Here is a 72,089-nt window from a genome sequence, read left to right on the forward strand (position 1 = left end):
CATCAATAAAATGCAAACCCTATAAGAAGCAATCAAACTGGAGATGCAAGATTATAATGTATCATACACGAAAACCACATCAACTTGCATACCAAAAGCTTGAATACTAAAAACAAGAGCTTGAATACCAAAACCATAGAAGAGGAATTAAACCCATCAAACAAAATCACAAGCACATGAAGTCTGAAAAACAAATTCAACCAAATCGTACGTTTTGTTGCCCAGAAATCAAACCCAAGTTTGTAAATCACACACATAATCTTGAAATTGAAATGAATACTAGAACCCAAACAGGTTTTTGAAATTTTATTCAACCAAGCTGAAAGAAAAATTGATTTGGGAGATCGAAAATCAAGAGAGACAAACTAGCTTTTCCTCACCAGGATGCGTTTTGTTGTAAAGAGAGGATGAAGAAAAGCTGGCTTCTCGATCTGTAATTGGGGGAGGATGTGGGTTCAGGTCATGATGTGATGGTGTTTGGCTCGATTGCTCTGTGCTTGGGGTTTTCGTGATGAGAGGCTGAGGCGGCGTCAGAGGAAGAGGGAGGCGGCGTCAGAGGGAGAGTGAGGCGGCGTCTGTGATGAGAGCCCGGCGGCGATGGGATAGAGATGAAAATGTTGTGCGGCCTCTGATCTCATCTCGAAGGCTTGATGGCAATCCGTAATTGCCTCTCCCAAGGGAGGATAGAATCTGTCATTTTGAAACATTCATTTAGCTTCTGAAAGTTGGGGTCAGGCAACTTCTCCTTTTCGAGAGAAGCTGCAGTGGCTTTTCAAATAAGCTGAGCATAAGTCAGCTAACCAAACGCATAGTCCTCTTGTGCTTATAAGCAGGGGAGCTAAAAAGCCCCCCAAACATAGCAAAGAGGAACTGACGAAGTGAAGTTATGAGCAACTATTTATATTACGTCATTAGGGTTTCTAACTTAAAGCCAAAGCGACGTTGTTTTGGCAACTTCGGTTTTTTTAGTTCGGTTCGGTTTCTGACACCTAGAAATTGAAAACCGAAATTGAAAACCGAACCGAACCTGTTCGGTTCAGTTCAGTTTTTTCATTTCATTACGGTTTTTGTTAAAGTTTTTTTAAGCTTCGATTCGGCTTTCGGCTTGATTTTTTTTCAGTTTTCGATTTCGCAAACCCACCCTTATTGCCACCTATACGCAGGACGCACTGCCATATAGGCATCAAAAGTGAGAAATGAAATTCTATGCTCCTTCTCTGGGCTCACAATATGTTTTTGCCGCCTATACGCATGTCGCACCGCCATATGGACATCGAAAAAAAATAAAAGTGAGCATGGAGTGACACCGCTACTGTGAATTAGGATAGACCATCGACTTTGCGTCTTGCCAGGAAGTCGTTGGTGAGATTTGTGAGGATGAGAGCAACGAGGGACTCTTGGAGAGAAGATAGACCATCGACTTCTTGTTCAGAGTGCTCATAGTCTTATATGATCACCTATGTAACTTTCCATAATCATATAATACAAAACAAAGAGAATACTTGTATGAAAATAATAATTGACAGCGTATAGAAGAAATTATACCCACTATGCTTCTCATGGTCTCTTCTTAGCTTCGAAATATTCTTCTCTTCTTCCCTTACTTTTCTTTCTCTGCTCCTCCTTGCCACTATTCTTTTTTTCCTTCTCTCCCCATGTGTTTCTCTCTGCTAGCTGCTCTATAGCTTTTCTGCTCTCTGTGTTTTTTTCCCTCTCCCTACGTTTTCATAGTAAGCCTTCTTTTATAGTCTTAACCATCAGTTCAAAATGAGGATGAATAGTTCAAATTTGAAATAATCCTTACCACTATGTGGATCATTCTCTTATTCAAAATTAAGATGACCAACCTCACCATCTTGTTTTCTACGTGAAGCTTGAGAGTGACTTTGTTTAAAAACCATTTCAAACCTGAGACTTTGACCCACCTTTGAATTTGCAAGAAGTGGAGTTTATCCAAAACATGCTTCCACCGTAACTAGAGTCCAAAACCGATCACTTTTCCTTTGTATTTTGAGCTGATCTAATCTTATTGGTTAGACAACAGCAATTTGAATTTTTTTTTAAATGGCTTAAACCATTGGATTGGGTGAGAGTATGCCAAGGCTATACTCTTCTACATTGCATTCTTTTCTTACCTCTTTTTTTTTCTTTTATTAGAGGCTTTCAAATGAATCTATTGAAAGAGTTTTTGTCCATTTACCCTAATTCTAGGGTCATTTATCCCACTTACCCCATTAAGTTTTTTTTAATTCTCCCTTACCCATAAAGACTCTAATAAGGTCTTTCCTAATACCCAATTAAGTTTTTTTTTAAGACTATTTTACCCTCACCCCTTTGTTACATAGAGAGAGAGAGAGAGAGAGAGAGAGAAGCCATAGGAGAATTTGTCGAAGTTCGGTCACCTACCATCGGACTCCGGTTACTGACCACATAATTCGGCCAACAATCGCTGGATTCTAGTCACAATTCACCTGATTCTGGTCACCGGCCACGTGAATCTGGTCACAGGCCGCCACCCACCAAACTTCTTTGAAAACCTCGCCAGAGGTCCCCAAAGAGGTCGTGAGAGATCTCATAGGTCACTGGAAAGGTTTATTGCCCCGCAATAAACCTCTATTGCCCTCTAATAAATCTCTATTGTCCCCCAATAGACCATTATTGGAGGGCAATAGAGGTTTATGAAACCTCGCCGGAAGTCCCCTAAGAGGTTGTCAGAGATCTCATATGGGGCTGGAGAGGTTTATTACATCTCCAATAAACCTTTATTGCCCGCCAATGGATGTTTATTGCCCCCCAATAAAACTTTCGATCACCGGAATGAGAACTAATCTTCCTAAAATTAGATAAATAGAACTTTGATTAAGGAATAAAAGAGAAGATTACATCAATTCAAAATATTTATTGCCCCCCAATAGATGTCTATTGCCCTTCAATAGAACTGTTTTTTTTTTCCTTTTTCTTTCCTTCTGCCCCCATTTTCCAAAAAAAAAAAAAGTATTGAAGGTTTTATGAGGAGTTTATTGCCCTTTCCAATAAAAAAAATGAACGGGTACCCAAAAATGGACATAAAGTTCGCAAAAAAAAAAAGTCATGGAAAGCAAAAACAAGGTCCGGTGAATATTATCGTTAATGAAAATTGAAAAGCAGAAGACCAGAATTTAATATAGGCTAACATACACAACTATACATGATTTTCTGAGTAGGAAATGGTGGATTAAGAAGGTGGTGCAGATCCCAATGACTTATATTGAATTCCTGTACGCTAATAAACCTCTTACTGATGTGTGCACACGGACTCACGCGTTGCCTTGGTAGAGTAAAGCAAAGAAAGCCCATGACCCTGTCGCGGGCCAAGCACAAGATGATGGGCCGCTTGGTGACGTCGACAGAGCCCTGCCACCATTTCGCAAATCGTCCGGAATTCGTTCGACGCCGAATGACCTGTTCTAAACCACCACTCTGGATGAGCCGGTGGAGCGTGTTGTGATGCCCCAGAAATTCGTATTTATTTTCCGAGGATTTTTTCGAATCTAAATTATGGTTATTGGACAGTTTCGTGGCTCGTGGATGGAGCGGAAGTGTTTCGGACGAATTTCTATTCGGAAAGTATGACTTTAGGGGGGCTCAAGATTGACTTTTTATACGTTGGGATTCTCCAAAAACTTCCTTCACAAAAGTTGTAGAGTGCGTAGATACGAGTTCGTGGACATGTGGAACGCAAGAATCGGAGTTTGTACGTGAAAGTTATGAGCATTTGAAGTTTTGGGAAAGTTCTATAAATATGAGTTTCCATTTTCGAAAACTTACTATTTTCATTTTTTTCACTTTTCGTTTTCCGGAAATCAGAAGCTCTGTTCTCTCTCTTCTTTGCGCGTGACCCGACCCGGCATTTCAGGCGAGCTCCGGCCATCTCCGGCGACGAAACTTTCCCGATTAGTTCGTCTCTTCCGTCTAGTTGTCCCTGTGGTGTCCTCTAGCATCGATTCGTAGCGGCGACGGTGCAGCAAGGCGATGAACTTTGGTGCAGTCTGACCCGATCGGTTCTCCGATCTCCGACGATGGCGGGGTTTCAAGTTTCCTTAAGTGAGTTCAGAGGAGCCTCCTTGATCGATCTGTGGTAGTTGTTTGGATCGATTCACGTGAAACTTGGTTCGACTCGGATTGAACAGTAATCCACGGGTTGTGAGGTAGTTTTCGATCCTTTATGCTTGTTTTTTGACTTCGAGCTAGTTATGAAAATTCACAAGCATGCTTAGATGAATAGCTTTGATGTTAGAAGTTTTGTGAAATATTGAGTTTTGGCTGGCGGCGGTGTGCCACAGCCTGTGGCGGCGTTCCAATTGTGTTCTGGCTATCTAAGGGACTGTTTATGGTACTATATATGTTCTATTCATTGATACGAGCATTTCGATATATAGTATGCAAATTTTGGAGTTCGTATGGATTTGTTATGATTTTTACCGTTTCATATAGGTGAAATTATTCGATCCGTGAGGATCTGAGCGTCCGATCGACTTGTGGTTTAGACACATCGATCGTGGAAGTGTTCCGGAGACTTTGGGAGGTCTCGGAAGTGGTTTTGCCTCAATTTGGCATCACTTTGGGAATTTTGGTTCGATTTAGGGTTTCGAACGTTATTCCTTGTGTTTCATTTACTGAATCAAGGCTGTACTTTCCTTAGGTACTTGACGAAGTATTCTTGGACGGGTAGTTGGTGGTTAGGCTGTTTTGTTCTGTATTGAAGACGCAGCGGGAATTCGAGGTGAGTAATCTCACGATGTTCATTCACGAATGGGTTTACCATATTGTTTTGAGAGTTATTTAGTTAACTGCAAACTATTGTTGGTATTAGTGGCATTCCTAAGTGAATGACCACTTGTGTGTATATATATTTACGTGAAATATATATGTTTTGGTGGGTTTGTGGATTTATGAAACAATATGCATGAAATGATGCTTTTTATTGTTTTGGGTTGTGGCTTTCAGAAAACAAATGATTGTGGAAATGTTGATTTTGATTGATTTTGAAAAGCGTTGAGATTTGTGTATTTGTGGAACATTTTAGCTCGCCGGTGGTTTATTTAAATGTGGGTCTTGTATCGGGAGTAATTGATAGGGATCAATTACGGGGAATCTTTCATTTTAGATTCGTGTAACATTTTGGGTCCTATGTGACTCCTTTAATGTTTTGGTATTTATACCATGGATCCAAAGACTTACAAGTTGAGGATCGTGGATCAAGAAATGTGATCGTGGGTGGGAAATCGGGAATTCACGCCTTTGGCCGGGTTAGTGGATATGATCAGTTAGAGCTCTAGTCTGTCCGTCATGCTTTGTTTCTTGATTGAAACGTGAATCGTGTGAGTTTATCTCGTGATTTGTGTGGGTTTATCTCGTGCTTTGTTTCTTGATTGAAATGTGAATCGTGTGAGTTTATCTCGTGATTTGTATGGGTTTATCCCGTGCTTTGTTTCTTGATTGAAACGTGAATCATGTGAGTTTATCTCGTGATTCGTGTGGGTTTATCCCGTGATTTGTGTGAGTTGTTTCTTGATTGAAAAATGATTTGTTTATTGATTTAAACGTGATTCGTGTGAGTTTATCTCGTGATTCGTGTGGGTTTATCCCGTGATTTGTGTGAGTTGTTTCTTGATTGAAACGTGATTTGTTTCTTGATTTAAACGTGATTCGTGTGAGTTTATCTCGTGATTCATGTGAGTTATTCTCGTGATTGGCGTGAGTTGTGTGTGGCTTGAGTTACTCATACGGGCTTGCAAAAGCTTACCGGGTTTTTGTGTGACAACCCGGTACACCATTCAAACGGTGTAGGGGTTAATCCTGCAGGTCAGGGTAATCGTGGCTGAAAACTGAGGCAGCGAGCTAGCAGCTTTACGGTAGGAAGCCAATTTTGTGACTTTATAGTTATTAAGACTTCCGCTTGTAGTGAGCTCTGAGGAGCATTTACGTTTTTTTTTTTTGACAATTTAATTCGTAAGCTTGTGTAATATATAACTCTATGGAGCGAGTGTATATTAACTTTGAGGGTTCAGGGCATCAGTATGTACTTGGTTTAAAGGGAAAAATATTCCAGGTATTTTGTATTGATGACTGAACGCTCACGCATATATAATTATGGAATTATATATATCGATTTTTATTTGTGTAAAAATCAGGGGCGTGACATGTGTGGTTGGGGATGAGGGTGAAGTTGGGGAGCTGAGTCTTGGTGACGGGGCCGATGGTGTTGCCGGTGGCGACCCAGGACTCGATGCCGCTCGTAGGTCTGGCTGGTGCTGATTATCACCGAGTCGAGTATGAGCTCTAGGGAGATCGGACACCTCAAATTGTAGGGAATCTGCACCCCGACGGATCTTATGCGTCGCCTCTAAGGTTGAATAAGCCGTTGTCCGGGAAGAACAACTCGTCATGTCGCCATGAAACTTTCTCTAGCAAAGATGATCGGTGATCTGTACCGGATATGAATAGAGAGAGAGAGAGAGAGAGAGAGAGAGAGAGAGAGAGAGAGAGAGAGAGAGAGAGAGAGAGAGAGAGAGAGAGAGAGAGAGAGAGAGAGAGAGAGATGAGAGAGTGGCATAAATATAGTTGTTTAATTAGGCAGAGGGTATATTTGCCATTGTACTCTAAATTGGGTTTAGTGGGAATAAAAATATATTTCTGGGGTAAGTGGGATAATTTTGGTTCGTTTTGGTGCTTCGGGTCCAAGACCCGAAAAATTGGGCTCTGTAACTTTTCATTTTCAACAGATACCTGAAGTCTTATTTTTATATCGATGAGATATCTCCGTCCAATTTCTGTGACGGTTCTGTTAAAAGTAATGTCCTGACAAGGATGTGAAGCCAAAAAATAGCAATTGATAGAAATGACTCTCAGCTTAGAAAAAATTTATTTATTTATTTATTTATAACTTTTTCCTCTTTCATCTTCTTCTTCTCTTTCTTTTTTGCTTTATATTTTTGTTGCCCATCCTCTGCAAATCGGTCTGGGTCTCTGTGCCTATCATTTCTACCACCATTAGAAGAAGAACGAAGAAAAGGGTCTCTCTTCAATGGAATCCCCGCTTTCCAAAGACCCCATCTTTAACTCCCATCAATTTCCAATCTCCCACATCAAAATTAAACCTCTTTCTTCATACCCAGATCAAGAACCCAGTTTTGTTTTCAAGATAACCCCTGACTTCGCTATTCCTACCCGATTTTTTTTTCTTTTTGTTCTTTGCTGTCTTCTTCCTTATTTCTCTCCTTCTTTTCCCCAACATCTATTTCCAATAAAGAATAGCCTAGGATTTTTTTTTTCTTTGGGCTATGATTACACGTATTTTTATACGTGTAATTATATCTAAAATACTAGAATTAAGCTAATCCTCAAGTCAATTAATATGTAATTAATCCACTTTTATTTTTTTTATAGGAAATAAGCAGAGTCACGGAAATCGAAAGAAAATGACACGAAAATGGAGCAATTCAGAGTTTTTAGCAAAATGACGAAGTTGTGGATACCGGTCAACTATGGTCAATGCCAATGGTGAAGTGAAATATCATTGCCTCCAAAAATATGTGTCAAAGTATGCTGAGAAGAGGAAAAGAAGAAAGAAAAAAAATATATAAATAAAAAGATTAAATTCAGTTTACCCCCCTGAACTTTGGGCCTAAAATCAGACTGGTCCCTAAACTTTTTTTTTAATCAGACTGGTCCTTGTACTCTCAAACAACATCATCAGAGTCCAAATTCTCCAAATGTGACGTCATAGGCTGAGTTGGACCTGACAAGGGGGCCCACACTTTAGCTTTTTAAGCCCTGAAGGAGGGCAAAATGGACATTTCCATTTAATATAATTTCTAATTTTTATTTTTATTTTTTTCTCTACTCTTTCTCTCCCCCCCCCCTCTTCTTCTCCTCCTCCTCCTCTATATCGACGACCACCGCCGTAACACCAAACTGAAATTTCTCACCAACTGTCAGATAATCACACCAAAATCCTTCAAATCATCACGAACCTTAGATCCTCACACTCGCGAGATCTTCCACACCCCAATCCAAGCAGCTCCGAAAACTCTAACCGAAACCCGCACAGATATCGGATTGGAGCAATTCGGGTTACGCTGGCGACGGAGGAGCCCAGATCCTCATTCTCGCCTAGCCTCTGCGCACACATCCCACCACCGCCCAGCCCTTTCTGCCCAGCCTGCAGCCCTTGCTGCTGTGCTGCCAACCCATGCTAGCCTTTTCCCCTGCGCACAACCGGCCTGCGCATCCTCCTCCCCTGCAGCAGCCCACCCCGCGTCCAAATTCAACTTCTGCCTCAGCCTCCCGACCTCCGCCTTGAGATTCGAAACCCAGCAACTATCGCCATCGACTTGATGTTCCTCGCCAGATCCAGCTGCTCGTACGGGTCGCTCGGAAACACAGCCATGATCTCGTCCGGCAATTGAAAATCCCGCCCTGCTCCTCCGCCGACGACGCTTCCGCTTCCGCTTCCTTGCGACATAGCTGATCGCTCCTCCTCCTCCTCCTCCTACGATGGTTGTGGTGGTTTGGTTTGGTAGTCGTCTCTAAATCGCTTTGGGCACAATGAAAAAATGGCGTCAGAGGTTTTCGGTGTGGAGGTGGATCAGGGAGATCAAGTGGTGGTGGAGGTGGAGGAAGAAGATGAGGGAAAGACTGAGAAAGAGGTTTCGGCGATATAGATTAGAAGAAGAAGAAGAAGGGGGAGAGAGAGAAAAAAAAAATTATATTAAAATCGCAATGTCCATTATGCCCTCTTTCAAGGATTAAAAAGCTGAAGTGTGGGCCCCCTTGTCGGGTCCAACTCAGCCTATGACATCACATTTGGAGAATTTGGACTCGGGTGATGTTGTTTGAGAGTACAAGGACCAGTCTGATTAAAAAAAAGTTTAGGGACCAGTCTGATTTTAGGCCCAAAGTTTAGGGGGGTAAACTGAATTTAATCCTAAATAAAAATAAGAAGAAAGGAACTTGCTGCACGTGATGGTATATTAATTAAACAAATGATCATTGTTTAATTATCCTTCGTCAGACCACACACCTTTCTCTAAGCTACCACGTGACCCTATCCTTTCCCCTCTCACACGACACACTCAGCAGCCATCCATCCATTTTGAACTCACACATATATATACCTCGCCCTTTTCATTCTCAAAGGCATCACTCTCTAAGCCAGCAGCAGCACCGCACAACAACTTTAGGGAGGGCTACTGCCCTTTCCCTCCTTCCCTTCCATTTTTCTTATTTTGTTTAGTTTTCTGTTAGATATTTAGAGGGTTACTCACCCAAAACTTCAAGGATCCATCAAGGGCTCAATCTCTACAAGATTTAAGATTTGGGTATTTTATGGGGTTGTAATTCAAGGCTAGTCATGCTAGCTTATAGTTATTTGTGACAATCCTTGTTTTCTCCTACATTTCTCTACTCTTTGCTATTTGAATTTTGTAATTTTGATGTTCATGAATATGGGTTGTGAGTAGTTACTTTTGGGAGCTAGGGTTTCTAACTCTAGCTCAATTTTGATGTAATTGACATATTTTTCAAGTGATAAATAATGTATTTTCATATGGGTGCACTCTAATTACTATGTCAATTGATTCTTGATGCATGAATTTTAGGGAATTAACCACTCTCTTGTTATGTGTTGAGATTTGTTATGTGTGATACAATTGGTGGTTCTTTTGTTCACTAGCTTCATGTAATTAGTGTGATGTGTCAAGTAGTTGCTTAATCGAGAATTAATGATTGCATATGTTCCTATTTTCTTGAGCCCTTCGCCTTTAATCCTAGATGTTGTGGCCCTAGCAAGGCATAATGATTAGGGTTAGTGAGTTCATTCTTGCCCTAGTAGGAAGAATGGATACCAAATAAGAGAAATTGACTTAGTGGCCTTAACCGGCATTAGGTAGAAAACTAAGTAATCGTTACATTCTAGGTTGGAATTATTGCATGCTTAAATCCCTAATTTCTAGAGCTCTACGCCTTTAGTTCATGTTTTGGTAGCCCTAGTTAGGTACTAATTCATGAGTGAGAGAGTTCATATTTGTCCTAACCGAAAATGTGAATACCCTCAAGGAAATTTGGCTTAGTGGCCTTGACTGGCATTAAGTACGGGATTTGGTTCTCATGAAGATATGTTTGTTTGCTTGAAATATGTTCGTTGCACTGAAATTGCTAGAGAGTGATCCCTAGTACCCAAATCTATCTCTCTTTAATTATTTTTTTTTCTTTGTTTCAATTGTTGTTGTTAATTTAGTTTTTGACTTAGTCTTTTTAGAAAATTACAATCACAATGTTTAATGACAATTTCTACCTCATTGTAAATAGTCATCACTAGGCTCTTAGTTTTGATTAGGCTTTGGTGAAAATCAAAGCCGAGCATTGCTAAGGCTTGGTGCCTTATAATCGGATTTTTATTTATTTTCCTTTTCTTTTGTTTGCTTAGTGACTTTAGTTCTGACTACCCAAGGATTGTGGGTTAGCCACTAATCCTCGTGGTACGATAATCTTGGGCTTGATACTTCCTTATCTTGACAATGATACGTACGCTTGCGTAAATGTGTATCAAGTCAATTTGATATGTGTAATTATGAGAGACTGCTAGGGTGCCCTAAAAAAAGTCAATTTGCAAATATGTGAGGGCTAGGGTGCCCTTAAAAAAAAAAAAAGATTTTTCATTTTTTAGATTAGATTTTTGTAATTATATTTTAGTGGTTAATGCCTTTTTCCAACCCCAATGACGAGACATGGACTTAGCTTATTGTGATTGTGGATAGATTGAGCATGATCTAAGACTTTGAATTTGTTTTGTAATTGAGCGTATATGTGATCTATGCTTGACTATATGTGTGCACATAGCCTAAGGTTAGGTTGGTTCATGATAGTTAGAGAATCATATAGGTGATTTGATTGACTTGCATGCCTTATTTGTGAGCTTTTGAGCCTAATATAGTGTATGCATTGTTCATTCACTTTTTCTTTCATGTGTGTACAATTTCATGACATTGCGTATCTAGAACTTGCTTAAGATCTCTCGAGGCTATATTAGCTTACGACAGGATAGAAAGGATTGAGGCATAGGGCTTAATACCACCATGGTCAAAAAAGCATGTGCCCAAAGATATTTACCATTAGATTGCCACTTTGAGCCTATTTATATATTTTGCCTTTTTGTTCATTTGCTCCACAAATTCCTACCTAACCTATACACTTTTATCCTACACTTCCATGGTAGTTGGTGAAGCGGTTTGAGAAAATGACTTTATGTTTGAGTGCTTCAAAAGAAAAGAAAAGTCAAAAGTGTGAGGTTTACAAAAGAATAAGTGTGGGGGTGAGCGATTTTGTTTAGAAAAGAAAGTTCTAAAAAAAAAAAAAAAGTTGTGAAAATAAAAAGAAAACTCAAGGAAAAGGAAAAAAAAAAAAGGTATTACATAGTTTAGTTAGCGAGTTGTATATTGGGATTAGAGTGAGTGACTTAGCATTCGAAAGCAAAAGTTATATATCTCTACAAGAGAGAGTCGGTTTACGGGCTTCTATGGACTTTGTTTTTCCTTATCCTTCATTTCTTATAGCCACTTGCCCTTAGCCCCATTACAACCAAATAAAAGACCTCTTGATCTTGAATGTTGTGAGCTACCTAGCGGAGATGAGATCGAAAAGCAAGCATATGGTGGTGCATGTTGTGAAATTACTTTGAGTGAAACACAAATAGCCCCTAAACACTTGAGCGATAATATTTAGTGAACCTATATGAGTTTAGTGGGTTATATTGGGTCTTCTATGTACCAATTTGATTTTGGTGGATTGATTTAACAAATGGATATCACATGCATATATTTGAGCATTTCTCACATGTGCATCTTAATTGCCTTACAAATTCATAATTCCTATGTTATGCTTTGTCGACCTCATGATCATTTACATAATTAGTTCTCTGAGGGTTATGGTTGGAAAGGTTAATACTACACTATCTTTATGTTTATGAGTTATTAGATTTTCGGATTATGTTTCATTAAGTTTGCTTGGGGACAAGCAAAGTTCAAGTGTGGGGGTGTGATTACATGCATTTCTATGCGCGTAATTGCACTATAAATACTAGAATTAAGTTAATCTTTAAGTTAATTATTATGTAATTAATCCATTTTTATTTATTTTGTAGAAAATAAGCGGAGTTGTAGAAATGAGAGAAAATTATGCGAATTGAAGCAAATTGAGTTTCTCGATAAAAGGAGGAAAATGTCAACTAATCACGGTCAATCTGAACAAAGAAGTGAAATCACTACCCATATTGGTGCTTGCAAATATATCTTGAGAGTTGAGATTGAGGTAGTAGAAAAAGACGAGAGAGAAAAGAAAGAAAGAAAAAAAAGAAAAGATTGAAACCTGTTGCATGCACGTGGTGGTCTTAATTAAGCAACAATTGACCCATTGCTTAATTATCTTTGTTGACCAAGTTCAGATCATTTTTTCTTTCTCTTCTAAGCCAATCACATGCTACCACGCCACCTCACCCCATCCATTACTTGGTCTCTCACGAAGACCAGCCAACCATGACCCCTATATATACTATCCATTCTCTTTGAGTAGGGGAGAGACAAGGAGAGACGCAACGCAAAAGGGAAGGGCTCTGCCCTTTCCCATCAGATCCATTCCTTCCCTTCTTCCCACAACAGACCACCACTATTTTTTCTCTTCTCCTATACCCACCGAGACCACAACCTCACACCCAATCAATTTTCATCATCTTCTCCAACGATTTGGATTAGGTAGAGAGAAAGTATAATTCCTAACTAGTCATGCTCACTCTTTAGTGTTGTTGTGACTAGTGTTGGTTTCTCTCTCTCTTTTCTCAACTCTATACTCTCTTAATTTATTGTAATTTGATGAATTTTGTTGTGGGTTTGTTGATGGGTTGTGAGTAGTTTCTTTAGGAAACTAGGGTTTCAGCTCTAGCATGGATTTTATTTAATAAATATGTTTTGATTTAATGGTTTTCAATTTCATGTATGGCATATATTCTGATCTATAATATTAATTTGGCTTAGATGCATGATTAGGAGCTTGATTAACTCTTGAATGTGTATATGAGCATGTCTAGAAGAAATTAGGCAGCCTAATCACTTCTCTAATTTATGGCTAGGACACTTGTTTGGAACATGGTTAGTTACAATACCAATTTCGATTTCTGTATTGGCTAGCTTGGGAACCTTGATTCTAGGACTCTTCGCTTTTTGGTGCAACTAGAGGCCCTAACAAGGCTCTAAATTGTCCCAATTGAGTTTCTACGGCCCTTGACCATTGTCCGGATATATTTGTGCATTGAATTTAGTTAGGAGGATACCCTAGTGACTGAATTTCCATTTCTTACTTTTCTTTCCTTTATTTAATTTAGTTATTAGTTAAACCTTTTATTTAAATTCTTGCAATTTAGCTATTAGAAATTCAATTGACAATTTTCGGTGACAAATTCGACCCACTATAGATATCCATCACTAAGCTCGTAGCTTTGATTAGGCCTTGGTGAGAACTAAAGCCAAGCATTGCTAAGGCTTGGTGCCTTAGAATAGCATATTTATTTATTTTCTTTTTCTTTTTTTTCTTTTGTTTGCCTAGTGACTTTAGTTCCGACTACCCAAGGATTGTGGGTTAGCCACTAATCCCTGTGGTACAATAATCTTGGGCACAATATTTCCCTATCTTGACAACGATACGTATGCTTCCGTAAATGTGTATCAAGTCAGGCTACTTTGCAAGTCAGGGTTCCAAGAACATATTTTTGTGGTGGGCTTTGTGGCGAAGAATCTAAACCTTCGTTGTTCTCTCCCCTCAAATCCAGAAATACCAAATTGCAGCCTTTGACAAAAACCCAAACTCTCCGACTCTCCCTCTCCCTCTCCCTCACACACTCTCTCTCTCTGATTCTTCTTTCTCTCTCTCTTTTTTTTTCCTTCCTTTGACATTCTTCTTCTTTTCCCCCTCCACTCACTTTCTTCCTTCTATCTCCTTTCCTCTCGCATTCTTCTTCTTCCTCCTTCTCCTCTGCAGTTTTCTCCTCTCTTTTTTTCTTTTTTTTTTCTCTTCTCTCTTCTCCTTTTTCTTTCTCGTCTCCTCGTATCTTCCTTTATCCACAGCCTCATCGTCTCGCCCAAGCTAAAGAAAACCTGCATCCCTAACTTTTTCATTGTTGAAACACCTTCTTCATTGACTGAATTTGGGGATTATGAGATTTGAATTTGGTATTTTGTCACTTTTTCATTGCCTGAAGCACCTTTCTGGGTATCCATCAGTTTTTGATTGACTGAACTTGATGATACCTCTTGGCTATTCATTTTGTGAAGAAGAAAAGGAAGAAAAAAAGAAAATGCCTTTTGGCAATTCATTCATTGATTGAATGAACAAAATGCCAGAAGAAGAAGAAGAAAAGAAAAAATAAATTATCAAAAGTAAAGGATAAATCGATCATTTAATTTTTTTTTGGTCTTCACGTGCTTGTCATGTCAGTTTTTTAACGAAACTGTCATTGAAATTAGACAGAGGTATCTCATCAATATCAAAATAAAACTTTAGGTATCACATTGGTAGAGTCGGGAGTCTGGATATCAAATTGGCCTTGGCAAATTGTGGGTATTGATGGTGAACTTTTCTCAGTGATCAATGCATTCATAAAAAGATGAGTGTTGAATTTAACAAAATCATTTTATTAAGAAATTTTCTATTAGGACCTCCCAATTTGCTCATTTGACCTCCACCTCTTTTGAATTATTGAATTACATATATATCCTCTTATAAAATGATAATTATAGACAATGAATTAAATTAAGGATTAAATACTGCTTCATTCCTATACTTACAGGGTTTCCTCGTTTCACTCCTTGACCTTTGAATTTCACCTAAAAAGTCCTTGAACTCCCAATTGGTCCCTACCGTTGGGCATCCGTCAAAGATTCCGTTATCTTGTTGACGTGGCGGTGGTTTCCCCCCTAAAAAGTCTATTATACCCTCACTTACTTTTTTTTTTAAAATTAATTTTATTCTCTCTCTGTTTTTTTTTTTTTTTTTTTTTCTGTTTTTTCTTTTTACCACTTCTTCTTCCAGGTTTTCTCTCCTCTATTCATCTCCATCATCTTCTTCCAAAAACAAACCCAACTCTCTCTCTATCTTCTTCTCTCCAGCGGTCTTGGATGGCGAGACGAGGGGAATTGGGCGGTGAGAGTGGTGGAGACGTCATCACAGTCGTTTCGATCCAGATACATAATTTGCTTCAACATTAAATTGAGGAAGAATTGAGAATCTCTAGCAATGAATAACAAGATTATCAAAGCAAAACAGTATCAGGCAAAAAAAAAAAAGATGTTCAAACTCATGTTCCTATAATATTCATCAACACATAGCCCATGAAAATTGAGGCACAATATACAATGCAACATTCACATAACTAACCATCAATTCAAACTCCACACTAGTACTGCCCAAAACTGAAAATTCATCATGTAAAGGAATCCAATTCAACCAACAAATATAGCAATGAGAGGAAGCAACAATACCTTTCATATTGGGGGCTGCTACTAGCTCCAAACCCAGTTAACAAATCATCGAAAGCCGCCGGCACACCCTTACTATAGCTTTTCGACGACGCCGACTTAGCCTTGCCAAACTCACTACTATCACTTGCCTGCGGTGACGGCGACGTCACTATAGAGGAGAAAATATCATTTGCAGCGGAGCTCTTCAGCCCCGCAACGTTGGGCCAAAATTGGCGACCTTAGAGGAGGAATCAGTGGGCCCACCACCACTGTGCATGGAATCTAAGTTCAAAGCTTCGAAATTGATGGAGAACCTGGCCGAGCCGCCGAAGATCTTCTCAAAGTCTTAGGCTTTCAGGGCTTCGAAGATCGGGTCGCGATTGTCGGAGAAGGACCCATCAAAGGAATTGGAGGTGTGAGTTGATCTGGAGGAGAGTCCAGTCGAGCAGGAAGATGACGATGACCGAGTTGCCGGCGAGTTCGCGGCCGAGTTGGAAGGCAAGTTGGAAGGGAGGGACCGTTGGGTAAGTGGGGTGGTGAGAGGGGAAGGGATTCCACTTGGCGTCGAGGGCAATGATGGTGGAGCGAGTCAAGGAGGTGGTTAGGTGAGTGAAGTCAGGAGAATCGGTGGAGGAGACGAAGTGGGTTTTCAAGGGCATTGGGTCTTGCAGTTCCATGGAAGAAGAAGAAGTCAAAAGGAAAAAGAAAAAAAAGAAAAAGAGAGAAAGATAAAAAAAAAATTAAAAGAAAAAAAGTAATTTAGGGTAAAATAGACATTTCAGCGTAAAATGGATGCTACGTCAGCAATTTAACAGTCAATTTGGACGGAGCTTGACAGCAGGGACCAATTGGGAGGAAATTGAGAGTTCAGGGACTTTTTTGGTAAAATTCGAAGGCCAGGGACTGAAATGATGAAACCATATAAATATAGGGAGTAAACAGTAATTAACTCTTTAATTAACTAATATTTTCTTTACAAACCTCTCAACCTAGCTAGTTTTTACGATACAATGGTTTAAACCCTAGACCTGTGATCTTACTCTCATCCATGATAACGTTCCCATTCTGATCAAACGTCAAAGCCAGCAACGTGCATAAGAGCTTTTGCAACTATTTGAAATAACGTTATTAATGGAGACACAATTCATTGTTTCAGAGCCTCCAAGCAAGGTATTGTTTGAATACTAGTATAAAGTTTGTTGTTGATTAGCAGGCTAAGAAATCGTTTCAGAACTCTAATTAAGTTCTTCATCTAGACTTTGTTTAAGGTTTGGTTGGAGGAGGAGAGTTTTTGGATGGAAGACGATGGCTTTTAGTTTTTTTTTCCTGCGTTTGCTTTATTGCTGGTGTTTCTTGCTTTGTTTTTTTTTCTTCTGCGTTTGTATTCGACTCTAACATTATCAATCTTCTTAATGGCCTTTAGTGTGTTTAATCACCACATAGGAACATATGAGTTCGTTTCGATTAATATGAGCATAGGAGTTAATGAGTTCACTTTTATATATAAATATTGTAGTCAAACTGTGTGTGCGTGCTGCAAGTATGGTTCTAGCTAGGATCATGATTTATTTTTTGTTTAGTAATAAAATATGGTCCAAGTTTGTATTTGCATGAAAAAAAAATACATAAAAAAAATCAAGGAATGGAGGTGTAGTGAGTAAACTAGAGGTATTATGAGTAATTTCTTGTTTTGTATGCGAATAATATAACTAAGGTTATTTTAGGAATTCAAAAGGAGGTCTAGTGAGCATTGGGTATTTAAAAGCAAGAAGGAGGTGCAGATAGTAGAGAGGTCAGATGAACAAATTTGGAGGTTCCAATAGAAACTCTCTTTTATTAATTTTCTTTTTGAGAATATCAAAACTTAAATAGTTTGAAACCATTGCTTTTTCCTGCCTCAAGTTCAAGAGGTGGTTTTCACATTGTTATGGTGCTTAGCAACATGTTTCAAATTGATCTCCTCCTTTTGCGTATCTAAAACAAAGATAACTATTTCAATTTCAAACCAATAACAAACCCTAAGCAAGTCCCTAATACCAAACTTATGCTAGTTGGGAACTGTTATCAAATACTTGGTGAGCATTCTCTAGGAACTAAGATGCATGGTAAATTCTCTACTTTACTAGCAGCCCAACTAAAGTCTAAAAGAGATTACTCAGATAAACACTACAACTCAAATACTCAAAATCTGAACTCAAATCAACATAAAAATATGCAGCAAATAGAAGCATTGGCTTGGGAGAATGAGGGCGGGAACCTTCAGTTCCTATAAAAATCACAAGCAGTATATACCCATCATCTTCAGGAGCTCTAAGAATTTTGAGATTTAGAAAAGAAGTATCTTATCCAAGGTTTAGCAAATAACAAGGGTTACGCTTCAAACGTTTGCTATATGGCTGTTGTAAGATTTTTTAATTTTTTTGTTGACTACTGAAAAGATTTCTGGGAAAGAGTAATGGAGTCTTCTAAGTGTTCTCCTTTTATTGAAGTGGGAAGCACATGCAGTAACACTTAAAAAGCCAATTAGAATACTTTAGTGACCTTATGAACTCTGTTAAAATTTTTCTCTTAACTAAAATTTCTTATACTCGAGGTTGACCAACTTATATGCTAATGAGAACTGACTCTAAAATCTTGGGTATTACAATGTCATACCAGTATTAGGGCTCAATTTAAAGATACACCACTATAGTGACCCGTGTAAGTGGGTGCAAGAGGTATACTGGCCGGCTACTAGGTGCACTACAATCTCACATCACTCAGGAAAGAGAAGGTGATGTATTTTATATGTGAAAACTCACATACCATATTAAGACGTGTTTTGGGGTGGAAGTGTGGAACTCATGAACAAAATTGTGAGGGCAGGGCACAAAGCCGAAAGTATCTTGATCTGTAAGCTGAGCTGTGACAATCATCTAAGTTTCTTCAAATATTATCTAACGCAACTAGTATCAAAGAATTTACCCTGAAATGAACAATTAAAAACTATGAATTCAGTACTCACAACTTTCCATATTATTTCACCTGTCAAAAATAGGGCAATAGCATATTAGTATCAAGGTCTGACCCAAATTGAGTTAAGGCGGCCACTGTGGGATATTGTGTCAATTCAAGTTTTGAACTACCAGAGACTTGTTTCATGATTTTCACATAAGCAATAGATCCAACGCGACTGACAAATGAGCCAACATTAATAGCAGGTATAATTCTGCGATAAAAGAGCTCTATTTTTGTTAACGTTTGGATCCGTTGGGGATCTAATTAACGTAAGTAAAGAGAGAGATAGAGTGACACAAGATGTATAGTGGTTCACCTCCCGCCTTAGCGGGAGACTACGTCCACTTGAAAGCTTATACTAGTGTGTCGAGCCTTGCGGCCCAAGTGCATTACAAAGTTTGTAATGGAGTGGAGAGGGAAATGGTGTTTAAGTGGGAGGAGGCATTCCTTTTATAGGTGAAGGAATGCTTCTCCTTTACATTTTCTTAGATGTGGGACAAGAGCCCACTATTCTAGTCTAGAAAGACTATTTGTGAGGGCATGTTGGCAAGGTCGGGAAGGTGGCTTCCCGGCGACGGATTTGCGACTTCCGGATACCGTGGCGTAGCCTGAACATAGGGCTACACGATGGATGTCGCGGTTGGACCTTGCCATGTCTCGTGGATGTCCCAAAGTGGGTGTTACTTATGCTTGGTGACGTAGTAAATACTCCATATTGTTGGAGGTATGTACAAGTCCCCGAAGTCCCCAAGTAAGAGGAGCTTCTTGGTTGGGGAGTTATAACCACGATGTCATCAAGCATAAGTAACCGGGCGGCACGGAGCCCCTACAAGTCCCCGAACTCCGTAAGCAAGAAGGGACTCGTGAACCTGCAAAACAAAGACAAAAAACAGGCATATGTAGGATTCTCGTTGTATTGGGCAACAAATGTGAGTTGCACCTATATGCGTTGGCATATACGAACGTATGGGGTGCATGATACATGTTGATGTATACACTCGAATGGCGCCGAGTACGATCGCTTCTGACGTACAAACTCGAGAACGCGTATGGTCGTGTGAGCATATGGATTGCATACGATAAATGTAAGTTGTATGAGTGTTGCGGAGGTAAGCGTTTGTAATTCGTGAGTGTTGAATGCTTGAACGCTTGTGTTTGTTTGGTTGTCGCTCGTATTAATGGAACGTGAAAAGAATTCGATTTGTCACAAGCGACAAATGGTAGAAGAATTCAATGTTCCATTAACGTGTGGTGTGTCGAGTAGACATGAGTGTAAAGTTCGAGGATTGCCAGGCAGGCATGAGCGAAACACTCGGGGTTGTCGGGAAGGCATGAGCGGGAAGCTCGTGGGTTGCCGGGAAGGCATGAGCGGAAGCTCGAGGGTGCCGGGAAGGCATGAGCGGAAGCTCGGGGGTGCCGGGAAGGCATGAGCGGAAGCTCGTGGGTTGCCGGGAAGGCATGAGCGGGAGCTCGGGGGTGCCGGGAAGGCATGAGCGGAAGCTCGTGGGTTGCCGGGAAGGCATGAGCGGGAAGCTCGGGGGTGCCGGGAAGGCATGAGCGGGAAGCTCGTGAGCGGAAGCTCGAGGGTTGCCGAGAAGGCATGAGCGGTAAGCTCGTGAGCGGAAGCTCGAGGGTGCCGCAAAGGCATGAGCGGTAAGCTCGTGAGCGGAAGCTCGGGGTTGCCGGGGAGGCATGAGCGGAAGCTCGGGGTGCCGGGAAGGCATGAGCGGAAACTCGGGGGTGCCGGGAAGGCATGAGCGGAAGCTCGTGGGTTGCCGGGAAGGCATGAGCGGGAGCTCGGGGGTGCCGGGAAGGCATGAGCGGAAGCTCGTGGGTTGCCGGGAAGGCATGAGCGGGAAGCTCGGGGGTGCCGGGAAGGCATGAGCGGGAAGCTCGTGAGCGGAAGCTCGAGGGTTGCCGAGAAGGCATGAGCGGTAAGCTCGTGAGCGGAAGCTCGAGGGTGCCGCGAAGGCATGAGCGGTAAGCTCGTGAGCGGAAGCTCGGGGTTGCCGGGGAGGCATGAGCGGAAGCTCGGGGTGCCGGGAAGGCATGAGCGGAAAGCTCGTGAGCGGAAGCTCAAGAGTTGCCGAGAAGGCATGAGCGGTAAGCTCGTGAGCGGAAGCTCAAGGGTTGCTGGGGAGGCATGAGCGGAAGCTCGGGGTTGCCGGGGAGGCATGAGCGGAAGCTCGGGGTTGCCGGGGAGGCATTAACGGGTAGCTCGAAGGTGATGCCCTGAGGCATGAGCGTGACCGTTGCTAATTATGCTGGGCTGTATGTACAAGTCCCCGAAGTCCCCAGTCAAGGAGGGTGTCCTTGCGGGTTGATACCAAAGCGTAGCTTTGTGCCGCATATCAAGCATAATTAGTGCGAGTGCGTCGTCCATCTAGAATTGTTGGAGCGAACGCTTTTGCCCTTTCGGGTGGGCCCCTGCCAGGCCCTGCGAGGAGTCCCCCACTCCTGGCTATAGACCTCCGGATGGTCGGAAAATTGTTTGATGAGGGGAGCTGCGCGGAGCAGAGGGTGTTGGGTAGCGAGCCCAATCTTTGGTACCCAAGCGTCGGGGTTAACTGCCGGATCAATGGCTGCCGTGGGCTGTGTTAACTGGTCCCTAGCTGTTTTCTCGAAGGAGAAACTTGACTGCAATGCCGCGTAGCGGTCATTGTCATTATGAGGCGTTGCCTTACCGCCTGGCGGTTTAGTTTTTTTAAAAAAAAAAAAAAAAAAAAATGATAAACACATAGAGCAAGTAATAAAATTTTGTTTGAGTGTCCCATACTTATTTAATTTTGCAATTAAAATAGAAGCATGGTATATGTGTATAGCATATACTTGTAATGTGGATGCTAATATCATTTGTGCATTTTTGTAGATATGCTTAAGGATCATTGAGACCGATAAGTGAAGCATGGCATATCTAGCATGTGAGACCTAGAAAGTATTGCCAAATCTACGAAATGTTGTAGCATGCTTAAAAGTTATGGAAGCATGTAAAAATATATCAAAGTGTGATATATTGTAGGCATGCTTTAGAAGTAGTAAAAGCATGGCATAGGCATGGCACTAGCGCAAATTGAAAGAGCGTAAAGGAAGATATAGTTACTTATCTTATGCCAATTTGGAGCGAGTTGGAGTTGGAATTGATTAAGTACCCAAATATGTTGGAGTTGTCCTAGACTCGCTAGCAGAGGAATATGTCGCCGCCGGACACGCTGGCGGAAGATGTCGCCGCCGGACTCGCTTAGCGGAAAATGTGGCCGCCGGACACGCTAAGGGAAAATGTCGCTGCCGGACACGCCGGTGAAAGATGTCGCCGCCGGACTCGCTTAGCGGAAAATGTCACCGCTGGACCTGCTAGAGGAAAATGTCGCCGCTGGATACGCTAGCGGAAGATGTCACCGCCGGACTCGCTTAGCGGAAAATGTCGTCGCTGGATACGCTGGCGGAAGATGTCACCGCCGGACTCGCTTAGCGGAAAATGTCACCGCCGGACCCGCTAGCGGAAAATGTCGCCGCTGGACATGCTAGCCTCGTTGGAGGAATATGTCGCCGCGGATACTCTGGCGGAAGATTTCGCCGCCGGACTGGCTTAGAGGAAAATGTCGCCGCTGGACCTGCATGTAGAAAATATCGCCGTTGGATACACTAGAGGAAGATGTCACCGCCGGACTCGCTTAGCGGAAAATGTCGTCGCTGGATACGCTGGCGGAAGATGTCACCGCCGGACTCGCTTAGCGGAAAATATCACCGCCGGACCCGCTAGCGGAAAATGTCGCCGCTGGACATGCTAGCCTCGTTGGAGGAATATGTCGCCGCGGATACTCTGGCGGAAGATTTCGCCGCCGGACTGGCTTAGAGGAAAATGTCGCCGCTGGACCTGCATGCAGAAAATATCGCCGCTAGACACGCTGGCGGAAGATGTCGCAGCCGGACCCGCTAGCGGAAAATGTTGCCGCTGGACATGCTAGCCTCGCTGGAGGAATATGTCGCCGCGGACACTGTGGCGGAAGATTTCGCCGCCGGACTGGCTTAGCGGAAAATGTTGCCGCCGGACCTGCATGCCGAAAATATCGCCGCTAGACACGCTGGCGGAAGATGCCGCCGCCGGACCCGCTAGCGGAAAATGTCGCCGCCGGACCTGCATGCCGAAAATATCGCCGCTAGACACGCAGGCGGAAGATGTCGCCGCCGGACTCTCTAGCGGAAAATGTTGCCGCTGGACATGCTAGCCTCGCTGGAGGAATATGTCGCCGCGGACACTGTGGCGGAAGATTTCGCCGCCGGACTGGCTTAGCGGAAAATGTTGCCGCCGGACCTGCATGCCGAAAATATCGCCGCTAGACACGCTGGCGGAAGATGCCGCCGCCGGACCCGCTAGCGGAAAATGTCGCCGCCGGACCTGCATGCCGAAAATATCGCCGCTAGACACGCTGGCGGAAGATGTCGCCGCCGGACCCGCTAGCGGAAAATGTTGCCGCTGGACATGCTAGCCTTGCTGGAGGAATATGTCGCCGCGGACACTGTGGCGGAAGATTTCGCCGCCGGACTGGCTTAGCGGAAAATGTCGCCGCTGGACCTGCATGCTGAAAATATCGCCGCTAGACACGCTGGCGGAAGATGTCGCAGCCGGACCCGCTAGCGGAAAATGTTGCCGCTGGACATGCTAGCCTCGCTGGAGGAATATGTCGCCGCGGACACTGTGGCGGAAGATTTCGCCGCCGGACTGGCTTAGCGGAAAATGTCGCCGCCAGACCTGCATGCCGAAAATATCGCCGCTAGACACGCTGGCGGAAGATGTCGCCGCCGGACCCGCTAGCGGAAAATGTCGCCGCTGGACATGCTAGCCTCGCTGGAGGAATATGTCGCCGCGGATACTCTGTTCTGTTGACTGATGTTGACTAGAGTTGGTCGGCGTTGACCGGTGTTTGATCAGTGTTGACCAAGCCTTGACCGTCCCATATGTTGGTGTTTTGATCAGCTCCTTACCACTGAGGTGATGTTGATCATGTTTTGGCAAAAGTTGCCGCCAAGCAGCATCAATGCAAACATAAACTCAAAGAAGGAAGAAATCTCTTCAAGCTCCGCTAAGCAGACTTAGCTCATGGAAGGTGACGAAGCCAATGTGTTGGCTTCCCACAGACGGCGCCAATGTTAACGTTTGGATCCGTTGGGGATCTAATTAACGTAAGTAAAGAGAGAGATAGAGTGACACAAGATGTATAGTGGTTTACCTCCCGCCTTAGCGGGAGACTACGTCCACTTGAAAGCTTATACTAGTGTGTCGAGCCTTGCGGCCCAAGTGCATTACAAAGTTTGTAATGAAGTGGAGAGGGAAATGGTGTTTAAGTGGGAGGAGGCATTCCTTTTATAGGTGAAGGAATGCTTCTCCTTTACATTTTCTTAGATGTGGGACAAGAGCCCACTATTCTAGTCTAGAAAGCCTATTTGTGAGGGCATGTTGGCAAGGTCGGGAAGGTGGCTTCCCGGCGACGGATTTGCGACTTCCGGATACCGTGGCGTAGCCTGAACATAGGGCTACACGATGGATGTCGCGGTTGGGCCTTGCCATGTCTCGTGGATGTCCCAAAGTGGGTGTTACTTATGCTTGGTGACGTAGTAAATACTCCATATTGTTGGAGGTATGTACAATTTTCGAACAATTTGTTTTCATCAGTAATGGAGATCACATTGGTTGGAATATAGGCCGATACATCTTCAGTGTTTCAATGACAAAGTCAACCTCTTTTTTTTTTTTTTTAAGATAAACTTGTTTCACCTAAAGTCAAACTTGGATTTCAAACTTGAAAAATATTTCAATTGGGCTGGATATATCAAGTTCAAATCGTGGTTTGGTGTTGGTGTGAAAAATTTCAGTCTTGTAGGATGGATCTGGTTCAAAATCTTTCACTCCCATTATGTTGGTTTTTGTGAAATCGATTTCTCATAGACGGGTTCAACTATTGGTGTTAAAAAAATCAGTAGAAAATCTCCTCACCTATTTTTCTGACTGGAGTGAGTGAAAACTTCGCAATCAATCTCTTTACACTCTCAGAATTTGAATCGGTGTAGGTAAATCAAACTGAAAAAAGGGGTAACTGCAAAAGATATTGTGATGCCTAAGCTAGTATGTGTTTAAGTTGTAACAAGTGTAGACAGGATTGATTGCTTACCTGCAATGTTCACTTCACTAAGTATTTATAGGTGAGTTTGAGTGGATATCTTAACTAGTGCGCGTAGTGGTGTGCAAAGTTCACAAGACATGCGCTAGTGGACCATTATGCCACTTTCAAGACAACATGAGGGAGTGCTTCCCACTTGCTATAGATTGAGCTGACTAATTCCGCTAATAGACTCCACCCTATGCAGATCCATCTCCAGAGAATTTCACCTTGAGGGGATCCGACCTTCTCAGAGTTCCCTAAATAGCTAGATTGGGTCATCTCCCTTTGCTTATCTTCCGACTAGAACATGATTTCATCTCACCTATCCGCCTTGAGGGAATTTCACCTTACCTGTATCCACCTTGACAGAATTTCACCTTATCTAGCTGTCCTGAGGGGATTTCACCTTACTTAGATCCGTTTTGAGGGTTTGCCTCGAGAAATCTTCTAAATCGGTCGGCCTGCTTCTCCTCCGGCCCATTTCTTAATTAGGAACCATTATTTCCTATTCCAAAATTTTACACCTCCACAGTTGAATATGTCTTTTCCAATAGATACATTAAGTTTTTTATTTTTTTTCGGGAAGGGTGTCAATCCATTAAGAGTGAAAGTAGCAAACAACATATCATGACTCACCCTCAGTGGACTACATTAATATTAAGCCATGTTAGACCACCCTAAAGCAATCTAGATACAATGTTACTGGCCTAAAGCACTAGTAACGAAGACTTAAGTCCGCCCCAACTTATTCATAAAAACCTAGGACTGCCCTATACATAAGTGGCTTATTTAAGATCATTGCTGGCATAAACATCACCGTATTTTCCTTCACGAGAGTTTCTATTGAGACCTCCAAATTTGCTTATCTGACCTCTCATACTCTTTACACCTCCTTTGTGTTTTTAATTAAATACAAATATTTGCTCACTAAACCTCCTTTTGAATTGAGAGTTTCTATTGAGACCTTCAAATTTGCTCATTTGACCTCTCATACTCTTTACATCTCCTTTGTGCTTTTAAATACAAATATTTGCTCACTAAACCTCCTTTTGAATTCCTCAAATAACCTTAGTTATATTATTCACATACAAAAAAATAAGGATAAATTTCAGTTTAGTACCCTGTGGTTTGGGGGTAACATCATGTCAGTCCCTACTATTTCAATTTGATCAGCAACACCCCTGTGCTTTCAATTTCAATAAGCCGTGCCCAAATTTTACTGTTCCGTCCAATTTGAACATTAACTTTGACTGGATTGACAAAGTAAAATTTGGACGGAACAATAAAATTTGGGCACGGCTGATTGAAATTGAAAACACAGGGTGTTGCTGATCAAATTGAAAGAGCAGAGATTGACATGATGTTACCCCCAAACCACAGGATACTAAACTGAAATTAATCCAAAAAATAAAATACTTATTACACCTCTAATTCACTAACTACACCTCCATTCTTTTTTTTTTTTGTTCTTTTTTGCATGCAATCCTAAAAAATGCCCAAAATAAATTTCTAGAACTTTAAATCATGAATCAAACGATCATAACATAGAAATTGATCAAGCAGTCATAAATCAAACAGTTAGACATGATTCCAATGTTTCTAATCCTTATAAAAAATGAAAGGTTATTCAAAAATGAAAATGAAAGGTTACAGAAATTGATATAAATAAAAAAAACCCGGAACAAAAAAAAAAAAAAAGACTTTTACTCCACTCAAAGCTCATCCTCCAACCAAACCTTGTACGAAGTCTAGTTTCTTATAATTCACTGTCTATAATTGTCATTTTATAAGAGAATATATATGTAATTCATTAATTCATAAGATATGAAGGTTCCAATAGAAATCATCTTCCTTCACCAGAGCAACTAAATGATAAAATTTTAAAACAAAATTTATGACCCAAGCCCACTTAGATAGACCCAAGCCCAAATATATAAATCTCCACCCATGGACTTGAGAAGAATCCTAGACAACATGCTAGCCACCTCCTTGCCATCACCTTCATAGCTAGTGGCGGAGTCATGGGTCTGAAAATGGATCAAAACCTTAACGGGGCCTTCATCTTATTTATCTCACACAAATATAATTATTTCAACCGAATTCGTCAACAAAATGAAACTAGTAAAGCTAAAATAAAAGAAAGATGCACGAGTAGATGTATACATTAAGTTGGTTTGTACGACGTAATTATTATACGCAATGACAAACTGCCCTTTTTTTTTTTGGAAAACAAAACGTTGGTTGTTAGTGGTTTTTGTAATAGTGGTAAGGCAATACGTGGATTATCCACGGTGGATCGAAAGGAAGACATCCGCTCCCATTCGCTTATCTTTTGTCACTTTAAATTTTCATCTCTGAACTTATACTTTTATTCTTTTGGCATTTAAAAAAAAAAATTCAGAGTGCAGATCTCTCACAACTACAGTTCTGGGTGGTCCAAAATAGTCAAAGGGAAGATATCAAAATTACAAGTAAAATGGAAATTGAAAAAGAAAAAGAAGCATTTTCCACATGTAGATCTTTAGTAATAAAATAGAGGAGACAAGCACAACGATTCACTATTGTTTACTGCAATGCTAATCGTTTCTTTGAAAAGAAAAGATTAAAAGATATCTAACTATCAAAGTATGGATAGTTCTATAAGTGGTTGAGACTGGAGACCATGAATGTGTCCGATTAAAAAATAAAAATAATATGACAAGCAAGAAATTACTGAAGCAGGTAACCAGAATTCCTATGGATCCGGGATCCCCATAGCCCGCCACTGTATACCTAATCAAATACAACCAGAAGTCTACCTAAACTTCTCAGCGGGTTTGGTTTGGTTTCCTCAGCGGGCGGTAATTTTCCACGTCTACAGTACAAGTCACTCTCAAGTGCTGCTTGTTTCTAACCGTAGTTCCAAGTTTAAGGTAAGCCACCCGCCACCCACCACCCGCCACCCAACGATCCAATGTTATAAAAAGAACTCCGACATAATTTGGGAAACAGAAACCCAAAGCGAGCTCGATCACACTCATTTCACCTGAAAATGGGGTGCTTCAAACCTATCGGCTTCTTCTGCTCTGTTTTCTGCTTCGCCGTATTTGTCTGCATTTTGTTGTTGCAGTCTGAGGCTGAAGCTAGTGAGCTCTACTATGATTTTGTTGTAAGTGAGCGCTGTTAATCATGTTCTCAATTCTCACCTCGTTTGAAGTGTTATGCATCTGTATGTCTCACCTTTTCTATTAACATTACATTGCTTTGTTGCAGCTCAAGGAAACCAATTTCACGAAGTTATGCAGCACAAAGAGTGCACTGGTTGTAAACGGAAGTTTTCCGGGGCCGGTGATTACTGCTCGGAAGGGGGATACTGTCTATGTTAATGTGCACAATGAAGGAACATATGGTGTCACCATTCACTGGTAAACTTAGCTTCCCTCTTTTGTCTACCAGACACAAAAACAAGAAGTGAATGGTAGTCAATTATTAAAATTAAAGCAACAGAAACACTGTTGTGCCTAAATGTCGTACGTTAGAAGATTAGGAGAGAAGAAAGAAAATGGAGGTTCGTGAGAGATAGATATAATACGATTTATTTTGATGTTCGTGGATTTGTTTACAGGCATGGGATAAAGCAACCAAGAAATCCGTGGTTTGATGGACCCGAATATATTACACAATGCCCTATTCAACCTGGAACCAATTTCACGTATACAGTGCTTCTCTCTTCGGAAGAAGGCACATTGTTTTGGCATGCCCACAGCGATTGGACCCGAGCCACCGTTCATGGAGCCTTCGTCATTTTGCCCGCAGAAAATACAACCTATCCATTTCCAGAGCCAGACCACGAAGAAGTTCTCGTTTTTTGTATGTTCTCGATATCTAATGCAAAACCTCTGTTGTTCTTACGTAATTTCGTATCCTCATTGCTTTATCTATACTATATAATAAGCATGCCCTACGCTTCAAAAGACACAAAATAAGCATGCCCATATCAACTAATTAAACCTGTTCAAGCCTCAACAGAAAGTCAATCTTCATATGGTAGAATGGGGCTGGGTTGACTACTCTTCCTTATAATTAGTTGGATTTGAATTTGACCAACAAACTGTCTTCATTATTAGATTTAAAAGGTAGCTAGTAACCTAGCTAGTAATCCAAGTATAGATGGAAATGGATTATGAATCCATAAACAGTGGGCGGTATATAGATAAGGATCTGAGTTTGCTTAGTAATAATATAGATATATATTGGTGTATGTTTTAAATTTGAATTTAAATTTACTGTAATGTATAATAGCGACTATATATAAGAAGTAAATGTATCACTAGTTCTCTCTCTCCTATGTGAAAAACTATCTCTATGGTGTGTTTTTCTCTGAGTTTTGTCTTAGATTTGAGGCTTTATGTCTCCGTTTCATTATCATTTTCTTTGCCCCATCCAATTTCTCTTCAAATGTCCAGATTTACTTCCACTTCTCTCACCCTCATACAGCTCCACCTCTCATGTTCTATCCCATCTTTTTCTCTTTTTTCCACAGTCCCCTCACACTCGTTTTCGACCTAGGTATATATTCCTAACTCTACATCTGAGAATAGATGTCAAATTGGTACTCCACCATTGTGTGTGGAAGTCACTAGATCAGTGGCGTTGTGTTGCTCGGTGGTCTCCACCACCACAATTCTGTTTCTATGTCATTTGGTACCTCTGTCCTTCTTATGCAAACTGCTTGGGTATGGAGAATGACGTACGGTGGACATATCTTTGGCCGTCGGAAGTAAAGTTTTGGTCGATGCCTCTCTCTATAGCTTGGTAATGGCGGCTGGTCTCTCTTTGGTAGTTTTTTGTGGCCTCGGTTTTTTGGTTCTTTGGCAGTTTTTTGGTTGTTGTTGGGCTTTTGGGCCTCGATTTGTTTCTCTTTTCTGTCTGGTATAGGTTTATCAAGCTTTTGTCTACTGGGACTCCAAGCTTAAGACTTTTGCTTCTTTATGCACATCAACACTTGTAATTTATGTTTCTTTTAATGAATGAGCTATTTGACCCAAAAAAAAAATAACAACAAGTAATTGTATAAATGCAGCATCATGGTATAAAGAAGATGTGGCAATATTGATGGACGAGGCTCTCAAATATGGTGGATTAACAACATTGTCGGATTCTTATGCTATCAATGGCCAGCCAGGAGATTTTTATGAATGTTCCAACGGTACAAAATGCAAAAACATTACTCCATATATATGTGTGTGTGTGTCCTTGCTTACATGCATTGTTTGATCAACAACCTAAACCCTAACTTCGAATAAATTTGTTTTTAAACTGTTTATCAGATAATATGACTGCTGTTTTTTCGTGAATAAGTTCAATACATACTACCGATCTTAAATTGTTCAAAACTCAACAGTCCACATGTACTTAAACATTTATTATTATGGCATGGCTAATTTAATTTCCAAATATTGCAGAAACAACATTTCGATTGGCGGTTGATCATGGGAGTACCTATCTTCTCCGTTTAGTGAGTTCGGTACAAAACACAGACATGTTCTTCGCCATAGCAGATCATAATCTCACACTTGTGGGGGTGGATGGTAACTACGTCAAACCTGTAGTTACCAACTACCTAATGATAACCCCAGGAGAAACAATGGACATTTTGGTCACAGCAACCCAACCTCCTGGCCATTACTACATGCTTATAAGCCCTTACTTCGATGGACAAGCTGATGACTTCGACAAAAGTGTCACCAGCGCAATATTTCAGTACAACGGAAACTACACTCCTACGTCATCACCCATCTACCCAGACCACATTCCTGGCTTCTATGACATTGACGCTGCACGCAACTTTGACAGACAGTTGAAGAGTTTGGCATCTCCGGAGCACCCTGCAAATGTTCCTCAACATATCACCACCAGGATGTTTATTGCCCTTTCCATTAGCATGCTTCGTTGTCCCAACGACACATGTGATGGACCTGATGGAAATCGGCTTGCATCTGCAATGAACAACATCACCTTTGCCAACCCTTCCATTGATGTGCTGCAAGCATACTACAGGTACATATATATTATCATAGTTCTATTAGTTCACGTTCTAGTTATAGCATGAATTAGTTAGTATATCCTGAATTATATATATCCCGTTTTAGTCCTATGTTGAGTTTATATGATAGTTTGATGGACAAGGGAGCTTATTTATGGAAAAGTTTGCTTAAATGTATAAATGTTACATATACTGAACGATATAAGTATTAATATTGTTAGGCGATCAATCCACAAAACTAATCGAGTCACAATCTTAGATATGTATAGGAAAATATCCATCGAGTATCAAAGAAAAAAAAACAACCCTAACTTTTCATTCTATCAATTGTGTGTGTATTGACAGGAACATAAGTGGATATTTCGAAGCAGATTTCCCAGACAAGCCGCCTACTCTATTCAACTTCACCTCAGATGATTTGATGACTGACAATGTTACGTTAAGTGACCAAGGAACCAGGGTGAAGATGTTGAATTACAACGAGACTGTGGAAATAGTATTCCAAGGGACAAATGTCATGAACTCAGGAGAGAATCATCCCGTGCATTTGCATGGATTCAAGTTTTATGTGGTTGGAGCTGGTGTTGGGAATTTCGACAATGTCACTGATCCTTTAACTTACAATTTGATTGATCCACCAGAACTCAACACCTTCCCAGTTCCTAAGGATGGATGGGCCACCATCAGATTCGTAGCCGACAACCCAGGTAATATATATTTACATCAGTGATCATCAATTGCTCAGTTCTTAACCATCTCTTGCATTAATTGCCTCATCAATTAAAATTGACAATTTTGTCATGCAGGGGTATGGTTCATGCACTGCCATTACGATCGGCATATGAGTTGGGGCATGAATACTGCTTTCATAGTGCGGAATGGTGACACAGAGGAGACGAGTGTTCGCCCTCCACCTGATTACATGCCGTCTTGTGGCGAAAATTCCATATACGGTGGTGCTGAGCAGTCAATGTTTCAGTTGGAGGAGTAGCTACTAGCTAGGGACAAAATCAAACTTACAGGAATATTTGAAGGTTGTACTTGCATTGATTCATGTAGCAGGGCATTAATTAGTTAGCTATACATGCATTACAACTTGTTAAAATTTTGTGAGCTGGGTGCTTACCCTTGACTCCTTGAGGACACTATACCGCTATGTAGTAATTCAGATTTTCCTTCTTAATAATTTGTAATAATGGTACAATATATATGTTCCTTTGTAAGACCCGATGCTCCAAACTAGTGTATCAAATTATTCAAATATATATATATATATATATATATATATATATATAAAAGATTTTTCTCAGGTGTAGACGTCCGTACCGAAATTTTTGTACGGATTTCCGGTTTTCACCCACTTTCCGATCATATATTTTGATCTTAACCATTCAGTTTTTAGGTCATAATGTATAGATCGTATTTACAAAATTTCAGCCACTTTGGTGATCATTAAGGTATCCAAGACAACAATTTACACAAATGAGCTGAATCTGTCGAACCAGAACCGTTCGTGTACATTGTTGTAATTTGCAGTTTTGGATGCCTTAACGATCACCAAATTGGCTGAAATTTTGCAAAAATGATCTATACATTAGGACCTAAAAACTGAACAGTTAAGAAGTGAAAATGTGATCGGAAAGTGGGGGAAAACGGGAAATTCGTACCGTCCGCACGGTACGGACGTCCGCATTGTAGCCGGACTGTGTATATATATATATATATATATATATATATATATATATATATTGGCATAAATAAACCAAGTGAAATGATGGGTAAAAAAAAGATTAGTAGTTAAACTGCGATTTTTTGCTTTGCCAGAGTTTTTTGCCCTAGCCACCAAATTGATCAACCAGGTTCCACCTTTTTGAGATGGCGGAGGAGATGTCAAACATGCATGACATCATCGCTAGCTTTCTTAGATGGTTTACTGGTCATTTTGGGTTTGCTTGGATGTAGTGATGCCCTTCAAGATCCTCTGTTCTATCTGATGGGTTGTATGTTGGCCATTATGTTACACTCCATTTACCTATTGATGAAGGACGAGAATGTGCCCAGTTTAGCTAAAAAACCATAAAGCAAAGAAGCTGCGTAGAATCAAGAACAGTGGAAGGAAGATATGTAACTCACGCACAATGAGGTTATTAGCCACTGGAATATTCAAGAAGATTTGGTTTTGGATCTTTCGGGTTTCCCGCGCAAAAAGTCAGGTATTAATTGTAATTAGATTGATATCAATTTTTGGCCAGAATGTCCGTTTCAGATGCATGATGCCTTTCAAAAATGGGAACGACGAGATCAAGACTCATTTTAGTGAGCCCTATTAGATTTAGGCCAAAATATATCGTTTGTTCAAGGAAAACCTAATTTGTGTTTAGCCCAAACTCTAGGTTACTTAACCTAGTGGTAATAGGATTTAATTAGAAGGATCTAGAATCCTAATCAATGTAGAATTACTTTCCTTGTATGATTGAGATTCTATGCATTGTAATCCTCTAAATAAAGAGGCCCCTATTATCAATGAGAATACACAGCGATTATCTCTCAATTTCTGATTCCCTAAAACACGTTACAGCACGAAGCCCTAACCTTGAAATCCTAAATTCGTAGCCTTCAAATCCCAGAAACCACCGCTGCCCACCTTGAAGATCTCAACTCCAGGAGTCCAGAACCGGCGGCCCCACCCCCAGAATCGGCCGGAAAACCACCGAACCGGCCACCGGAAGTAGCAAAAGTTCTTCTGCCCGATTCAAAACCTTCCTCACCACCTCCTGCAGCCATACTTGACCACCTGCAGCATCTCCACCCCAGAAATCCGGAACCGGCCAAAATTCAACCGAACCTGCCATCGGCATCTTCCTAACCTGAACCGGCAGAAAGAAAGAAAGAAAGAAAGAAAAAAAAAAAGGGGGAGGAGATCCTGTGCAGCCCAAGCCCAAGCCCACCTGCTGCAGCCCAACGTTGAGCCCACATGCAGGCCCCAGCCAAGCCGCCAAATCGCTCTGCCACGTCAGCACCGGATCTGCCACGTCAGCGCCGCACTGCCACATCAGCACCCCGGTCAACGGTCAGTCAACCCTCCAGTCAACACTTTTCCGACCACTTCCAGGCGACATTTTTCCGGCCAATTTTTAAGGTAAACTTTTCTAAAAGTTCCCCTTTTTTTTTGAAGTTTTTCAATTTCTTCTTCTTTTCTCGGGGACTTCCAATATCCCTTCTTCTACCCCCCTTTCTCTGCATAGGGGAGACAAAAAGCTGAACTGTGGGGGTTCGTGCTCACTCCAAGCTTGGAGCTTGTAGAGACCTCCAAACTTAGAGTTTGTTGAGAAGAAAATGATCGACCACATACATCATTGTTTCGATCTAATCCAAAACCCCTCTTGGAATCAGATTTTCCTGGAAGCGGCTACGCTCGGAAAAATCCCTAATTTCTTGGAAGCGACTATGCTCAGAAATTTAATAAGTTTTTCGTGGTAGCCCTTTTCGCTCCGAAACTAACCCTAATCTTCTGTTGTTTTTCAGGATGAGTTACTTGAACAAGCTGAACTTTGTTCCACTAGAGACAACTGGCGCAGGATACCATAGGTGGGTCCGAGATGTGCGCCAACATCTTAAGGCTGATGGACTTTTGGAAGCCATCCAAGAGCCTAGTCAGAACGTGCTCTCCATTGAGCAAGCTACTGCTTTTGAAATAAAACAAGTAAAGCCATAATTCTCATGACAAGACACATGAATGACGTGCTCCAAAATGAATACCTCAATGAGGAAGACCCAAGAAAGCTATGTGTAGAACTGGAGCAGCGATTTGGCAATGTTCGTGACTCCCTGCTTCCTGATTTAGAAGTGCGATGGCATAGCCTCCGGTTTTGTGATTTCAAGTCTGTGCTTGATTGTAACTCAGAAGCTCTTCGTATCAAGTCTCTGATGGAGATTTGTGGCCAAGCCATAACTGATACGATGTTGATCGAGAAGACTCTCTCTACCTTCCCCGTCTCTACACTGATGATTTCAAAGAATTATCGGATTGATGTAAATGCAGGACGTATCACAAGGTTTCATGAGCTCATTGGCGCCATGAACGTAGCTGAAAAGCACGATAATATTCTTGTGAAGAACTATAATGCTAGACCCGTGGGAACTAAGCCTATTCCGGAGTCTAACTATAGTTGCGCCCCCAATGGAGGACGCAAGGAGTGAAACCCTAAGAGTAGGGACAATTCTGGACATTCTGGTCCATATGTTCGCCCTAAAGAGGAAGGAAATTGCCGATAGAGACGTGCATTGAACCGTGGAGGTCAACGTGTGAAGAGAGAGAGAGGTGGAGCCTCCGACCATGGTGGTAACGCCACCAAGAGCATAGGTCGTCCAAATCGCGCCCCAATGGTGCCTCGATCAAGGGAGCCTGACCATAATGATGTTTGTTATCGATGTGGATCAACTGAACATTGGGCCAAAACATGTACCGCACCCCAGAATGTTGCAAACGCAAACAAGACGTATCGTGAAGCAAGGGAAGCAAATTACATGGAACAAGAAGATCAAGATGGCGATCTCGATCTAAGGGTGGAAGACTACAAGGATCAAGACCCAGAAAATGGTGATTTTGATTAAGTCTTTTTATTTTCCAAGAGATGTAGGCAATTGCCATATTATTTTTGTAGTAGATGCCAATGATATTAGTCTTTCTTCAAAGTAGGCGTACTCAATGTAAGTGTGATGTCTAGGAAGGTTTTGAGATAAGTGGTACTTAAGCGAGCTTTGCTCCACCGACGTCTCTCTACTCACCTGGTCACATTTACATTGGACATACCGAAAGGAGTTAAATGACTACCATTGTTTTGCATTAACTAGTTTATTGGATTAGATTTTCTTTGATCAAAGAAACAATGATATACTCCATTGGCTTATGAATAAAATTTCGAGTTCTTTTCATTATGACTCAATTTTGATTCTGAGCATATTACTTTGTGACTACGATGGCTGGGCCATCAATATTAATTCAAGGACATGGAATAGCTCAAGTTCCACTTACCAAATGGCACCTTAATTACTGTCATAGAAACTCTCTACGCTCTTAGGGAAAATTGCCCTATGTATAGCCAACGGATTCCACGTGAAAACGCATGTAGAGAACGGAGATGAGTTCCTTTGCAAATACCTCTAACGATTGCGAACAAAGGCGCATCTTAGAGAAGTTTATGTGTCTCTTTAGTGGACTCTACGCAAAGGATATGAAAATACTCATTCTGTTCTTACATCAAATCCATGGGGATTCTATGGACTGATTCAACCAACTTGTGGACATTTAAATATCTCATGATGTTGGTTGATGCGCAAACACGCTAGTCACGTGTCGTGCCATTGTCCACTTGTAATGCTGTTTATGCTACACTCCTAGCACATATCATAAGACAACGGGCTCACTCCCTAGATCATCATATTCAGTCAATTGGATTTGACTATGTTAGAGAGTTTACATCGAAAGACTTTCGATGGATATTGCAATGGGACTGATGTTGGACATCACATTCCCATGTACACCCAACTTGTCTTGCGGAAACAACTACGATGATAGTCCAGACATGGGTAATGCGCACCAATCTCTTTCTATCCGCTTGGGGTGATGCAATATCACATGCAGCTATGCTAATTCATCTACGACCCACAGCCACTCAATGTACCTCTGCGTTACAGCTAGTGACTGGGTACAAGTATCGTACTTACGCATATTTGAGTGAGCCATTTATGTGCCAATTGCGCTGCCACAGCGCTCTATGATAGGTCCTTACAGACGAATGGGCAACTACATCCGCCACTTAATGCCCTTGCCAGGCGATCTCATTACCGCTAGATTTGCGGGTTGTCACTTTGATGAGACAGTCTTCCCATCGTTAAGGGGAGATAAGAACACGGATGTTCAGCAGGAACGACAGGGATTGTCGTGGCCTGTCCCCACTATGTCTCATCTCGATCCCTATTAAAGTGACAAGATCACACTAATATGCTGCAAATATGCCTGCAAGGAAGGACGTCCCTACGAGAGGACATAGCGCCACCCTACACGGAGGTAGGCATGGCACCAATGCCAAAGAAAGTGGCACTCTGGCGTTATAGGCCATGGCCCCAGCTAGGATGCATGGGAGGTCCATGAGTTCGAAGGATACTTTGGCACATTCCAATGCTTTGATCATCGACACTCAAAATCCATCTCATGAGTATCTTCCGGGTTATGGTTATCGTTGGGGGACGCCTCAACGTCAAAACCTATTCCTAAGAATATAGAGCTCTATGAAACTTACACTAGTGTACATGAGACGTGGGATAGAAACTCCATCATAATTGATGATGTAGTTGCGCATTTCGTTGCGCATGAGTTTATTGAGTCTAATGATATCGAACCACGCTCCGTTGATGAATAAATGTCAACGTAGAGAAATTTGGCCTAAATGGAAAGATGCGATCCAGGTTAAGATGGATTCTCTAATGAAGAGGAAGGTTTTCGAGCTAGAGATGCCAATACCTCCTGACACAAAACCTATTGACTAATGGGTCTTCGTTAGAAAGCGTGATGAGAAAAAGAGATGGCAATCTCGCCTTATGGCGCAAGGCTTCTCACAAAACGCCCTGGAATCGACTACGATGAGACATATTCTCTCGTAATGGATGTTATTGCACTCCACTACCTTATCAGTTTGGTAGTTTCCGAATAATTGAACATGCAGCTTACAAATGTGGTCACCACGGATCTCTATAGGGATCTAGATACGGAATATACATGAAGGTTCATGGCGAACTTCATTTACCCAAGTCAAGAGGTTCTAGACCACGGAGCGCGTTTACAATAAGGTTGAAACACTCACTAAAGTGACTACTTGATTGGGAAGGGATATGCCCATGCGTTTCTATGACAAGTTTCGGATTCTATCGCGGTTCATGTTGGACATGATCTTCATTAGAAGTCCTTAAAGAGTTAAGGGAAACCGCTGAATACTTGAAATTCGTAGTTTGAGATGAAGGATTTTGGGAGAACACGATTATGTCCCGGTTTGGAACTTGAGCATCGTGTTGATAGATGCTTAGGCATTTTGACAAGGTCAAGCCTTCAAGCCCCCCATGATCGACCATAGTCTTGATCCTGAAAAGGATCATCTTCGTCGAAAGGATGATGGCAAAGATGTGCTAGAGGCAGAAGTGCCTTACTTAGTACAATAGGCGCATTATTGTACTTATCCCAATGCACAAGACTGGACATCTCATAAGTTGTGAACTTGTTAGCTAGATATAGCTCTGCGCCAACGCGACGCCATTGGATTGGTGTAAAAGATATCTTTCGATATTTGAGATGTATGATTGATATGGGTTTGTTCTATCCCAGCAAAGAGATGATGGATTCGAACCCATCACACACCAGGTACGCTGCCAACACTGGCCTGCGTCCACTATCCCCATCCCAAAACGACATGTGTTTTGGAAGGTTTTGCTGATGTTGGGTATCTCTCTGACCCACACAAAGGTCATTCCCAATTTGGTTAAGTGTTCACTATGGGAAAAGACCGTGACATCTTGGAGGTCTACATAACAGACCGTCGCTATATCTTCGAACCATGCAGTGATTATTGCTCTTCACGAAGTAGTTCGTGAATGTTTATGGATTGGATCCATAATTACGCATGTTCGAACAATTGTGGTTTGAAGTCTACCACAGATGAGCCTACGAGCATTTAGGATAATACTGCTTGTTTTGAACAAATGAGGCAAGGCTACATCAAAATCGACAAAACCAACCATAATCAGCAACAACAGACTCTCCTCGAGATCAAAGTGAACTAGGTTCGATCTGAGGACAGTGAGGCAGACTTGTACTAAGTCATTGCCCAAATCCACGTTCAAGAAACATGTGGCAAGAACTGGCTTGCGGAAATTATCTGAACTCCCATGATCGTAGTCATCAGGGGGAGGCGCAGACATCAGGGGGAGATGTCTACATGTTCACCTCGAAACATGAAGGGTGTGTTGTGCTCTTTTTCCCCTTCGACCGAGGTTATTTTTGTCTCACTGGGTTTTTGTTACTCGGCAAGGTTTTTAACGAGGCAACGAGAAAAGCACCGCATTTGGGCAACACAAGGGGGAGTGTTCAAGGAAAACCTAATTTGTGTTTAGCCCAAACTCTAGGTTACTTGACCTAGTGGTAATAGGATTTAATTAGAAGGATCTAGAATCCTAATCAATGTAGAATTACTTTCCTTGTATGATTGAGATTCTATGCATTGTAATCCTCTATATAAAGAGGCCCCTATTATCAATGAGAATACACAGCGATTATCTCTCAATTTCTGATTCCCTAAAACATCGTTTTAATTATCTGATTCGAGATTTAATATTTTTTAGGCTTGTCTTACATTTGTTTTAGGATTCTTTTTATTTTAGATTTTTTTGTTTCCTTTTTAATTTGGATTCTTTAGGATTTCTTGTTAGAATATGATTTAAGATTTTGGATGCCTATATAAGCACCATTATGCCTTTAATTTCCTATTCGCTTTTTCTTGGAGATAAATTTGGGTTCTTTAGGTTTTTAGTTTCCTTTTTAATTTGGATTCTTTAAGATTTCTTTTTATTTTTGTCTACCTATTCTTGCTTGACGCAGTCGGAAGTAACCTAGGTTTACAAGCAATAAACCCTAAAAACATAAATCTGGAGTCCACTAGAGAATTTGAGAAAAATCTCTCATTTTACTAAATTTGATTTGATAAACTGATCTCAATACATAGCATGATGGTGCTTATATAGGCATCCAAGTCATAATCTAATCATAATCATAATCTAACAATAAATCCTAAAGAATCCAAATAAAAAAGGAAACTTAAAACCTAAGATAAAAAGAATCCTAAAACAAATGTAAGACTAGCTAAAAAAAGATTAAACCACGAATCAGATAATTAAGATGATACATTTTGGCCTAAATCTGATAGGGCTTACTAAAGTGATTCTTGAAGATCTTGTCGTTCTCATTCCAGAAAAGTATCATGCGTTTCAAATAGATATTTTGGCCAAAAGTTGATCTCAATCTAATTCACAATTAAGACCTGACTTTTTGCGCAAGTAACCCGAAAAGTCCAAAACTAAATCTTCTTGAATATTCCAGCAGCTAATAACCTCATTATGCATGAGTTACCTATTTTCCAATCGCTCCACTATGCCAAAAAACTTATCAGACGACAGACAGAAACTGTTGTCTGATTTGGAGTACCACCGTTGTAGAGCGAGCCGTTGTCTGTTGAAAATTCAGACAACGGTGGAACACAGTTGTCTGATAAACAAACAGGCAACGGGTATGTGTTATAACTGTTGTGTGACGGCTCAACAGATGGCTCGGCAGATGCCATGCGCAGGTGCGCAGCAGTTGAAGCGTTGCTTCAGACAACAGTGTTTGGTTTCAAGCTGTTATATGTTAAGCATATCAGACAACATACTTTTATTTTTTGTGTTGTCTGATTGATCCTCAAACTTCAGTGCTTGGACTATATCTGTTGTATGATCAACATTTAGGACAACGGAGTTCAATTGCAACTGTTGTCTGATTTAGTTTTTGGACAACAGAGTTCAATTGCTTCTATTGTATGATTAATGTTTAGGACAACTGAGTTTAGTTGCTTCTGTTGTGTGAGTAGAAATTAGAAGACACTGATTTGTTAAAAACCGATGTGTGATATGAATGATGGGAATCAGTTTCTGCCCCATTTTCGGCCATTTAGACAACGGACAGTCGTCATTATATATATTTTGTTGTGTGATCACTTGAACATCTCATTCCTGAATTAGATTGTGCATTCATTTCGTCTATTTACCAAATGAACAGTACTCCATCAAACACGAATATTGGAAACCATCAAATGAGTAATCTAACCAATACTTTAAACTTCAAAAGCAAAAGAGGTGCATTTCCCAATCAGTAAGTCAACATTTTAAACAAGAAAAGCATTCTAGTGCATGCCCATCTACTTGGGACACCAAAAAGCTAATACACATATATCTATTGTTCCAAAACATGACACATTGTGCATGACAATGTACTAGCAGAGAAGCACAAAAAAGATGCTTTCCTTATCAAAAATGTACCAACAACAAGCGCGCTACTTCATAGCTCATGCACATATGTGTTGACAACAAACTTCTCCCACCCATTTCGCACTTGATCAATATCTGCTTGGGTGTATTGGCTGCTGCCTCTTCTCTCCCACTAAAATCAGTTCATTACAAGGGCCAACAGATACTTCATGCAAACAAAGAGGCAAGGGGTTATAAAAAGCATAAACACTTGCAATAACTACAGCACAAACTAGATTCGGAGATTGGTCAAAGCTTGTTAATAATAGCCAGAACAAAATGAAATGTAAAGATGCAATGATTCATTGTTCCCTACCTATCATAGTATCCAATAGCTATGTAAATCAAAATAAAGACAACCATTCATAAGAAAAGGATATCAGAAGTAACAATGACTTCAAATGGCATGGAATCAAGGGAAGGCTCTTATAGTACCAACCAAGACTCTTCAGAATCATTTTAGAGAACCAGAACATATATTTTAGAAGAGACACTTACCAAGTCAGAAATTAGATTGAGCTAAGGCCATCTCCAATAAAAGGGCTATATGGTAACATATAGCCCTTTTTGCTACAATATGGGCTCCAACAAGAGAAGGGCCAAAGGGCCAAAGGTGAGGAGGGGGCGGACAGGGTTGAAAATAGCCCTATGGCTTGACCTCTAGCCCTTGGTGGGACCCACGGAAATCAGCCCAATTAAGGGGTGTGGTGCAATGCATGGTTTGATCCAATGGCCAATAATAGATAACCGTTGCAATCCAACGGTATGTAATTAAGCATAATGTAATTATATATATATATATATATATTTTATATATAATTTATTTATTTTGTATCATGTTAATGAAGTTTATGTAATATTTTATTTATGTAATATTTTGTATCATTCAATCGGGAATCTACATATTTACTTCCGAAATGGCACGTGGCACTTAAAATCTATTCAAAAATGTTATCAATAATACAACATAAATACCTCATCCAAATATACATCTTAAAAATTAATTTTTTCCTCAACAATTAATTTTAGTCTAAATTATAATATTATTAAAATAAAATCATACAAATTGAAAAACATAATATAAACTCATAAAATACTTAAAAGGGCTAAAATTTAGCCCTCCCTTACTGGAGATGATTCACTTGTTTATGAATAAACAATAATAATTCTGGGGGGCTAAATTATAGCCCCGGACCCAATATAGCCCCTCCTTACTGGAGATGGCCTAAGTCTAGAATGCAACCACAGGGCCTTTCGAGAGGTCTTCCAACCAGCAATGTGTAATTCAAATTAGTCTGTATTTTAAGTCACAGGATTCTCCATGTTTATTCTGGGTTAGCTCCAGCACACAACGTCCTTAACTCCATATCCAATTCCATCTGGTCAGGTAGAAGTACACCGAAGTAAAAAAATAAATTACATTAATGGTAAATACAAAAATACAGAAGAAGAAGATAGGATGTATACAAATTGATAGAGTAGAATAAGAGAATTGCACGCACTGCACATAACAAAAACTAAACTGCAATTAGACCTCCATATATATAATATGAACCAAGAACTGCCATACTTCTTTTTCCCACCCATTGACTTCATTAGCTCATTCTGTTTATACTTGTAAAATGAATAAACCAAAGAGGTTAGCACCAATAAACCAAAACTAATAACTGAATAAAAGAGGGAAATTATCACAAAGCAAACCAATAATAACAATTGCATCTTTTTACGTAAATTATATACAGGTTCCTATGATGAGATCGAATAATGATTACAGCCATAGCAATACGGTAATACCAACAGGAAAAAAAAAAACAGATACCAATTGCTCAGAATGAGAGAAGAATCCAAAATTGAAACAACAAAATGCATAGGGATGAAAACATGCCTAAAGATCCAAAATTTTGGGACTGCAACGAAAGATAATGAAAACCCATTTCGAACCCACAATAAGAGAGCAATTGGTAGTGCAGCGACTTGAAAAGCTTGAATTGACCTGGGATTGATGCCCCCTTAATCCTGGACTCACAATAAAATCAAAATACAGGTTGAGTTCAAATCAAATCGAGCATTCCATTAGAATGCGTTTAATTGAAATTACCCCAATTATATAAATTACTACATCTCACATTTAGATTTAGCAGAAGATAAAAAGACGTTGATTAATCAAGCTATACAAGAATGATATAGGGAGAAAGAAAGATGAATCTAATCTTACTCACAGAGATGAGAGCTTCAAAGATGGGAGATTCAGAGAGGACAAAGATGGAGCTTCAGGAGAGGAGAACGCCGTGAGGGTTTGAGAAAAAAATGCGAAAGGTAACGTTCAGTATGCTTTAGGTTTTATCCTTGTTTTTTTTTTCCCCCTGGAATAGTGCCTTTTTTTCTTCTCCACCCCGCCTCAAATGTCCCGCTTCTCTATTGTTCTTTTTCTTTTTCTCTAATCCTTTAGTACGCCGTTTATTAAAATAAAATGTGCCATAAATATAAAACAGGGTTTAGGGTTTAGGGTTTAGGTTTTAGGATAACTGTATGATTGTGAATAGCTTAATGGTTTCAATTTGAATATTTGTTGTCATAATTTATTTAAATACTAGAATCGGACAAATTTTGCATTGTCATGGTTCTATTTCATAGTGTGTTCCACTTATTATCCCTCAAATTAGAGTTTGCATTGTCAAAGTTCTATTGTATAGCGTGTTTCATATGTGATCTTTCAAATTGAACAAGAAAGACATCCATTATTGAACAACCATTGATTCACTAAATAATACAAATTGGCACTGAGATAATACACACTTACCCAGAAGCCGCTAGCCCTAAATCAAATCGAAGCCACAGAAATTGATTCACTAAACTCTCCTTACACTGCAACTTTAAAAACCTTAGCCCTAGAATTGATAATCTTGTTTATAACAATTTCCTAGAACTGAATCAGGTCGGATGATTAGAGAGGGCTAGATTAGATCGAATGATTAGAGACGGCCGATATCACGTTGGATGATGAGAGAGGGTCGGCGGTGATGGCGGAGTTGAAAGAGATCTCCGCCCGCCGCTATCCTGATCTTATCGAATCTCTTGGATGCACCAGCCACTAACTCGTGAGATCTATTAGAAGTTTCGAAAACCTAGCCTTCACATTCCTTGATGAGCTTCTTCTTCCCAATACGCAGAACCAGCAGATCGAAGAACCTCCTTTTTTCAGTATGAAGAACTCTAATCTCAAGTCGAGATAGCAGAGAGAGGAGAATAAACGCCTCTTCAAATTCGAAAATCGGAAATCGAAGAAAAGAGAGATTAGGGTTTGCGACTCAAAGAACCACAGAGAGGGGAGTGAAATCAGAGAAAGGGGAAGTGTGGAAGTTTTTTTGGCTGAAATGTATCTAGAAGAAGATGGGTTTCGCGAAGAAGATGGGTTTGATTCTTTAAGAGAATAAGACGGGTTCCACTTTTAGAAGCTAGAAGAAGATGGGTTTTGCAGTTTTAGCTCGGGAAGTGGGAGACAGTGTGGTGGACAGAGGCGCATTAAGTTTGGTTTTTCACTTTGTATAATCAATTCAGACAACACATAAATGAATTTTGGTTGTCTGATGGTCCATACTTGAAAGTTAGGGACCTAACAAGCAAATCTCCTGCCTAGTGTGAATCACATACAAACTCACTTCTCCCGCTTAGGATTGCCATCTCGCATTCACACAACAAAAATAGGTCATTCCGTTGTAGGAGCTTACAATCGTGTACCAGCATTTCACTAAAAAATTGGTCTTTTTGGGGCTAATCACTCTCATTTTGGAGTACATTTGATTTTCTTTCAAACTTCCACAACGGAAATAAAAGATGTGTTGTATGTTATTTTGCAACTTACTCTCATACAACATATACAACTATACTGTTGTACAAGGTCAGTCAAAATTTCGACCCAAATTTGAGCAAGGTGAGAGGGAAATTTTTTTTTTTATTCAGACAACAGACAAAACCTTATACCTGTTGTACAATAATCTTTCACCCAAAAAAAATTGATTTTTGACCTCCTTATACAACTAAGTCTCATTAAACCTGTTGTGTGAAGCTGTTTTTGTCAACACAGAACGGAAATTTTTTTTCGTTGTCTAAAAAGTGTAGTGTGATGAGGATTTTGGCATAGTGCTCTTCTTGATTCTACGCCGCTTCTTTATTTTTCTAGTTTTCTGGCTTCACCAAGCCCATTCTTGTCCTACATCATTCGCCTCCACTATGAAAGAACTCTCCCTAGAGTTCCTCTTGAATAAAAGACAAGAATAGGTAGACAAGAAACCTGATAAAAAATTAGACACATGAACCTGTGAGCTATTGGCCTGATCCTCTACAAACTTTGATGGCACAATCATAAACCCAACGCCAAAGATGAGTCTGTTATATGCAACTAATAACTTTACACAACATCTGCCATGCTAACCACCCCACAGGTTATTGTCATGAACATTCACTACACAAGTGACTCCACGTAGGTAACACTACACAAGTCCCACCACATAGATGCCACTACACAAGTTACTACATCTAGTCACACAATTAAGATAAACAGACAAAACCCATAATATCTCAACAAAACGCAATTCTACAATTGTAATTATACAATTGATATTATCATCCTCAACAACAATTCCATCAGAATAGATATATTTCACGTAAATATACACACACACACACGTAGTCATCTACTCGGGAATGCCACTAATACCAACTAGAGTTCACGATTAAGAACAACTGAAAAATCATTTCAAATCAGAACTTTGTTTTCACTTACCCATGAACTATTGATGATCAAGTTCATATATTCAAAATAAATATTTATTTAAATCTGATTTTATAGCTTGTACTTACATGAGCATTTGCCAAGCATAATTAGCTATAATGAGCCACGCTCATGCTACTGCCAGCGGTACCAACTACCACCAACGGTGTGACCTATGGAAACACAGCCAAGCAGGCTACCGCCTGAGCCCCCGACTCACCCCCAGATCACAGCTGAAGCGTCGCCATGCATCGCGCCAAGCCTGCCTCGCTGAAGCATCAGAAGCTGGGAACTGAAGCATATCAGTCCCACATCGAAAACAAGGAAGATGTTAGCCTCTTCCCCACCTATAAAAGGTTCACTCCTCTCTCCTCATTAATTACACATTTACTACTTACTTATTGTTATTCTGTTAACATAAATACATTGACTAACTTAGGCATAAGAGAAGAGAAGACCGCCCAACGTGGTCTCCCTCTGACGCCCTTTGTATTTTACTTGAAAGGTAGCGGAAGCTCTGAGAATATCACCAGTAGCGGTCCGCCCACCGAACCAGCATTAACCAAGATTTTGGCTACCGCTCAATCTTAGACATTAATGTTGGCGTCGTTTGTGGGAATCCTTGAGCAAAAGGCCACCCCACCACAACAATCACCATGACTAACGGTAGTGGGGGAAACACTGAAGAGCAGGCAGACCAATCCGCCAACCCCCATCCCACCAACCCCGTGACTAACATTAACCCAGCGGTTAACGTTAACCGTGCATTATTCAACACACCAAACAACCCTGGCGTGGACCCTCTGATTACTTCCCAGGTCCCGCTGACTCAAACCTCAGCAGAAGCTCAACCAAGCAGCAACCACCCACCTGGACGGGACCTCGCCACTATGTATGAGCTGGCATTGGCGGACCTCCACAAGGTAAATAGGGAGCGCGAGCAGGAGCGAAGGGAGAAGGCCGAGGCCTAAAAGCAAGTGGCCATGCTAATGTCAAAATTCGACGAACTGAAGAAGGTGCTGGAAGCAAACACTAACCCAGCACGAAGCGAACAATCGTAAAGCACGAGGTGCAGCCGACCCAACGCCGGGCCATTGGTAGGTACCCATACCAGTGATACAGATGCAGGTACCGCTGAACCCACCTGAGCTATTGGGAATGGGACCACCTCCCCTGCCCCAACTAATGCTGGAACAGGAAGTGGAGTTGTAACCATGCACCAATCGCTCTGCGACCAGGGCTAGAACTGAAGGTAATCCACCTACCCCCAAGCAGGAGCTGGTGCAGCGGAACCTCCAGAAGGGGCTCACTAGAGACGCGACAGCCTAAATCCTGGAAAGGATGCAGCAATTAGAACAAAGGCTAATCCGGGCCGAGGCAGGTTCCCAAGTGCCAATACCAAATCCGCTCTTCACATCTAGGCGAGGGCCATTCACCGCCAGGATTCTGCAAGCCGTCAAACCAGCACATGCAAAGACGCCAAAAATGCCACATTACGGCGGCATGACTGACCCCTTCGTCCATATGGACACCTTCAAAAAAGTCACTAACAACAAGGGATTTGATGACGCTACCCTCTGCCACTTGTTTAGCGAAACATTAGATAGTGAGGCAATAAGTTGGTTCTTTGAGTGTCCACCGGGATCCATCGACTCATTCCATGCACTATCAAACGCTTTCCTATCACGATTCATCCTATTGGCCGCCAGACATCACAACACAACTCAGTTGTTCAACGTCAAGCAGGGCGCAGAGGAAACATTGAAAGCATTTGCCACCAGGTGGCGAGCGGCGGTGTTTCAGTACCGCGACCTTGATTAAACAATGGCATTGGCAGCCTTTAAGCAAGGACTCCTAAAGGGACAATTCCTATATCATCTCAACTACAATCATCCAAACGCCGCATATGACTATGTTATGAGTGAGGCCGTCATCCATGCCCAGGTAGAGTTCATCACATACGGGGAAACCCCACCATCACAGCCAACGCCAGCAAAGTCCACTCAGCCCTCCTCTGGCCAGAAGGATACCGCTAACAAAACCTTTGCTGCGCCACCAACTGATAAGAAGAGAGAGTGGCAACAAGGCAACTACCAGAGCAAGCGGCAAAGTGATCAGCATTACCACAAGGGCAACCGCTCATCCCACGGGGATAACCGTGACAAACAGACGGACTCCTCCCAGCGGTATGTAGTGGTTACGGACCTCACAGCCTCGTATGAAGAGATATACGACCAGTACAAAGAGCATATCCCACCGCCACCCCCAAGAAAGTACCCAAGGGTGGGAAAACCAAGAAACACCGACAAGTGGTGTAAATACCACGAGGACAACGGTCACAACACCAACAAATGCAATGCTCTCAAAACGGCAATTGAGACTCTGTATCGTGAAGGTAAGTTGGAACAGTTCAAGGTGTGTCAACCACCACTTGTGGTAGCCAACATCGAGCCCATGCGTCGCATAAACACCATCGACGGCGATGCTCCGATCACCAACATGTCTCACAGGGCAAGAGAGCGCTATGCACACACCAACCACCCTAAGGAAATTTGCAACATCCACTATGAGCGATCCGCTAAACTCCTAAAATCTGGTTGGGAACCCATTACCTTCTCGGAGGAAGAAGAGCGAGGTGTACATCTACCCCACGACCATCCATTCTTGATCGACGCCATGCTCGATAAATGGTCTGTGGGAAGGGTCCTCGTTGACAGCGGATCCGCTATCAATGTCATCTTCAATGGCTGCTATAACCAACTCCAACGGAATATGAAACTACTCCAGGATCACGAGTCCTTGCTCAGTTTCTCTGGTGACGTCACACAACCGCTCGGTTCTGACTATATGCGCCTAGTCATCAGCACTAGCCCATGCACAATGGAGATACATACAGAATTCATCTTCGTCGACTGCTTCAGCTCATATAATGCTATCATCGGTCTACCGGCGCTCAACAAGCTAAAGTGTATCATAGCCAGATACATGCTTCTCATGAAATTCCCTACTCCCAATGGGACAGGCTGCGTCAAGGGAAGTTAACAACTGGCACGAGAGTGTTATTCAATGACTGTGGCACGGTCAACACGCTACCATGAGATCCTAACGGTGGAAATCATGTACCGGTGAAGAATAATTTTGAAGATCCTAGGGATGACATGGAGAAATATGTGAAAAAGGAGCCTGTCAACCTAGAGACATCCTTGAAGGTTATCAGCATCTCCGACGAACACCCTGAGCGGTCGGTCCGCATTAGCGCTCAGCTAGCGCCAGAGATAGTGGCAGAACTCACTCAATTCCTACGGGATAACGCAATCGTCTTTGCTTGGTCCTACGCTGATATGCTGGGCATCTCCCCTGAAATCATCACACACAAGTTGAGCGTTAAACCATCCTTCTATCCGGTCAAACAACGGTGAAGGGCTTTTGATGAAGAGAGATATCGTGCAATAGGGGAAGAAGTCGCCAAGCTCCAGGGCATCGGGTTCATCGGCCAAGTCAATTATCCTCAGTGGATTTCCAACCTGGTCATGGTTAAGAAACCTAGCAGAAAGTGGCGGATGTGTGTAGACTTCAAGGCTCTCAACAAGGCATGCCCCAAGGATAGCTTCCCGCTACCCCGCATCAACCAACTGGTTGACGCTATAGCGGGACATGAGTTGTTTAGCATGATGGACTCCTTCTCAGGATACAACCAAATCAAGATGCACCTCAGCAACCAAGAATACACCACCTTTACAACCGACAAGGGCCTATACTGCTACAATGTCATGCCTTTCGGTTTGAAGAATGCTGGGGCAACATACCAGCGGTTGATGAACGCCATGTTCGCGGAGCACCTTGGCAAAATAATAGAGGTCTACGTGGACGACATGTTGGTCAAAAGCATCAAAGCCAGTGGACACGTGGTAAACCTCCGAATCATATTTGCCATTCTCTTGGCCTATGGTATGCTCTTCAACCTAGAAAAGTGTTTCTTTGGTGTCACAGCTAGCAAGTTCTTGGGGGACATTGTCAGTGAGCGGAACATAGAGGCTAACCTTGACAAGGTGCAAGCCATCCTCAATATGAAATCTCCGGAATGGAAGGTGCATGTTCAGAGCCTCCAGGGTAAATTAACCGCCCTTTCTCGGTTCATCTCTAGACTCACCAACAGATGTCTTCCATTCTTCAAAGTCCTGAAGAGGACCCACAAGAAAGAAATTGACTGGACCCCAGACTGTGAAGCTACATTCCAGAGCTTGAAAGAATACCTAGCAGCAGTCCCACTTCTCTCCATTCCTGTACAGGGGGAGATACTCTACATCTACCCGGTGGTATCCACGTCAGCAGTAAGTTGCGCCATTGTTCGATGAGAAGGACAAGATGAGCTCCCCGTATTCTATGCCGACAAAGGCATGAACGGAGCAGAAACAAGATATACCCCTCTGGAGCAGCTCGCTTTCGCACTCATTGTTGCCGCTAGACGCCTCTGCTAGTACTTTCAGGCCCACACAATTCATGTCTTGATGAATCAACCGCTGAAGCAAGTAATGCAGAACCCCGAGCACTCCGGGCATCTCAGCAAGTGGACCATAGAGCTCAATGAGTTCGACATCAATTACAAGCTACGAACCACTATGAAAGGCCAGGCGGTGGCTGACTTAATTGCTGATCTCACGGAGCAACAGGAAGCGCCCATCCCAAGGCTAATGGAAGGCGACACAGCCATGACAACCACTGAGGAAAAGGCACCCAAGCAACAGTTATACTGGAACCTCCATGTGGATGGCTCCGCTTGTGCCAAGGCATGTGGCGCCAGCGTTATTTTAAAGGGCCCAGGAGGACTGAACGTGGAGTACGCGCTGAAGTTCAATTTCACAGCCTCAAATAACATGGTAGAATACGAAGCACTCATTGCAGGCTTACTCCTCGCCATCGACTCAAGTGCTGACATCGTCAACATATTCAGCGACTCCCAACTTGTTGTCAACGACAGTTTCCAGGCCAAAGACAAACAGTTAGCGACATACTTGGGATACGTCAAGACACTCCTCAAAAAATTCAAGTTCCACACTATCACACAGATCCCCAGAGAATAGAACGCCAAGCCTAATTCCCTGGCAAGATTAGCAACCGCTCAACAACACCAGAGTCCACCAGACACAAGGGTGGAAAACCTTGACAAACCAAGCATCACCAAAACCCTAGCAGAAATCTTCAACATTAAGGTGAACCCCAATTGGATGGATGAAATAATCAAATACAAGCGCAACGGGACACTGCCAACTGACAAGGTCAAAGCAAGGCAACTCAAGCGAAGAGCAACCCTCTATAACATCCAGAATGGCAAGCTATACTGCCAAGGGTTCACCCACCCCAACCTCCGCTGTCTGACTCCAGAAGAGGGAAAAGTTGTTTTGGCAATGATACACGCCGGAGAATGTGGAAACCACTCGGGCGCCAAGTCTCTCGCCAATTGCACCATGCGGTAGGGCTACTTCTGGCCCACGTTCGGCGATGATGCCAGAAAGGTATCCAGGTCTTACCACAAATGTCAACAATACGCTAACCTCTCCCATGCCCCAGTGGAGCCCCTTACGATAATCATCGGACCATGGATTCACTCCACTTAGGGCCTGGACCTACTTGGCAAGTTCCCAACCGCCAGAGTTCAGTTCAAGTACATCATTGTCGCCATTGACTACAACAACAAATGGGTAGAGGTAGAGCCACTAACAGCAATAACTACCGCCAAGGTAACTCACTTCCTCTGGAAGAACATCTATTGCCGCTACAGCGTCCCCCATACAATCATCACAAACAATGGCACCCAGTTCAACAACAAGGAGCTCATATCTTTCACTGATAATGTGGGCACCAAAATGAGCTTTGCATTTGTCTCTCACCCTCAAACCAAAGGCCAAGTCGAAGCAGCAAACAAGATAATCAAAAAGCTGCTAAAAAAGAAGCTCGAAGACGCCAAGGGATTATGGGCGGAGAAGCTCTCGGAAGTTCTGTGGGCCATCAGAACTACCCCAACATCCGCTACCGGTAAAACACCATTCTGTATGATGTTCGGAACTGAGGCCGTCCTACCCATCGAAGTCACCTAACCTACCGCCAGGGTCGAGGGCTACTGTCCCAGGACCAACGGCGAAGGCATCAGCCTTAACAAGGATCTCCTCGAGGAAAAGCGCCACAAGGCCCATTTGCACAATTTACAAAACAAACAACGGGTATCACGTTTATACAACGCTAGAGTAACAGCCCGGAACCTCCAACTGGGGGACTGGGTAATGAAGGAAGTCATTCCACCGCCAACGGCACTCCGCCCAACTTGGGAAGGACCATACAAAATAGTGGAAGTTGCCAGTCCCGGCACATTCTACTTAATGGACAAGGATGGCGTCACCACGACCCACCCTTGGAACACCAAACACCTTCGATACTATTACAAATAGTCCTACCGCTACCCAAGAGCATCTTGACTTAGCTAAATTTTTGTTCAATATTTAGCTAAGGGAAGTTACCCAACGGGTACAACCCCTTTTTTGTAAACGCTGATCTCTCAGCTATCAATAAAACGAGGAATTATTCAAACCATTGTCACCAAGTCTAGCACAAATGATTAACTGGCAACGCCAACAATGTTTAGCGGACCACGTCCGGTACATCGTGCACTTGGAACAATTTTAATTCCTTTAATGTTTCGTTGATTAACAAAAGCACTAGTCAAAACTCTAGCGGTATATCAACATCCAAACAGCAATCATGTTATCAACAACAGTCCCACACTTCACAAAATTTTGGACAAGAAAGCAATATTTCATATACTTAGGGTCAGGACTCCTTGCCCAAAAATATTTTCAAGTTACAAAAAACAAAAACAAAAAAAGCACAGATGAGCCAGAGCCACGATGCTCTTCAGGGATTGTTGGGAACGGCAGCGGCATCCTCACCATCCAACGGCGACTGTTTCCCAGCCAAGCGGCTCATCTGATCGGACCCATGAGCGGTAGGGCTCGGCGTCACCATGGTACCATCCACTCGGGTGTGGGTAGCCATGAAGTCAGCACGAGAAATTTCGGATTGAGTTGGAGGCGAAGTCCGTTGAGAGTCATCCGCCGGACGCTCACCGCTCTTGCCACTACCTGAGCGGGCACCCTCAGTTTGGGTAAGAGCCACACCGCTTGCAGAAGGCTCCTACTGACCCGACGGCCCGGACGCTTTCACCCAATCAATGGCACCCTTCTTATTCAGCATATCTAGGTTCGCAGCTGCACTGGCCTTCACCGCCTCCATCAGGGCTTGCTTGTACACCGGGGACAGCTTGAACGACTCCACGGTGACGGCCTCTGCACGGCTCCTCTCATCTTCCAGGCGGGAAACTTTTTTAACTCCGCAGACTGGGTGGCAAACTCCCGCTGAAGGATATCAGCCTGCCTAACCTTGGCTGCCTGCTGTTCCAACAGCAGAGCTACGTCTTGTTCCAGCCAGGATACGTGGTCGTTCCGCTCAAGGTCCCACTCAATGGCAACGCTCAACTTACAGCGGGCATCCAACGCGTCACACTCTGCCTTGGTCAGGCGCCGCTCGGTCTCCGCCAGCTTGTCTTGTGCCTCCCTCAACTGCCTCTGGAGACCTTCAATCTACCCCCTCAGCTGCCGCTCAACCTCTTCAATCTGCCCCCTCAGCTGCCGCTCAACCTGAGGCTGGTTCGATGCTGCCAAGAACAACTCGTGCAGCCCAACGAACAGATGACCAAATACCAAACTGAACGCCGACTGCTGAACGGCCGTCAAGCGAACGGTCCCATCCAGCCCGCCGAACCCAAGCCTCTCACAGAGATGAAAGAGGAACTCCCGCTAGGGATGGGTCAAAAACTTTGCGTGGGCAGCAAAGGAATCTAGACAGCTCGCTTGCACCTCCCAGGCGACGACCGCAGTTACCTTCTGCGAGGCCTGCCTCACCCTCTTCTGTTGGCAGGCCTAGATTGTCACCGAGTCGTCAGCCTCATCCTCTTCCGCGGCGTAATTTTGCTGCCTTTTCCTCAACACACCGACTTGCACGGCACCGACATTGGTGGGCCTCGGCGGATTCTGCGGTTCCAGGCCAGCAATAGTAACTGGTTCCTTCGCCGGCACCACCCTCTCCCTCTAGGGCCCACGCCGATTGGTGGGCACTCTCTCCTTCGTTTTCTGTGGAGCGGCAGGCGCCTTACTCCCTACAGCAGCCCCACGCTCGGCGTGAGACTCCGCCTACACCATGGGCGGACCGGCGACACCAAGATGTGAATGATGCGGCATCGGCATCACCACCGGAGTCTTTGACTGGCTCATCGCCAGGGTCTGCGGATCAACGATAGTTTGCTGAGCTGCCAGCCTAGCGACATACATGCCCCAGGAAATCATGTAGTTCAGCGCGATCCATAGCCTTGTCAAACACGTCGCGGCTCGCTTTGTTACCCGGTGGTGAATCTAAACAAGCACAATGCTAGTCAGCATGGGACAAATTGAGTTAAAGCACAAGTTGGCGGGAGATACTTACCAAGGGCGCGTGTCAACTGTAGGTCGACCAATAACTCCCAACCGGTGAGCAGGCGAAGATCAAGAAGGTTACGGTTCTGCCATCAACCTTTAATCCTTACCACGCGGCACTGTTCCTCGCTCGTTAAGTTAAAGCGTAAGGCCGCTACTGATAGGTTCATAATTTCATACATTTTTATACCCTTGCATGTAGGATTCTAGACTTCGAACTTGTCATCTTTGAGTTATTTACTTTGTCTTTGTGTTTTGTAGGTTAAATTGGAGAAAAGAAGGATTTGGAGCTTAAAGTCAAACGCTGGATTGAAAGGGTGCTAGCTATCCTGAGCGTCCAGAATTGTCTATGCTGTACGTCAAATTTAAGGATTAATCTGTACCTTCTCACATGGAATTAGCACCCAAGCCATATACCATTGGAAAGATACGGATGTTAGCTTTCTGAGGAATTTTACAGAAGTGGATTTGCATTCTTTTGGAGGAAGTTATGATGATTTAAGTGAACCTAGTTCCGGAAGGCAGATTCTGACGGATTTTGCATACCTTTTCGGAATCTTACTTGTGAGGCCCAAGTCTGTTGATCTTAGCACTCGAATGGAACAAGACTAAACGTATCTGACATAATTAGAGTAATTTCTTGCGTTGACTATAATAACCTTGTGTTTCTTTGGAGAGAAGAAATCTATTCCAAGTTGGACTAGAAGACTTAAGAAGCCCAAGTCAAGTAGGAATTAAAAAGAGACATACAAGGCAGAAAAAGAGGACATCTAGTGAAGAGGAGGCGACCTGGAGAGCAGATTGGGACGCAACAAGAGCAAGATGAGTCACCTCCATCTTTATTCCTCCTTCACTATGTTTTTCTTAGTTATTTTTATTGTTTCTTTTTGCTAAACTTCTAAGCTAGGGCTGAGATGAAGCCCCTAGTATGACTATTCTATTTGTTTAGTTGGTTTGCTATTGAATTTCTGGATTTCCCTGTTAAACTCTTATTCACCGTTTTAATAGAACTTTTATTCAAAATCTTTGCTCGGGATCAATAAGACCTAGGTTTTGTTTATAAGTTATTTGGTTGGAGAACATGATGCTTGATCAATGAGTAGATGTTTTCTAGGGTGCCAAAAGATAATTCAATCTTGTGATTAAAGAGTTGTGAATTGAGAATACATATGCTTGATCATAATCGATATTCTTGTTTGCATGATTTCCTAGTTCTTTTGTGCTTAATGGAGTTGAACATGTTTGCTTGAACCTGATCATTAAGTGAAGTAAATTATAGTTTGGCTACTTGAGTTCTATACGGGATCAATAAGTTAGAATTCATAAGTTAGAAGAACTTCGGCATATGTCCGGGATCAATAAGGCTTATGTACGGGAATCATTAGCATAAAATCTAGGGAATTCAATGGTTGTCAGCTAGCAATAGAGTAGACGTACTAGGTGGTGGATTCAAAGTCTTAGCATTCAACTTTCATATTTTGTTAACCTTCTAAAAAAACCCTTCTCTCAATTCTTTTGTTTCTATTCTTAGCTGTTTAGTTATAATTTCAATCATCACAATCTTCCCAAATGTTTGTTTATTTTTGTGTTCAATTGGTTATTTGAGTTAGAATCAATTCAAGTTTCAATCCTTGTTGGAACGACCTCGTGCTTGCAATAACTATACTACAATCGATTCGTGCGCTTGTGAGTAATCATTTAAAACACAACAAATTTTTGGCGCGGTTGACGGGGATCGAAATTTAATTTGATTTTAATTTAGTTACCAATTTGTTCATCGTAGTGTTTTGTTTTAGATTTACAATTTTTTCTATTTGTTTAACTAAAAAATTTCTATTCATGGCCTTTCCAGCTTACTATTCTGAGCAAGCATATAACAACACCTATTCAAGGCTTGGTGATAATCCATGCTCATGTGATGTACCTTCATGGCTGTAGGAAGAACCGTATTCCTACAGTTTGCAATGGAGAAATTGCAGTGACTTCTCTTGGTTCAACACTCAAAGTTACGAAGCTACACAATGGCCATGCCAAGCTGGCAACATTCCACCATTCTATGAAATCTCGATCGAGCCAAAGCAACCATCACTTCAAGAGACATTACAAGAACTGATGCAAAGTAATGCTATTAATCAACAAATGCTTCAAGACATTCAACAGACTTACCCATCTATGCCCATTGATTCGAAGAAGCCAACCCTTGAGGAAACCATGCAACAACTCGCACAAAATCAGATGGAGTTCCAAAAGGCTAACGTTCATATGCTTCAGGCTATTTATGAGACAAACAAAGAGCAAAAAGTAATTGCTGAAGCCATAGCCAAGTTGGAGGTACAAGTCGGTCACATTGCAGCTGCTTTGAATAAAGAAGAGGAAGGACGAGTTCCCAGTCAACTAATTCCTCATCCAATGGAAGAATTTGAATTCATCTCCCCCCACAATCATGTTCAATACCATGAGCAGGTCAACTCCATCATAACCCTCGGGAGTGGTACACAAATGGATCATCAATTTGAAGTGGACTCCGAGAATAAATCAAAAGATTCTTTAAAAGATGATGAAATCGGGATAGGCAAATTTGAGAAGCACGAGCACGTCATGGCTGTGATCGCGTTGAGAAGTGGTAAATTTGACATTCCTTTGCTTAAAGCAATTCAGCAAGATCCAACATTTGCACAAGGTTTGAAGGATTTATGCACCAACAAAAGAAGATTAGTCTATCAAGAGAATGTTTTCCCTTTAAAAGCTGTATATATGAAGAATGATGCAAGACAAAGTAATAGACCTTCTCATTGGAAGAAGCTAAAAAGGAGGAGGCTGCGAATCATTGTTAAACGTGAATGGAAGATTGGGAATTCATATGTGAGTAGGTTGTTTGCTGCTGGAATATCAAGGAAGCTGCTGTTTTGGATCTATCAAGTGACATTGATGGAAGAAACAAGTGCAAGCTCGAATGAATATGGAGGTGTCTTTAGCAACGGAAAGAAGAATAGATTTGCCATTGTGTTCGCATCTACTGCCTTCATATCAGGGACGTTTCCTAACTCTTTTCTTCTATTTTAATAGTTGTTATTCATCCATTAGTTGTTTTAGTCATGTTTTGTCCCTTACTGTTATTGATGTTATGCTGTTTTATATTCTGGGATTGCGGTATGCACTTCAATCCTGGTACTGATTTGTTCTTCACATTGCGGACAATGCTCAATTTAAGTTTAGGGGTGAGATTTAGTATTTTTTTTCTCTTAGGTATGTGTTATGTTTTACCTTATACAAAAAACAAAAAACAAAAAGATAATAATAATAATACTAAATAAAATTGTGTTTTTCATTGGGCTTTTAGTTTTTTTTTTTTTTGTTATACGAAGTCTTAGGGTTCTTCCAAACACTATGATGAGCATGAACTTCATATGGATAATATTATGGTCACAAGATGATAGCAAGCATGTATTGATTCATGATTTTAAGTAATTGTTAATAGATTTTTTTGACTATTGTGCTCAACTTGTCTTGCATTGATGGTTAGATTGATGTAATGATTGAAATTTGATTGATGCATGCTAGGATGAGTTAAACTTGATTTTAACCCTGTGAGAATTTGAGCTTATATATGTGCTTTTCTTTTATGAGTGAATTAGAATAGATCATCCTATTTTCTTGACGTGGATTTTGCATGATCTCATCTTTTATTCATCTTGGTTGAGACTCGGATTTGACGTGCATATTATATAAGGACAAATGCTAGAACTTGCCCCAAAGCCTCTCAAAGCGTATGGTTGAATTGCATGATGGATGGGAAAGGATAAAGGCACTAGGATTAACCACCATAGCCAAATAAAGCTTGTGTCCCTTTAATGCACACAAGTTGTGCAACCCCCTAGATAAACCTTCTTGAGCCTACATTTAGCATTTTCTTTCATCACCCACATAATCTTTAACCTTGAGCCTAGCTAGTATAGTTTTTCCTTTACCCTTATTCTAAAGATTTAGTGGAGCTATATTCATGAGATGTTTTCGTTCAACGTGATTGTTGTAAAGAGCAAGTGTGGGGGAATCATATTCATGATCCAAAGAAAAGAAAAAATATATTGCTGTGAAAAGAAGAAGAAGAAGAAAGAAGATGAAGAAGAAAGTATTCGGCATTAAAAAATAAATACAAAGTTTTGATCTGATTCCCCAAGTGGAAAAGGAGTTTGTTTAGAAGTGAAGGCCCAACATGAAGAATCTGGCCTTTGTCCTACTTCGCGAATATTTTGACATCATACCTTGAGGACTTCAAAGACTTTTCATCTCTACTTCATTACAATGCTCCACTAAGTTTTAGAATATTTGTAATGTCCTATCCTTTCTTTCTTTAAACCTTAACCCTTGGCCCCATTACAACCCTAAATAAAGACCTTTTTTTATCTTTGAAGTTGTGCATTCGATTTGTGGAGACTCGTGTAGAGGGGTGAGCATATGGTGTCACTGGCCTTTCATCCGAGTTTTGGCATTCCTTTCATGAGATCATACTCTTAAAAAAATTTCAGAAAAAGCTTTTCTTTCTTGTTATCATATGTGAGCTATTTGTTTGCCTTTATAGATCATTCCTCTCACATATAACTTGAGTGAAATATAAGCTTATGCTATAGTCAGAAAATCATGAGAGAAAAGAAATTGAGTGCATCCTTGTGAGAAATTGAGTTGACACTTGTTTGACACATGAGGAGGTTGGGTTTCTTTTGTTGCATTGGTTTGATTATCCTAGCATTAAATTTTGAGCATGATGGTTATCAAAATACATTAGCTTTTAAGTGAAGTTGTGAATTTGATATTGTGATTTCTTGAATCTTGACTGACCATACTTGTGGGCAATATAAGTTCTCTGAGTTGTTTGGAAGACATTAGGTCCATGCTTTGAGTCATATTTATTTTTCTTTTCTTGTTTGCTCGAGGACTAGCAAAATCTAAGTTTGGGGGTATTTGATAGGTTCATAATTTCATACATTTTTATACCCTTAAATGTAGGATTCTAGACTTAGAACTTGTCATCTTTCAGTTATTTACTTTGTCTTTGTGTTTTGTAGGTTAAATTAGAGAAAAGAAGGATTTGGAGCTTAAAGTCAAACGCTGGATTGAAAGAGTGCTAGCTATCCTGAGCGTCCAGAATTGTCTCTGCTGTACGTCAATTTTGAGGATTAAACTGTATCTTCTCACAAGGAATTAGCAGGCGAGCCATATACCATTGGAAAGATACGGATGTTAGCTTTCTGAGGAATTTTACGGAACTGGATTTGCGTTCTTCTGGAGGAAGTTCTGATGATTTAAGTGAACCTAGTTCGGGAAGGCAGATTCTGACGGATTTTGCATACCTTTTCGGAATCTTACTTGTGAGGCCCAAGTCCGTTGATCTTAGCACTCGAATGGAACAAGACTGAATGTATCTGACATAACTGGAGTAATTTCTTGCGTTAACTATAATAATCTTGTGTTTCTTTGGAGAGAAGAAATCTATTCCAAGTTGGACTAGAAGACTTAAGAAGCCCAAGTCAAGTAGGAATTAAAAAGAGACATACAAGGCAGAAAAAGAGGACATCTAGAGAAGAGGAGGCGGCTTGGAGAGCAGATTGGGACGCAACAAGAGCAAGAGGGGTCACCTTCATCTTTATTCCTCCTTCACTATGTTTTTCTTAGTTATTTTTATTGTTTCTTTTTGCTAAACTTCTAAGCTAGGGCTGAGATGAATCCCCTAGTATGACTATTCTATTTGTTTAGTTGGTTTGCTATTGAATTTCTGGATTTCCATGTTAAACTCTTATTCACCGTTTTAATAGAACTTTTATTCAAAATCTTTGCTCGGGATCAATAAGACCTAGGTTTTGTTTGTAAGTTATTTGGTTGGAGAACATGATGCGTGACCAATGAGTAGATGTTTTCTAGGGTGCCAAAAGATAATTCAATCTTGTGATTAAAGAGTTGTGAATTGAGAATACAAGTGCTTGATCATAGTCGATATTCTTGTTTGCATGATTTCCTAGTTCTTTTGTGCTTAATGGAGTTGAACATGTTTGCTTGAACCTGATCATTAAGTGAAGTAAATTATAGTTTGGCTACTTGAGTTCTATACCGGATCAATAAGTTTGAATTCATAAGTTAGAAGAACTTTGGCATATGTCCGGGATCAATAAGGCTTATGCACGGGAATCATTAGCATAAAATCTAGGGAATTCAATGGTTGTTAGCTAGCAATAGAGTAGACGTACTAGGTGGTGGATTCAAAGTCTTAGCATTCAACTTTCATATTTTGTTAACCTTCTAAAAAACCCTTCTCTCAATTCTTTTGTTTCTATTCTTAGCTGTTTAGTTATAATTTCAATCATCACAATCTTCCCAAATGTTTGTTTATTTTTGTGTTCAATTGGTTATTTGAGTTAGAATCAATTCAAGTTTCAATCCTTGTTGGAACGACCTCGTGCTTGCACTAACTATACTACAATCAATTCGTGCGCTTGCGAGTAATCATTTAAAACACAACAGCTACACAGAGACAAGCGATGATTAAAAAAGAAAAGAAAAGCAAAGGCATATCACACAAGCAAAACCGCCAAGCTTGGTCAGTGGGGACTTGCAACAACCTCGGATTGGTTGGAACTCCGACTTAATCCTAAACGTCGGCGTGCCTTAATTTACCCCGGCATCATACTCCCACCCCGTGGTCGCAACACAGAAGATCGACCGCCAGGGAGACATCGAATCCTTCAAATTTTCGATCAACTTAGGCGCACCCTGGTGGTGAGTGAGGTTCACCTGTCCGCTGCATCTGTGGCGCCGCATGTAGACCAGCTCATAGAAGTGTAGCACTTCTGCCACGGTCGAACCTTCGCAACCGGACAGACTCCAGAGCGAGTTGAGCTCCATCAACAATCTCCACATATTAGGGCAAATTTTCCCAAAGGCAAGGTCGAACTCGCTAACCAGGATTTGAAGGTTTGGCAGCAGCGGAAGCGTGACTCCCTGGCGGAAGATGGACTCGTCGATGGTGGCGTGCCCAGTTGGAAAAATCGACGCTTTCTCATCCCTCATCAGCGGACGCAACTTCACTACGCCAGGAAGGTGGAACACTCGCTTCAGCCGATTCAGGGCAGCCGTAGTCATTAGACCTCCCGCTTTGTCAACTGGAGTACCATCACGAAGGACCCAGGCTGACTCTATCTCCTCGCCACCAGCCTCTCCTCTGCTAGCGGAACCACTAGCGGCGCTATTGCTAGCCAACCTCTCCTCTCGCCGCTGGTGGGGGGCAATTCCCTCCCTTGCCATTGAACTCTCTAGGCGCCCACCTGGAGCCATTGCTACGTCCCAGGGTATAGTTTGTAATGGTTAGATGTCTAGATGTTCCGGCAGTGAGGTTCCTGTAGGAGCAGACTGACACAACGAGTCAATAAATATCCTATCAGAACCTCTGAGCGACATGTTAGACCCGGAATCCTCACTACTCGTGATCTCTATGACGCTAGCCATTGCAAATACCCTAAAACCCAAGCTAGTCAGTCTCAAAGCGATCTAAACTATCCCACTATCAGTTTTCATCCAAGAACACCAAGAACAGTTACCCAGAAACTACCAAAACAAGAACACAATGCATATACACTTAGAACCTAGATTCGACCTTCTAGTAAATCCATAAACCTCAACTCTCTGCCAAACACCTAAACCTATTCCCAAAATCATTCTAGACCCTCTGACACACAAGGGAATGGCAGGAATCACTTCAAATAGAAAAAGAAGAAACTGATAGAAATAATCAAACAAGCATGAAGCTTAGATTACCAACCTGAAATATGGAAATGTTGGGACGTTTGGAGATGTCGTCTTTACTTCAGCGACTCTCGTGCTACAACAGGACAACTCTCTCGTTTGATTTACAGAACGCACTCCTCAACTCTCAGAAAGCAAAGCTTGATGACGACGAGGTAGGTTTAAAGTGCACAAGATGTCAAAACCCTGTTGAGTTTCCCTCTCTTTATGTCAACATTAAACGAATCTAAGCCGTCCACTGAAAAACGACATCACATGATAGCCATACACGTGGCCCATGATCGCACTTACTCTCCGGATTAACGGAGGCGTCACCTCAGTTACAAAATCGATAATTACTTGCATTAAGGTGAAGATATGGGCGTGCTGAGGAGACCTTATTCCACACGCTAACCCAATGAATGATGGCCACGTGTCGGGCGCTGTCAGACGAAGCGTCTATCCAAAGTAACAGTCAAAGGGCAAGTATACCAATCGTCGAGAAAGTATCCGCTAAGCGCAACACTGCTTGCGGGACTTCTCCCTTTCATCTTGCAAGCGAGATAGTCTCCGCTAAGAGCAACACCGCTAGTGGAACTTCTCTTTTCATCTTGCAAGCAACAATCTCCTCTAAGCACAACACCTCTAGCGGGACTTCTCACTTTCATCTTGCAAGCAAGATAGTCTCCACTAAGCGCAAAACCGCTAGCAGAACTTCTCTTTTCATCTTGCAAGCGACAGTCTCCGCTAAGCACAATACCGCTAGCGGAACTCTCTTTTCACCTTGCAAGCGAGACAATCTTTGCTAAGTGCAACACCGCTAGCAGAACTTCTCCCTTCCATCTTACAAAGAATCCCCACAACGCATCACACCTCATAAGGACAACGACTACCATGTGGAGTTGCAGTCCAGCCCTGTTTCTCCTGGACAAGTAAGGGGACATGTCAACAGTTTTCGACGGACTTGATCAGGCACGTTGACCCCCGACACTCAGGTATTAAAGATTGGGCTCGCTAACCAACACCCTATGTGCAGTGCATATCTCCCTCATCAAACAATGTCGGCCAAACGGAGGCCCATCTTAGCCGGGGAGTGGGGGACTCCCTAGGGGGCCTAGCAGGGGCCCACCTTAAAGGGTATAAAGATTTTTCTCAGTGAATCCATGGTTGACAACGCACTGAAGCTAATTATGTTGTTGCAAGTCTAGCAGAAGTAATTCTTCAAACCGCTAGGCAACTCCCCAACCAAGATTGCCCTCCTTGAGTGGGGACTTGTACTTACATGAGCATTTTCCAAACATAATTAGTTATAATGAGCCATGCTTATGCTACCGCCAGCGGTACCAACTACCACCAACGGTGTGACCTACGAAAACATAGCCAAGCAGGCTACCGCCTGAGTCTCTGGCTTACCCCCATATCATCGCTGACGCGCCGCCATGGGCCTCGCCAAGACCGCCTCGCTGAAGCATCAGAAGTTGGGAACTGAAGCATATCAGTCCCACTTCGAAAACAATGAAGAGGTCAGCCTCTTCCCCACCTATAAAAGGTTCACTTCTCTCTCCTCATTAATTACGCATTTACTACTTACCTACTGTTATTCTGTCAACACAAATACATTGACTAACTTAGGCATCGGAGAAGAGAAGACCGCCCAATGCGGTCTCCCTCTGACGCCCTTTGTATTTTACTTGACAGGTTGCGGAAGCTCTAAGAATATCACAAGTAGCGGTCCTCCCACCGGACCAGCGTTAACCTAGATTTGGGCTACCGCTCAATCTTAGACATTAACACAGCTAATAATCAATTCTCTTAAAACAATAAAATAGACTCAATCGTGACCTAGAACAAAATGAGATTTACTCACCTTGAAATCCAGCTGCGTCTTCACATAAAATGTTAATAAGCACAATACCACAACACTCCACTCAAAATGATCTTGTCAAGCACCTAAGCAACAACGTCATAACTCAGTATAACGAAGTACCAAATCGTTTAAAGTCTGAAACACGTACTTGAACTAAAAATCAAAAATTCCGTCAATTGACAAAACTTCATCCGAGACCACTCAAGGTCTCCAAAACACTTCTAAGATCAAAATGACAAAATGAAAGGACGATTCAACGGTCAAATCCTCACGGATTAATAATCAAACAATGGGAAACTGGAAATAACCTAACTCGTCCAAAAGATCTAGCAAACATAAAACAATGATGAACGGAGGCTAACAGAGTAACCATATGCTTAACTTCAAAACTTGGAGGATCTGCTTCGACAATCTTGAAGAGCACAAAAAGGGGAGCAACTTTCATGCCTGGCAGTAAGGCTAATTTGGCCTAGATCGAGCTAGATGAAGCTCCAATGTTTTGGGTAATCAGAATTTCAAATCCAAAATCTGATCTGATAGTTTGAATCAGTCTTCAAGGCTTGTTTGGATCAAAAGAGGAAGGGGAGATCTTCAAAACCCAATTGATTTTGAGCTGTGACGTTACTGGAAAACTTAGATATATCGAATCGGGTCGGCCACCACCGTGCTTTCACTTCTCGATCTGCCACGTACTGTGTTTATCGAAGGAAGCAAGTTGCTGGGGAAGGACATATTCGTAGATATCCAATCATTGTATGATTACCTTTCCATGTTCAACTCTGATTCTATGCACGTAATCCTCTATATAAAGAGGCCCCTATTATCAATGAAAGCATGACTCAATTCTCTCTCAATTTTAGTTTTCCTAAAACATGTTATCAGTAGGAAGCCCTAAACCCTGAAACCCTAAAATCGTAGCCTTCAAACCCTAGCTTCCACCGCTGCACATCTTGAAGTCCTCGATCCCAGGATCCCAAAACTTGCGGTGAACCCCCAGAACAGGCCACTGAAAGCCTCTGAACCGGTCGAGTTAGCCTCACTCAAGTTAGCCTGCTGCCCCTGCCCTCGGAAGCCCCGTCGACAGCCCTGCACTCCTGCCCAACGCGCGCCCCTACGCTCACCCTCGGTAGCACGTCAGCGGGCAAGCACACCAGTAATCGTTCCAGCCCAGCATGCCAACACACCCAGTACACCAGGAGATTAGCCTCGCTAACCTTGGCATCAGCCCCTGCCATCCGCTAGCCTCGCTGCCAACCACCACTAACAGCCCATCTGACCACCCACAACCCATCTCCGGGCAGCGACCACCACTGCCGGACACCCAAAGTTTCCGACATCAGTTTCCGACCAGATTCTAGCAAGTTTTTTTGGCAACCCTAATTCGAGGTATGCTTGACTAAAAGTTCCCCTTTTTGAAGTTCTTATTCTTTTTCTTGGGGACTTGCAACCTCCCTTCTTCTAACCCCTTTCTTATTTCATGGGGTGACCTAAGCTGAACTGTGGGGGGTTCGTGCTATCTCCAAACTTAGAGTTTGTTGAGATCTCCAAGCTTGGAGCTTGTTGAGAATATATGATCGACCATACACATCATTGTTTCGATCTAATCTAGTATATCTTGAAATCGAATTTCTTGGAAGTGACAACACTAAGAAATTCCTAATTTCTTAGGAGCAATTACGCTAATAAATTTCTATTGTTTTTGTGGTAGCCTCTACTCCGAAACTAACACTTTTTCTTGTTCATTTTCAGGATGAGTAACTTGAACAAATTGGACTTTGCTCCATGGGGACAATTGGCTCTTAATATCACAAATGGGTTCATGATGTCTGCCAGCATCTCAAGGCCCAAGGAATCTTAGATATGATTTTTGAGCCTAGCCCGGACGTGCTAACTGTTGAGCAAACTAAAACTTTAGAAGCAAATAGAGCAATATTGGAGGCAAATAAGGCGAAAACCATCATCCTCATGACTCATCATATGGATGATTTTCTCTAGTACTACTATCCTTTGGGCAATCTTACTGAAATGGCCAGGTAGGGGACGGCGACCACAAGAGGCAGAATCTATTTTGGCATGAGCTACTCCCACATAGTGGTTTAGGCCCATTTACAAGCACTTCTGGATCCAAAAACCCATCATGAACGTTGTCCCCTTCCTAGACACCATTCCACATAGGCTATACTTACTAAGATGAAAAAATTCATAAGTGTGAAGACAGTTCAACAAGTGTTAATAAAGGCCGCCCTCAACCTTAAGGGACCTAAACTAGGCACCAATAAGGGGTTTAGGCCAATATTAACAAAAGAGACTTCACCTATTCCATTCAATTTACAACTTACAATTAAAACTCATATTCAACAACATAAAAAAAACCAACCTAGTTAATTTAAACTAAGTTTCAAACAATTTATATACAATAATTATAAACAAAAACAAGTTATTTTTCAATCCCCGGCAATGGCGTCAAAAATTGATACGCTTAAAAGTAAGCGCACAATTAAACCCTGCAAAATATAGTTGTCAATATAGAATAAGTAGTGATCGTTCTAGCAGGGGATTGAGGGTATGAAAGGAAGGGATGGATTTCAAAAACTTTTTAATTAGTGCGGAATTAGTTTAACCATTAAACTACTAACTAAACATAAAACCCATTCCTTTAACCCATGATCTTGGCTTATTGTGATATTTATATAAACAAAGCATTCTTAGTAAGGAAGAACAAAGAGGGAGTTTATGTTCTACTCACCCTTGGAGCGTGATCTCAATCCGATCCAAGTGAACCACCAAAGTTCCTCTCTCCTTGATCTCTCCTTGTGTGTGTCTCCTCCACCTTGAAGCACCTTGGATAGAGAACTCCTTCTCGTGCTCGTAGTCTCCTCCTTGATGTTGCAACCAGAGCCACAAAAGGATGTAACCTCTAAGGATCTTCACCAAATGAATCAAGAGATGAAGAAGATGAAAGAGAGGAAGAAGATATGCAAGTATTCTTCCTTCCATGTGATAACACCAACTTGTGCTTGGACAAAGGGAGAACTCTCTCTTTTCAACTAAAAGAAGATTGTGTGAAGACACACTCAAGCTCACTACACTTTTCTCTTTGTCCATGCTTTCCCCTTTTATAATTGGAAATAACTCCAACCACTAAAAGTGAAATATTGACTTTCACAAAGCCAATATGTTGGCTGGTCTATACATGCTATTGGGCACTAAAAATGTGTCTTGGGCTTTCATTCAAGTCTCACTTAGTGAACCCCAAGTCCACACCAAAATCCGACAATCGTTTATGCACAATAGATTCGGTTTTACCCGAAAGACCTAATTATGTCCAAATAATAAATCTAATTAATTATTTGATCATAAGCAACTCTTGTTTGATCTTCTTCATATACTATCTCAAGAATCCACTTATATGGTGTGCGATCTATTAGATTCTAATTAACAAGGTAGTGAAGTTTATAGAACCATTCTATTTCAATTACGAATCAAAACTCCTTTTTGATTCTCCCTTGTTATTAGGATCATAAATGATTATTAATCCTCGGGGACTTCACAAGTCATGAGTGACGTCTTGCAACATATCATGACTACCCTACACTACACCAAAAAGGTTAACAGACAACACTTTTTGCACAACGAAAAAAAAATGTGTTGTGTGATGAAGAAAAGTGAATCACACAACATGTTTACTAAACTTCCGTTGTATAAGGTGGTTAAAATTCTGAAGTTTTTTTTAGAAGGTCATTGCACAACGGTTACGAGAATAATCTGTTGTCTGAGTAATAAAAAAAATAGCGGCAGATTTCCCTCCTAGATCGACTCAAATTTGGCTCCAAATTGTACCCTAGATGCCACTAAATTGTACAACAGTTTAGTTACTTGTGTTGTATGAGTATACTTACAAATCATCATACAATGGTTTTTAATCTGCCGTTGTGCAAGTGAGTGGCAAAATTTGGAGAAGTCTCCAAAATGGCATTCATTCTCCCCCCAAAACAAGCAAATTTGGCATCAATGGTTTCTCATACTAGCAAGTTCCTACAACATAATGAATTATTTGTGTTGTGTGATTGAGAAATGCCTAGCCTCAGCGCCAAAACTGAAATTTTGATTGTACAGGCGGGAAATTCCCATCTTTGTTTCCTCAGCTTTGCTACACCTCAGACAACATATATAGTTCTAAATGTTGTGTGAGTAATTAAAAAAAAAAAAAGTTAATGCGTGGTGCCTTGGATAACTCGAGGGCACCATTACACACACTTAACCATATTAGCTATTTTTCAAGTCTCAGAGCAAAACCCAGAGCCTTTCTTCACTTCGAGCAAAATCCGGGTCTTCTATCTCTCACTCCCACTTTGGCTTTAGAGCATTTTCAGCTAAAAAACTTCCACACTTCCCTTCTCTCTCATTTCACTCCCCTCTCTGCGATTCTTTGAGTCGCAAACCCTAACCCCCTCTTTTCTTCGAGATCAGATTTTTGAATTTCAAGAGGCATGTAATTCTTCATATTGAAAAAAGGAGGTTCTTCGATCTACTAGTTCTACGTATTGGGAAGAAGAAGTTCATCAAGGAATGTGAGGGCTGGGTCTTCAAAACCTCCAATAGATCTCACGAGTTACTGGCCGTGGCATCAAACAGATTCAATGAGATCAAGAAAGAAGATTAGGGTTTGGGAAAAGAAGGAGGACCAGTTCATAAGGGCTCTGTCGTCTGCCTCACCCAATTGACCTGCACTGCCATACAAATTTGCAGGTATGTACTAGCTCTCTTCCTTCTTTTTCGAAATTTGATGCTTTTTTGGTCAAATTGTAATTGATGTTAGATGGTGCAGCAGCTGCTTCATCAACTCAAGGCCTTAGTTGATGACTGCTGCGTGGCCATCAAGTTGTTCGATAAAAGCGTGGCATCAGACGCGAGTATCGACCGCATCAATCAGGATCTGAGATACGTAGATTGGGCTGAAAACGAGTAGGAGAGGTTGGTTTTCTATCTTATTTGCCAGATTTGAGATTTTCAATTTTTATTTTGATGTCTTCATAGGTTGCTGGGGGTGGGAAAGAGAAGAGGAGGGATTCAAAATTGTGGTGGACTTCGGGGGAAGAGTTTGGGTTTGTTTCCGGAGAGGTGGATTCGAAAATTTAGATCCAATTTGGGGGATAGCTTTTAGCAGGAAAAGAGGTGTGTGTTTGATTTGGGTTTGTATGTGTTGTATTATGAAAATAGAACCCAAAATTAAGTTGTATTCTATTATGGATCTTAAAACTGATATGTTGTAACCTCCCTTCTCAATTGTTCCTTTTGTCTACAATATTTTGGTTAGTTTCATATTCGAGTGCGATCCAACTTGGCTTCCTTTGCTTATGTGTCTACATCCATGATCATAAGTGACAGAGAGACCCTTCAAAAATTCACATCTTCAGTGTAGTGAGGCTGGCATGCTTTAATTAGTTAAATCACCATGTAGCATCACTCATTGTCTTAGGGACTGGCCTTATTTCTTATGCTTCCTTTTTGGCTGATAACCATGTTGTGCATTAGTGAAATATCTCTTATGTATTGAACCATGTACGTGTACCTAAACTACTTTGTAGTGATGAAGATTGTGCTCCCCATCACCCTATCACTGGTCACAAACATTGTGATATTGTTGTTGCAGGCTTCGGTTTGTACAGTTGGTGTCTTGATAGCCGTAATAGTTACCAAATCCTGGCTCCCATAACAGTGGCATCATATAAATATCCCAATGCTGATGATGTTTAGATCAAGCGTCGGCCTGTAATGAAATTACGGTCAACAAAGAAAAATTGGCATTATGGAATGCGAGGGTACCGGTGTCTAAAGAATTTCAGGTTTATGTGTGATAATTTGCATGTTAGGTTTTGATTGAGTTTTGATTTTGTGCCTTTTTCTTTCTATCCCAGTAACTCTGCAATAAAAACCCCTTTTAGAGTTTTTCTTTTATTTCAAGATATCTTGTTCAGAAATCAAAGATTACAGCCGCTGGTCTTTTATAATTTGAATTTCTTTACTGTCTTGAGAATAAAGTTTTACTGTTTGTGTCGTTACCTTGATAACGATTGATTCAATTATTGACCAAATTGAGTTGGATTTGGTTAAGGCAGTTTTTTCCATTTTGAATGCTTGATATTGTCAATTGTGTGCTTTGCAGGAAGTTCATAATACGAAGTTGCGATACAAAGCTCCTAGAACTGCTGGATTGTAAAAATTGCTCAATTCTTGGACGTTGTATGCTTATGTAATTAAGGTAACCCTTTTTCCTTCTCCGACTATGTATGAACCATCAAAAGTTATATGATGTTTTGCTATTGCATACAAGTCATGAATGTGATCTGTACACAAATGGTAGAAAGTTAGAGGCTTAGAACAGTTAGTATGAAGCTTATGACTACACTGCTGGGTGGATAAATTACTGTTAGGTTTGAGGAAAAGATTTATACCACTGCTACTAGCAATAGATTTATGTATTTCTATGATTTCTTGATCCTTCCAAGTCCATTATTTTTTTCGTTATGTGGTTAGTAGCAGAAATGCAGATTAATTCGTAAGTCTGATGAGCTAACATGGGGTTACAAATGTTTAATTATCATTTGTGGTGGTGAGAATTCCAGAAATTGTCTCTATTTGTTTATTGTAGTCAAAGTTGGAAAGTTTAGAATATTGAAGTTCTTTTCTTGATTAACTGAATTGAAATTAGTTGTTTTAGATGTATCTTGGTGGAAGCCTATGAGTTGGCTGGTCAGTCAGTCTATTGTTTAACTGGCTTTCTGCCTCAAAAGGCAATATTTTCTCAAACTAGGTGGCAGAAAAGAGACCTGCATTCTTACAATTGCTGCATTTTGGATTGCAGGACCATTTGCATTATGGTCAGTCAGGATATTTTTGCTCAAGTTTGTGATCACCTTTGAATTATGCTATCAATTGTTTTGAATGGTATCTTATGGTAAGTGAGCATGTGTTTAGCCAGTTCAAATTTGTTTGGTAAGTGAGCAGGGAGACAAATCACATAAAAGAATTAAACACATATACAAATTGCTGGATGAAATCATGAGCCACATAAAGGATTACGGGGTTTTGTCTCACAGAAGTATATTCTTTTGATAGTTTGAGGCATATCAACAGACAATTGTTTCGCTGGATTAAGGGAAATTATGGCTAGAATGATCATCATCACATCACTGAAGTTCACTTGGATTTGAGGATTTATTTCCTGCTTCTGAGGGGTAAGCTAGCAAAACATTGTACTTAATTATTCATTTCTGTGACCTACCGAGTAATTTCAATGTATAAATTTCACTTTATAATGTACAAACTACAGCCCATGCTTCACAGTCTTCTTCAATATTTATATGCTAGTAGCATTCTCTTCTAGTTGTGAAACTAAAAACTCCTTATTTAAGTTAGTTAGTTAGTCTACAACTGTGCAGTATTACAATCTAGTTTGAGAAGCTTCTCCTATGTTTTCAATATCCATAATCAAATAACACACTTTGTGCCAATTTTGTCTTGTCATTAGTCGGGATGCCTTTAATTTGGAAGTTGGTCACTTATGTGAAGTTTAAAAACATTTAGTAGTGATACCATCCGTAATCTATAGGTACACTATCCAGGTCAATTGATAAGTGGTTGCCTCAACTTATTTTCAAGTTTTGAAAATAGGATTATTGAAATTATAACAGGAAATGTATCTTCTTTGCTAGTAATGAACTATATATTCAAATCCTATAAATATATATATATATATATATATATATTGAACATATGAAATCCTTGTCTCATCCAGAGTTTAGGCTGCAAGAATATTGCTAGATCAATATGAAGTTCTATGGTTGATATACTCTACAAACAATACCATTAAGTTGATTGATCAATTTACCCTAATTTCAGAAAGCTAGCCTGAAAAGGTACAAGTCCTTGTATTTCTAAATGAGTGATTCTCTATGGCCGCAAGAGTGATCTCTAGCAGACCCCAAATGTTTAGTCCAAGCTTGTATTCCTACCTAGTTAGGTCTATCCAGTTGGATAACGTAAACATATGTCCTGCTAGTTGTTAAGATAGAGGACAAGGGAAGAAGGCAATTATAGAACCACACAACTATCTTGCCTCCTTGAAAGTGTATAGTTTGATGCCTACAAACTTGGCTTTATACGATATTATTAGCTTATCCGACATTGTCAAAGAAACGTATTTTGGTGCCATAAGCTTTGGAAACTAATACTTAATAGTTAATACTATTATTATAAGACAATTCTCTACTGTTACAATAACCAAATATCTGCTTATTTCATTCCTGTTCGCTAACAAACACCGATCC

General features: G+C 41.4%; 1 protein-coding gene across 1 annotated transcript; it reads left to right on the forward strand.

Annotated features, from left to right (window-relative positions):
• Positions 1-27,652: 27,652 nt before the first annotated feature.
• On the forward strand, positions 27,653-31,964 carry LOC112169323 (laccase-14). The gene is made up of 7 exons (XM_024306337.2): positions 27,653-27,848; positions 27,953-28,104; positions 28,305-28,549; positions 29,763-29,888; positions 30,145-30,739; positions 31,071-31,432; positions 31,532-31,964. The coding sequence occupies exons 1-7, from the start codon at positions 27,732-27,734 to the stop codon at positions 31,714-31,716; spliced, it is 1,782 nt and encodes a 593-aa protein (XP_024162105.1). The 5' UTR covers positions 27,653-27,731; the 3' UTR covers positions 31,717-31,964.
• The last annotated feature ends 40,125 nt before the right edge of the window (positions 31,965-72,089 follow it).

Source organism: Rosa chinensis, chromosome 6 (genome assembly GCF_002994745.2).
Source record: "Rosa chinensis cultivar Old Blush chromosome 6, RchiOBHm-V2, whole genome shotgun sequence".
Classification (NCBI taxonomy): Eukaryota; Viridiplantae; Streptophyta; class Magnoliopsida; order Rosales; family Rosaceae; genus Rosa; species Rosa chinensis.

What these genes read in the sequence shown, in the direction of transcription:
- LOC112169323 (XM_024306337.2), top strand. Translation starts at nt 27,732, where the DNA reads ATGGGGTGCTTCAAACCTATCGGCTTCTTCTGCTCTGTTTTCTGCTTC. An exon ending in AGCTCTACTATGATTTTGTT is followed by an intron (nt 27,849 to 27,952) that starts GTAAGTGAGCGC and finishes GCTTTGTTGCAG; the next exon opens with CTCAAGGAAACCAATTTCAC. An exon ending in TTTTTATGAATGTTCCAACG is followed by an intron (nt 29,889 to 30,144) that starts GTACAAAATGCA and finishes CAAATATTGCAG; the next exon opens with AAACAACATTTCGATTGGCG.